The 72089-nt window shown below is 37.0% G+C and overlaps 3 protein-coding genes and 3 long non-coding RNA genes across 7 annotated transcripts in view; 3 read left to right on the top strand and 3 right to left on the bottom strand.

Moving 5' to 3' along the window:
* LOC104899316 (uncharacterized) overlaps positions 1–2316 on the bottom strand; it is a 4154-nt gene extending 1838 nt beyond the window's left edge. The window contains exons 1-2 of one of the 2 annotated variants that reach the window (XM_019250886.3): positions 1614–1755; positions 285–387 (exon numbers count right to left, since the gene is read on the bottom strand). In XM_019250886.3, the coding sequence (XP_019106431.2) occupies positions 285–356 (72 nt within the window). In that variant the 5' untranslated portion in view covers positions 357–387; positions 1614–1755. Of the gene's footprint in view, positions 1–284; positions 388–1613 lie in introns of both variants that reach the window. The other variant, XM_010686485.4, reaches the window with a different exon arrangement.
* Positions 2317–13325: 11009 nt separating this feature from the next.
* Positions 13326–14243, bottom strand: LOC125499334 (uncharacterized). Its single transcript, XR_007276132.2, has 2 exons — positions 13482–14243; positions 13326–13400 (listed from the first exon to the last, which is right to left on the bottom strand). It is a non-coding gene; the product is annotated as an uncharacterized LOC125499334 (long non-coding RNA).
* A 4724-nt stretch (positions 14244–18967) lies between these two features.
* Positions 18968–20497, top strand: LOC125491934 (uncharacterized). The gene has a single exon (XM_048634014.1). The coding sequence runs from the start codon at positions 18968–18970 to the stop codon at positions 20495–20497; it is 1530 nt and encodes a 509-aa protein (XP_048489971.1).
* A 7023-nt stretch (positions 20498–27520) lies between these two features.
* LOC104897203 (uncharacterized) lies at positions 27521–29074 on the top strand. The gene is made up of 2 exons (XR_007268344.2): positions 27521–27842; positions 28489–29074. It is a non-coding gene; the product is annotated as an uncharacterized LOC104897203 (long non-coding RNA).
* A 1977-nt stretch (positions 29075–31051) lies between these two features.
* LOC104885454 (uncharacterized) lies at positions 31052–31692 on the bottom strand. Its single transcript, XR_008970270.1, has 2 exons — positions 31648–31692; positions 31052–31287 (listed from the first exon to the last, which is right to left on the bottom strand). It is a non-coding gene; the product is annotated as an uncharacterized LOC104885454 (long non-coding RNA).
* A 24086-nt stretch (positions 31693–55778) lies between these two features.
* LOC125491933 (uncharacterized) lies at positions 55779–56135 on the top strand. Its single transcript, XM_048634013.1, has one exon. It carries the CDS (start codon positions 55779–55781, stop codon positions 56133–56135), a length of 357 nt encoding a protein of 118 aa, XP_048489970.1.
* The last annotated feature ends 15954 nt before the right edge of the window (positions 56136–72089 follow it).

Genomic DNA, 72089 nt, shown 5'->3' with positions numbered 1-72089 from the left:
AAGTGGACAAGAAAAAAACTTCATTTATACAATTCCTATAACCAAATTTTGTACTCAATTATATTTCATAATGCAACTTCGCGAAGAGACATGATCCATGATAACATGCATAGCACATGAAGCAGACAAAAGCAAAATAGTTGCCAAACATAGTACGTGCAGCTAGCAGCGAAATTTGAAAGCACTAAAAGCACCAACAAGCAAGCCCCACATATGATGATGCTCTACAGAAAATCATATGGAACTGTGCAAGGCATACCAATGCACCCATATGTGGTACCCACATGCAACAACTCTTTGAAAGAACTGCATACGCCTGAAAACTGGATCTGCATGAGCCAGCACTTAGAGAGCATTGGCAGTCTGCCCAAATTTCATGACTAGCATCTGGACTCAAAGAACTTGTCAGTACATTAAAAACAAATCCAAAGCGAGGGGGAGTTTGACCAAAAGATAAAGAACGTACACATTTCCGGAACAAGCACTGCAAAGTGACCCAACTCATAGACTAACAAATCCCAAATTTTAATCTCCAAAAGAACAGAAGTTCAGTTCTCAATCCATAAATTCGTAATTATAACTCAAAAGAACCAACAATCTCAAGCGTGTCAACAAAAAACAGATAGCAAAGATTAGTGTAAGTCTAAGAGGAATACTAAACCTAGAGTCACACAAGGCACTTGAAAATGCACGAAAATGATTATTTAACAAGATCTACATGTCCCAACCTACATAACCATACTAGGAAGGTATGGATCGGGAACCCCATTCAATATCTAGTAGTGTTTGGCTCAATTCTAGGATGCAATATCCATTCCTCATGTTTGGTTCAGTATTAGATTCGAATCAAACTTTTTGTAAAATAGATAATTTTATTTTAAAAAATATTTTACAAGGAAACTATTCTGCTATCATAATTTAAACGTAAACAACCTACATTTTCGATCCATCCCAAAAAAAAAAAAAAAAAACGAGATGAGTAGACTTCATCTCTAACAAAGTATGTAGTCATATGAATTGGAAGCCGACCATGAAAATTTTCCTGCACCAAGTCACAAACTAGAAAAGTGAAAGCAAATCAAAGTTTCACACATCCAAATTTCCACAACTTTTTAACAAATGGATCCATAAAATCAGGCATCCACAAAAAAAAATGCACCAAGCCTGATATTTTAAATGAAATGTAAAAGAAAAAACTTCAACGGAAGATGTGTCGGCTACTGCCCCTCATTTCCACTTTACCTTGTGAAATAACAAGGGTTTGATTCTTAGGTTGTATCGAGTTAGAAACTTTAGAAAATTGGGGTGAGTCAGAATGAGATTTCAAGCAATTCAGAAGGAGTTCGAAACCCCTTAAAATCAAATTCCACCATCAAAAAGTGTAATCAAACAATAAAGTGTAATCAACTCCATTCCATTCACTGCCAAATTGAGTACGCAAAACAAAGAACTAAACATCATACAAAATCACCCTTTCCAAACACCAAAACACTAAATCCCCACATAAGAAAATTACCTTGAAAAAAACCCACAGAAAAAACAGAAAGGTAACATTAAACTTCCTCAAATTATACTCAACCAACAAAAACGAGGGGAAATTAGAATCATTATACCTGACCCTTTTCGCCGACAATAAGCAAATCATCCGAATCGTCTTCGGAATCCTTAACCTCATCTTTGTGCTTATTTTGTTTATCCGGGTCACCATCCAACATCACACAATCATCATCATCACTTTCATCGTTGCTAAGCACCAAATTTCTGGGTTTTTTGGGGTTTTGAACTATAACTTCACCTACCACGACGACGTCGTCTGAATCATTACCATCATCATCAACACCAACATCTTTATTATTGATAGCACAGTCAAAAAAACCGCCATTGGAGATGGGGTCATGATCTTCAGCACCAACTTCCTCAAGAAGCTTCGTTACCCAATCGAATTTATCGGCGAGGGAAGAATTATCGAGGCCCACTTCATCGTCGGAACTTAATTCGAAAATCAGGGTTTGGTCCATTGAAATTATTGCTTAATGGAGATGGAATTTGGGAGAAAAAAATTTAGGGATTTGTTCAGATTTGAGAGGATTGAAAAACCCATGAAGTAGAAAGAAGAAAGAGGGGAGTGAGAGTGAGAATTTTGGATTTGAGTGGGAAAATAGCAAGAAAAGAGGGAAATTTGTGAAAAAAACCCTAGAAAACTGAAAGTGTAGCAAAAATTTGGACAAGAAAATTGAGGGAGGGAGAGACTAGAGAGAGACAGAGAGAGGGTGGGTGTAGACTTGAAAAAGGATTTTTTTTTAATTTTATTTTTTTATTTTATTTTTTTATTTTATTTTTTTTTAGTGTTGACTGAAAAAATTGGATCGAGTAATACTACTAAACTAGTAACTACTAATACTAACTAAAAACTAAAAAGTGACAGACAAGGGATGAACGTGAGAAGTATGTTAAGGTTGATTTTGGGCTGGATGAGAGTTTTAGATGGTGTTGGTGTTACTGGAATTCTGGGCTTTCATTTGTAATCAATATGAGTTTTGGCCCAGTCAAAGTCCAGTTGGAGGATAGATCTTTGCTAGCCAGAATAATGTAACGTCATATTAATGCTTATTTGCTACTCCATCCATTTTAGAATATTTGAACACTTTATTTTTTTCACTTTGTCCCAAATCTGTACAAATATTATAAAAGGCATTTCCATCAAATGAAAAATGTTATGTGGCATTAAGATCTTTGACACGAAATATGAGTATTCAACAACTAATTTATTACAATTTTAATGCTTAATGTTTCAAATTAAAATATAATAAAATCTTATAATTATATGTAATTATAAAAACATAGATTAACATATCGGTCTCTAACCCTTTTAACTTATTTGCCCTCGAGTCCTTGACTTGTGGGAGGAGTTGAATTGCAAAGACCTTTGCGCCACTGCCTCGCATATCACCATGTGCGACTTAGTTGAGAGCTGGAAGAAATGCGAGAAAACTAAGATTTCTCGTGGCATTTTCCTTGCTTGGTGCATCTAGGCCGAGCGTAATTTGTGGGTCTTCCAAGGGAAGAGTACGCCCAATAGCATTATGGTGCAGCGTGTCAAGCGTTTGGTTGAGGAGCAAGGAACTTACAATGCACGTATCTCCTGTTCCAAGGGCCAGCAAATTTGTCTAGTGTGAAATCTTGGCAACCGCCCCCTCTAGGTATGTTCAAATTAAATGTTGATGCTTCCCTTGTTGTCGCAGGTTGGGTTGGTTTAGGGGTTAGTTGTGTGTCGTGATGCTAATGGACGAGTATTGTTTGTTGTGTGTCATCGTGTAAAAGCTTTTTGGAGTCCTGAAGTCGCAGAGGCTAAGGCCATTCACATGGGTGTGAGGCTTGGGATATGGTTTAATATTAAGCAGGCGATTCTTGAATCGGATTGCCAAGTTGTGATCAAGCGTTTGTCTAGAAGTGCTCTCTTTCTTTCGGACCTTGATGTTATCTTGCATGATATTTTAGCTTCTAGTTCATCTTTTTCTTCTCTTGTTTTGGTCACATATTTGTCGTGATGGAAACTTTGTTGCTCATCACTTAGCAAAGCTAGTTCCCTTTTGTGTTGAACAAATTTGGGAAAACCACTCCCCTCCGGAGGTGGCGCCCTATGTACTCATGGACACTTTGTCAACAAATAATCTAGATTGCTTTTCCCCTCAAAAAAAAAAGTAATAACATTCTTTTACTCTAATTCCATTGAAATTGTTATTTTAATCCCCAACTTCTTAAAAGTTTTTTTCAAACAACTTATCATTCTATTATGTCTATTTTCCAATTGCACACTAGACAAAATATTACGAAAAATTAATAAAATCAATTATAAAATTTATTTATAATACCATATTTGATAATTAATAAAATCAGTTTTGATAATTATAAATAGTTGCCCGGATCAAAATACAAGTTAATTTAGAAAATTTGATAAGAATAGTTTTGATTGTTGGACGTCTTATTTAAATAGTCTCATCTATCAGTTACTAACAATGTACCTAAGTTTAACATGTGTTTGATATTATTAGTCCCTTGGAAGAGTTTACTTGCTACAACAGGTAAATCATGGCTACTTGCATATCTCGTGACATTTACTAACAAGGCCCCTACTACCATTTTCATCCACCCCTCCCCCACCACCACCCTCCTGAGCCAATCCTTCCTCTAACGATTTTTCATTAACACAAAAAACAATGCTTAGGAAAAAGAAATTCTTTGGTTCTCTTAAATACTTGAGGAACACCAACAGGGAACCGACACTAGTAGCAACAACATATCTCGGCAGTGACAACAATTGCTTGTTTGAGCACCGTCAACACCCTCAAAGCAGCACCACACCGAGGGAGAAACGGCGATAACACCAGAAATGGCGACACACCACTTGTTCCCAAACCAAACACTAATCACCAAGCTACGACCCTAAAATGCCCACACCCACCAACGGAAACTCATCCCTACTCCCACCTGTCCCCAGCTTCAAACACATATCCTCACCACAAATACCACCAACAAATCACGAAACCTACTGTCAAACCCATCCCTAACCCCGAAAACCACGACCATCCCCCCCGCAAACCCACTCGACGACTACTCCTCTTTATCCCTCTTCCCTCGCCACCTTAAATTCTTCATCTCCTACCAATCTCCGTAACTTTTTTTCCCCATTTCAACTCTCTTCTCAACCATCTCTAGTTTGCACTTCTAATTTGAAGAAGATGCATATTTAGCATTGTCTCTCTTCCATCTTTGTTTAGTCATGTAGTATTTTGATGATTGTAAAGAAATGATGATTACCTAACTAACATGTGTGTTTGAGATGTGCTTATTATATTAACATTGAACAAGTCATGGAAAGTTACATATATCACATCATGAGGAGTTCCTAGAAGAAATCCAATAAGTGAAGTTCTTGAGGAAGGAATCTGAATAGAGTCAAAGTTCCTAGAAGAGCTCCTAGAAGGAACACAAACAGAGCAGTTCCTGAGTATATCCTAAGAGGAGCATTGAATATGCAGTTCCTAAGTGGGACAAGTTCCTGAGTAGGAGCAGTTCGTGAGCTGGAGTAGTTCCTGAGCTGGAGCAGTTCCTATGTAGAAGCAGTTCCTGAGTGGGAGCAGTTCCTTTGTAGGAGCAGTTCCTGCGTGGAAGAGTTCCTAAGTGGGAGCAGTTCTTACGTGGAAGAGTTCCTAAGTGGTAGCAATTCCTGCGTGGAAGAGTTCCTGAATGGGAGCAGTTCCTGCGTGGAAGAATTCCTGAATGGGAGCAATTCCTGCGTGGAAGAGTTCCTGAATTGGAGCAGTTCCTAAAGTTTCAAAGTTGAAACAAGAAGTTCCCGAGCAACAGCGACTGTTCCTGAGGAACTAGCACATCGGAGTTCCAGAGGTGGAGCTATCAACATGCGGTTCTTGAGTTGGAGTAGCATGGAGCATGAAGGCAGAAAATATGAGTTTATTTTCTAGGATTCATGTAAGTATATGGAAACGTGAAAGGTATGGAACAAGGTGTCAAAAGGAACTTATGGAACTTAGAGTCAAACATATCTATGAGTCATTGAGTATATTGTATATTATTATCTTAATCTGTAGGATTTATTTAGAGTATGTTTATTAATAAATCTCTAATTATTTAATTGTTTTTAAATAATATATTAAATGTTTTAGGATAAGTTTTAGTTTTTAAATAAAAGATAAGTTTTAAATAAAATAGTTTTAAATAAAATCGGTTTTAATTTAGGATACTGATTTTATATCTTTAGTTTATTTAATCTTATCTTATTAGTTCTTGAAAAATAAAAAGTCTAGATTTATATTACGTATAATGAGTTTTGTGAGTACAGGAACTTGACGCGAGTTCCTGTACGCACAGGAACTCATGTACTTATGTCAAGTTTATGAAAAAGTTTTCAGTAAAATATTTTTGCATAAGAAAATAAATAAGAAGTGAGTTTTGGAAAAATATCTCTTGGATTATATTTTGATAAACCTTTATTGCTTTTTCTCCAAATATTTATTTTCTTTTTGTTTCCTATTTTTACTCTAACTACTTTATTATAAACGTGACATAAGTTGTGCCAATGAACTTGACTGCTTCTTCCCCAAGTTTCGATCTCCCAACTTACTGATCATGGGTTAGTAGAGATATAAGTGAAAGTAGTGCTCAAGTCTTGAGTGTACTATAAATAGAGGCTTATGTATTTATTTTAAGTTGTCTGACTAGTGTCTTTCCATAGTGTGTGACTGGTGTCTTTCCATAGTGTCAGACTTATGTCATTCCATAAGTTTGGCTTAAGGAATAGCGTTACAAAAGAATTATATTTTCTATTTCTTGTTTGAGTAAGTTCCTGTGATCGAGTTCCAAGTTCCTATGAGTGTCATGTTCCTTTACAGTTATTCAGTTTCTATATACTAGAGTTAAACCAAATTATCAATTGTCTGTATTTGAGTTTAGGGTTCAAGGGTTTGAGTGAACTCTTGTAATGGAAACTTGGTAAAGGGTTTGAGTAAATTATTGTATCAAGTTCGATAAGGAACTTGAGTAAGTTCGAGTTAGGAACTTGAGTAAGTTCGAGTTACGAACTTGAGTAAGTTCTTGTTGTTTAATTTATGCGTAGACTTGGGGTGAAGTCTATCCAGGGGTGAAAGGTTTGAATAAACCTGTTGTAAAGAGTTGTGGGAACTCTTAACGGACTTAGAGTTAAGTCTAGAGAGTCAAAGTTCTGAGTGGAACTTGTGAGAGAGTTGGAGTTCCGAGTGTAACTTGCGTATGTAATAGGTTGTAACAAAGGAGGTTCCCTATTATAGTGAAGAGTTTAAATCATGAGGAGGTCGTGGTTTTTCTTCTTGTATTGAGACAAGAAGTTTCCACGTAAAAATCTCTCTTGCACTTTGAGTTCCTTATTGTTTATGTTTTAAATTCCGCATTATTTGGGCAATAAGTTCCACACTACAATTCACCCCCCCTCTTGTAGTTCCTTCCGAGTTAACAATCTTCACCAGGAAACACCAACCACCAACCCACGAGAAACCATCGCCACCCCCTAAGAAATCAACCACCAGGCCTCAAAAATCTACCCAAACCTGAAAACACCAACTATGTTGATGCTGCTGCTATGAGGGAGTAAAATAAGAAGAATAAGAATGGAGAAAAGTGGAAGAAAGAGAGAGGGGAGTAGTGGACACCAAAAAAAGGCAATAGGAAAGAAAAAAAAGTCAAAATATAAAAGAAAATATATCATTAAGAGTCACGTGAGTTTCACATGACTCTTTTTACCTGCTACAACAGGTATTCAGGTCAAGGGGACCATTTTTGTGAAATTGATTAAAAAGTTGGGCCCAACTAAAAATAATAAAAAGTTGAGACTGATAAAAGAAGATGTCCAATAGTTGAAAATGTTAATTTTTCCAATTAATTTGAACATTTTCATTTTTTGCATGGTCCTACTATTATGATACTCCAATTAGTTTATTAGACCCCTTTGGTCCCACATTTATATATAAATATAAAACCCAAAGCAAACAAATGTCATGTGTGCCACATGTCCCCTAAACAAATGATACAAAGTAATATAGTGTTTTAAGGATCAAACACATGACCTCCCATTTGGTTCCATTATGAAAATTATTGCATTTTGCTAAATCTGTATTTTTCAAATCTTAATTACCATTGTATAAGTTGTTTGGCTTATTATCAATGACAAATTTTCTTCCCATAAAAAAAAAATACTCCGCCAACTCCTATCACGTCTAGTTTTTGATAAATTAACATTTGATAACTAAAGTACAAGTTATCACCTTAGACTATGTGTCACAATAAGTGTTCTGATTTTTATGGGACATAGAGAATATTGTTACGTAGTGCTAGACTCGTAATTAATTACTACTATCCCCAACAATAGGTTCTAGAATAAGAGACTTATGCAACAACGCCTGTACTCAAAACCCGAAACTGAGCTCCGCCTTTGAACCTGCAAAAAGGGACCCACCCTGGAGGTTTGGGTGGTATTTCTCCCTCCGAACCTTAAGTCAGGTTTCAGGAGTATGAAGGAACTTTTAGAGAGAGAGTATTTATGGCAGAATAACAGTACTATGCTCTGAAAAACGTACCTTTTCCCTGATTTCAAGGACTATTTATAGTGTCTGAAATGACTGTTGTACTTTGATGCCACCCTAATTTGGGAGCATCTGATTTGCTAAGCAATAATGCTGACATGTGGCGATTACTGATTGGAGAGTACACATCACCCTTTTACACAAAAATGCTCTTTACTTTTACTGGGCCTAAGTACAATTTGAGCCATAAGAAGAGTTTTAGCACACCTTTTCCCCAGAAAAGTGTACTTTAGTCTATACAAGTTTATGACCCATGTACTTTACCATAATAGGAAAGCGCCATTTGTAGGGCTGTGATGGGGCCACGTGTCATAGCATTATTGCTTAGCCAATCAGATGCTCCTAAATTAGGGTGCCATCAAAGTACAACAGTCATTTCAGACACTATAAATAGTCCTTGAAATCAGGGGAAAGGTACGTTTTTCAGAGCATAGTATTGTTATTCTGCCATAAATAATCTCTCTCTCTACTTTCTCTCTCTAAAAGTTCCTTCATACTTCTGATACCTGACTTAAGCTTCGGAGGGGGAAATACCACCCAAACCTCCAGGGTGGGTCCCTTTTTGCAGGTTCAAAGGCGGAGCTCAAATTTGGGTATTCAGTACAGGCGTTGTTGCACAAGTCTCTTATTCTAGAACCTACTGTTGGGGATAGTAGTAATCACTTACGAGTCTAGCACTACGTAACATTTGGCGCCGTCTGTGGGAAGACGTAACAATGACTGATTGTCACTCATCCAACGTTGCCAGTAATAGAAGCTTTGAGATACAAGTGGAAGATACGATGGGCGATGAGAGGCCACCTAGAGGAAGAGACAGGCCCTATGCTGCCGTTCGTCTCTCTGGACGGAGCAGGGACCCTGTCATCCAAGAGAATCTTGACCGTCCAGTGACAACTGTCCATCTGGAAACTGTCTTAAATGATTTCCAGGCTAGGATGACCGCTGTCATGGAAGAACAAATCAAAAACAACATGTTGTTTTTTCAGGTTAACCCAGGTGAGGACGCTGTGGTGCCGCCTAGGGGGCAGTCTTAGGAAGGTCGTCCAGGGACAAGCCGGCCTCCTCGACAGGAAATGACAAAGCAACTGTCAAAAGGAAAACAGCCGGCAGTTAGTGAACCAAGAAGAAATATGGACTGGAAGTTGGTGGTCCGTCCAGGAGATAACATTCCTCCTAGTGGTCATAAGATGGAGACGGATGCAAGGGAGTACTTGGAAGCCAAGAAGGCAGCTACTCTTCAGCGATCGGCCTCAGGGTCTACTCCCTACATGAAGGATCCCCCATTTAGGATTCCATCCAGAACTGAAGGAAGAAGTCAAAGACCTTCGATTGTTCAGCCAAGGCAAGAAAAAACAGTTTTACAACCTATGGTGTCACTACTACATTAAAAGGCAAAGGCAACGCACCAAAATCGTTGCAATAGGTATAAAAGTCGTTGCAATAGACCTACTGCAACGGTTTTGTACCGTCGCATTTGTTGGCATTGCAATAGGCCTACTACAACGACTAATAAAGCTATTGCAACGGATAAACATGTCGTTGCCTTAGATCAATTATCTTTTGCAACGGCTTTGTTAGTGGCTGGTTATGCAACATTCTTGGCTAGTGCAGTGCCTACCATTTAAGCTAGTGCAACGAATTTATGCTAGTGCAACGGATTTAAGCTAGTGCAACGGAATTTTTTTTTTCTTTTTGTGGGGATATTGCAACGATTATTACTATAACCTACTGAAAACCTACAATATTACAGGCCTGTAAATAAATTAGTAATGAAGCAACAAATGCCAAAATACTCTTGAAATGCCAAAAACAATTGTCATATCGTATTATAATTTCCAAAACTAATTAAGTTAAGAGTATACATGACAAATCCTAATTAATAAAAACGAAAATGTACTTAATCAAACCCAACTAATAAATATTTGTTTTAGTACCACAAATGCTTCTAAGTACATATAGATCACTTTCCTTCTAGACATAAAGTACTGCATCACTATAATATAGCTAGTTAAATCTGGCCAATAGTGTGTACAATGAGACGTCTACGTTTGATCTCCTCCAGTTGGTTCATTTTTCACCTAAAAATTCAAACATTGTAATAGTTAGTTTATAAACGTACACCATCAACACACAAAAAAACCTATAAAGCTATGAATCCGTAATTCTATAAGCATATCTAAGCTCTAATATATAATATCTAAATGCTACAAATGATTCTCACTATACAAGGACAAATTTCCAGCAAAGGAAGATCAGGCCAAGTGCAAGACACCTCTTGAACCATTTGGAGGAGGGGGGTATTATTAGGACTAACCAGAGTGTGGTGAAAATGACGTTTATAATATGCAAATATTGCATATATCATATTCATAAACTCATATCTCATGATGTTTCCCTCTTTGCAGCTTAATCGCTCTCACAAGGTCTTCAATCTCTTAACTTTAAGTACTTACCAGGTTTAATAAAGACTCTCCTATATCCTTCTATTCGTCAGAAAGGGGACCAAGAACAATCAACTCTCCTAAGTCAGCTATAAACATTCATAAGCTAAAATTAACAACAGATTTCTAAAGAATCAGACAAAACTATAATTTACTGTTGAACCACCACCGATCAAAGAATGATAAATGCAACAATCTCTCTATTAAATACGCAAAGACAAAACAAAGGAAAAGAAATTCCATCAACATCAGTGCTTTCAAATCTATATTCATTTCAATCAACACGTCTTCAACTCTACATGAGAAACTTTCTTTAATAATTTACTTTAGTATGCCGAAGCGACCAAGGATACCAATATGCTTACCTGCTCCGGTGGCCTGTAAAGAGCAGGAGATACAAACATTTCCCACAAGGCCACAAGTCCAGATCTGGTCAAGATATCTTTAAGAATGCCACTTATACCAAGAAACAGCAATGTCTTAGCTTCCATAGTAGACCCAAGACCCACTTGCACATGTAGCAAGAAGTTGGATGAAGCCCTATAAAAATAACCCAAATCACACTAAAACCAAGTTTAAGAATACAGCTTAAACTGTAAAAGAATCCCCGTGCTTACGATATAAGTAGACGTGCTCAAAGAGGCCTGACCCCCACCAGAATTACTGGTTGAAATAAGCGAAGCAGCCTGGATAACAAGACCATGATTGCAAAGGTCATCAAGTTTCTCAACAGATGATGCAAAGGCCTCAAAATTCGAGTAAGGCAAACAGAAGCATGCTCCAGAACCTGAAATCCCATAAAACCTAAGACATGTAAACAAAAATTCGAAAGGGGTTGATATTATCAAACGCTCAAGATGGCAGAAAATCATGTGATCTTGCAGCCTACCTTTGCATCATGGTACTGAAGTAGGTGAGGAACAGCTTCCATCACAAAATCAGCAGCATCCAAAGGAGCTTCTTGACCATATTTGCAGCAGTAGCCAAAGCTACTCACTGAAATGGGATCAGAAACACAAATTATGCACATGGTAAAGCACCGGTTTAGACGTATCTACATCACATAACATCCAAAAACATCAAATAAAGGTAGACAAGATACCCTGAACACCGGTTGAAAAAAAAATCAAGATAAGAAAGCATTGCCATTAGCGCCCCAGCTCGTATACACGCAGTCAGATGCTCTTGTGATTGCAGGGACTGTGCCATTCCAAAAATTCAAAATAATCCCATAATCACTCATTAATTCATCCAATATTGGTTCAATTTATCATATATACATCACATATAGTTATACAAGTTCATTTGCGTATCCAGTAAGGATTACTCTCATGATTCAGTAACCCAACAAGTACAAGAACAAACGAATGCAAAGAGAAAATACTAAGTGAATCCTCCGTTCGAATCGACAGCAACTCATACAACTGAGTCAAAGCTTTCAATTGCTTCCCATCCTCACCATCAGCCCTTAATCCAGAAAGAATCTTCTTAAGCCTTCCACTTTGGTAATGGTTTCATCACAATTTAACATTCTTAGTTGATATGAAAAATTAGTTTGATTAATGATCTCCATTATATACTTGTCATTTGAAGATTACTTGATAAATCCATTAACACAAAACTCTTAGAAATAGAAGCTTGAAAATTATAAGTAAGAAATACAACAAAACTAAAGGGCAGTGTTAGTAAATGACCCACAGGGATTTCTCTAATATATTTGGAGTCACATTCAGAAATTACTGGTTTCAGCTAATGTAAATATTGTAAGCTGGCCAGATTAGTCTTTTTGTTCACTACTATCTTAACCCAACATTGGGAAAAGAACCAAATTCAGATAATTTAGACAAAACAATAATTTCTAGCCAAACTTTTTATCACGTACACTAACATAGAAAATCACACACATACACCAAATTAAAGTAGTACTACTAACAAAAATATTAACCAAAACACCAAAAACTAGTTTGGAATTTATTAATATAAAGATTATATGATATAAATAGTATAATAAACTAAAAAATTAGTCAGACATATATTAAATAGGTCGATTTTGAAAACAAACAACAAAAACTGATATTACATTTTGTAGTTTGTATATTTGTTGTTGGTTTAAAGTTATAAATAAAAACAAACCTGATCTCTGTCATCAGTGTCAACATCTGTAGAGGTATCAGTATGTTGGCTAGTATCAGCCATGGCAACACCAGACTCACCCCAATACTCCAATTGCCCTCTTTTCTCCGCCACTACCTCCACCATCTCCGCCATCGATGCTGGTGTCGAACCCAAATAATTATTCTGCCAAAATTAAAAACAATTCTCAAATTCCTGCAATAAAAATGACTAAATTCGTATTGGTGAAGTTTGCTTGCTATTTCTGCAATAAAAATGACTAAATTCGTTGACGCATTTCATCAAACAGCAAGTATGCATGCTTCTGTCTAACTAATTCCCAACAAATCTTAGGCATTGTTCAAAAAAATTATATCTTTCAGAGTTAGAATGTCTCTGATTTTTTTTAAATTCTAACTACCTAACTTTATAGTTTAAGTCTTTGTTTAAAAATAAAATGAAGAACTGCAGTTGACATAATGAAAAAATAGGAGGGGAAAAGAGGATCAAGTTCAAAACTACAGTCTATGAAAAAAGAAGAAGAGAGGAAACGTATCTGTAACAATTATACAAGAAGAAGAGAAGGAAAACATACCTTATGAAGCTCGACTATGATCCGAAATTTCCCCTCTTTGTTGGGTTTTCTTGAATTTCGACTCTTTGCTGTCTTTTCTTGAATAATTTACACTCTATATTTATATCCTATTACCATGGACTAAAATGATAACTGTAATATTAGAGAATTTACAAAAATCGATTGAAGAATTTACAAAATTACCGAAATTCAAGAAAGTACCTTGATTTTGGAGCTCGACTGGGTTTCGTGACTTTTAAAGAATTTCCAGAATTCCGAAATAAAGGAACGCACCTTTGAAGTTCAACTGGTATTCGAAATTTCGACTCTTTGCTTGTTTTTCTTGAGTTTCGCCTCTGTGCTCAGGTTTTCTTGATTAATTTCGCCTACTTGTTGCGTTGAAGACCTGAATCTTGCAGATATACATGAATTCAGGAAGAAATTTGGAATAATATTGAAGCAAATCTCGTGAATTCTCCCTCTTCCTCTTAGTATATAATCACAATTAGTGAATTCAGTTCCTCCTTTCAGTTCATAGGAGAGGATTTGGAAGATTGAAATTTGTTGGCAAAATTGATAGGGTTTTTCAGTTTGTGATTTAATGTCAGTTACCTGAGTAGATGGTTTTGTTTTTTTTTTTTTGAGGGGAAGTAGATGGGTTTCTTTGTTTGAGGAAGATAAGGCTGTTTGAAATTGATGCGAATTTTCTTGTGAAAAGTAGCGTTTAAAATTTCGTCAAAAAAGTGAGGGAACTATAATAATATGTTGAGCGAATTTTTTCTGTGTGCTAACGCAACGACCTATATTACATTATTGTTATTATTTCATCAAATGCAACGACCATCATCAAGTCGTTGCAATAGATATATCTAATGCAACGGTTACTATAAAGTCGTTGCAATAGCTTAATCCATAAATCCAAATTGAAATGTGTCGTTGCAATAGATGATCCTAGTGCAACGGTATAAAAAACAACCATTGCATTAGCTTATTTTAACCATTGCCTTTGATTAAAAATGTAGTGTATAGGCGTCAAGCCTTAGCTAACACCTCCTCAAATCCAGTACTGAAAGAATATTGCCGGGAGCACATACCCACTGAGGGACATGCCGGGGCACTCAAGATTAACTGGCCGACTCCATTCTTGGCCAGAATCATGGAGTCTCCCCCATTCCCAAAGGTTAAGCTTCTGACGATAGAGCCTTTCGACAACACTACAGATCCGGATGATCATTTGTCAGCATACAAGCATCAAATGTATGTTCAGGCGGTTGATGATGCTACCTGGTGCAAGAACTTTCCAGCCACACTGAAATGGGTAGCTCAAAAGTGGTTCAATAATCTTCCCCCAAACTCGGTGAATAATTTCATTGAGCTTAGTATCTTGTTTACCAGCCACTTTGTAGCAAATCGGCAGGACTGAAAACCAGCATGCATTTGGGAAGGTCGTCCAAGGGCCTAAAGAAGCCTTGAGAAGCTATGTGAAGAGATTTAACCTAGAAGCATTGCAGATCCAGGATCTGAATGCGGGAGTGGCTTTTGGCGCCTTCATCAGGGGTCTAAGGCCAGGAAGATTTAAGTTTGAGTTGGTAAAAAAGAAGATCTCCACCCTGACCGAAGCTCTTTAGGAAGTAGAGGCATTTATCCATGCTACGGAAGTTTGTGCGGAAGCAAAGCATCCGGAGGAAAAGAAGATTGAAGAAACAATTCAGCCAAAAAAGAGCATCCCCAAGAAAGTTGAAACTTGGGCAGTGACTTCAATGACGACCTCATCTAAGAGAAGCAAAAGAGCTAAGCCCGCAGCATCGGCTGAGCCGATTGAATTCAATAAAGATAAATATTCCATTCTTATGGAAATAAAAGATCAGTTAGAGCTGAAGGCGCCGGCTGAAATGAAGACTCCCTACAGAAATAGGGACAAAAGCAAATATTGCCATTTCCATAAGGATTGTGGCCACGAAACAAACGAATGCAAGCATTTGAAAAGGGCTTTGGAAAGCTTAGCCCGCAAGGGTAAGATGAGTTCCTATATACCTCAGGCAGGTGGAAAATTCCAGAAGAGAGATGGTCGTCAAGGCCGAAGAAAGGAGGATGAAAACACGGATGAGGATGTAGTGCTAGTGATATCTGGAGGTTTCCTAGCAAGAGGTCCTACCAACCGCGGCCACAAAAATTACTTGCGGGAGCTCGGCCAGGTAATGCTTACCAATCAGACAGAGTATGATCCTTTCCCTAAAATTGTGGTCAGCGAGCTGGATCGCGGGGAAGATAAGAACTCCCCATGACGATCCGTTGGTAGTAGAGATGAAAATAGCCAAGCTCAGAGTAAGGCAAATCTTGATTGATACGGGTAGTTCGACCGATATCATCAGTGCAGATTGTCTTTCCAGATTAAAGTTTGATGAGAGCAACTTGGTCCCAGTCCACCATCCTATTATCGGTTTCGGGGGAGGAATAATCCACCCAATGGGGACTGTCACCTTACCTGTAAGGGTAGGGGACAAGGAGGCTTCCAGGACGTTCTTTGTCAAGTTCTTGATGGTACGAGATTTGACAGCTACAACGTCATTCTCGAACGACCCATCTTGAACCATATTAAAGTTGTCATTGTTACCCATTTGATGCTAATGAAGTTTGAGTGCGATGGAGGGAAAATTGGGTCCCTATATGGAGATCAGCAAGCATCAAGGGAATGCTACCTCACCACTCTAAAACCTTCATCATGAAAAAGGAGAGAAACCAGAAGCGGCCTAAGGCCATTGAGCAAGAACCGACCGAGAAACTGAAAGGCCAGATTATGAGTTAAAGAATGAAGTAGAAAGAACTCAGATGAAGGCCCCTCAAGGCAGCAAGCCGGCCATTCTATTGCCGAGCAAGAAGAGGAAATGCTTGTCCATCAAGGAAGAAAAAGCTTCGTCTGAAGAAGTGATGGCCATCATGGGTGTTGGGCTTGAACGGCCAGAGCCGGTGGAAAAGCAGGGTGAGATTTGTTTGGATGAGAAACGTTCAGAGAGGACGCTAAAAATTGGGTCAGTTCTAGGTCGTAAGACCAAAGACGAATTGATCATGTTGTTGAAGGAGTTTGAGGATGTTTTTGCATATGGCGTAGAGGAGATGCCGGGAATTGATCCCGAAGTTGTTGTTCATAAGATGAATATAGATCCAGGGCAAAAGCCGATTCGGCAGAAGAAGAGACACTTGGGTCCGGTCAGGAATCAAGCCGTCGATCAGGAAGTCCAGAAGCTGTTAAAATCGAAATTCATCCAGGAGACTTATTATTTGGATTGGATTGCCAATGTAGTCATGGTCCCCAAGCCAAACGAAACTTGGAGGATGTGTATGGATTACACCGATCTAAACAAGGCTTGTCCAAAGGACAATTTCCCTCTACCTAAAATAGATCGGCTAGTTGATTCCACGGCGGGGCATGCGCTACTTAGCTTTATGAACGCTTTTTCAAGCTTTCACCATATTCATATGTGGCCAGAGGACAAAGACAAGACCTCGTTTATCACTGAAAAAGGTCTCTATGGCTGGCTGATGATGCCTTTCGGCCTCCGAAATGTGACAGCTACCTTTCAGAGGCTTATAAACACAGTCTTCCAGCCGCAGTTGGGAAGGAATATGGAGGCTTACATTAACGACATGATCGTCAAAAGCCGCAAAGAGATGGATCACATAGAGGATCTACGAGAGACATTCTTAACTCTTAGGAAATACAAGTTAAAGCTCAACCCCACATAAGTGTGTATTTGGAGTGGTGGTCGGGAAGTTTTTAGGGTTGCTGGTCGACCAACGAGGAATTGAGGCGAATCCTGACAAGATTCAGGCGATTTAGGGCATGACTTCTCCGTCTAAGATTAAAGAAGTTCAACGTTTGACAGGGTGTCTGGCTGTCCTACGACGTTTTCTTTCTAAATCTGGAGATAAGTGTCATCATTTCTTTGTAACAATAAAAAAGAATGCGAAATTCGAATGGACGGAGGAGGCAGAGAAGGCTTTTCAGCTAGTAAAAGAGCACCTCCGGCAATTGCCATGATTAATCACACTACTAGAATCCGCTCTTTTACCAACCGTTTTCACCGACCGCCACTTATGCGGTTGTTATTAATCAAAACACCAACCGTTTTTATTTGGGACGTTATTTAGCGTCTGTTTTCTATATTCACCGACCGCTTTTATGTTGGACGCTCATTACCAACCGAAATAACGACTGTTTCTGTTAGTCGTTGGTGAATACCGACCGCTGATTAAGATTACCGACTGTTTAGCGGTCGGTAAAGTCCTACTAGCAATTTCAGATTTTTTACCTCCCACATTTTCCTTTTAACTCTACCAATAATTAAAAATAACCCTAACGTTTGCGGAGAAACCGACGCCTCCCACTCCTCTATCATCATCATCTTCATGCCTCCCACTGCCGTCGCCGGTTTCTAGTTCTCTATCATCATCATCAGGTAACTTCACCGTTGTGATTTCTCAATTTCGCGATATTCATTTGTTTTTTTTAATTTTGAATTTCAATTGTAAATCTACAGGCACTAACATCACCGTCGTCGCGCCGCACTACCTTTCACCGTCGTCGCACCGCACTACCTTTCACCGTCGTCTGTCGCTCGCTTTGTGTCACTGGCTTCTTCTCCATCATCATCATCAGGTAATTCACTGTCCTGATTTTTTAATTTCTCGAAATATACTGCTTCATGGAATAAATATTGTTGCATTGATTTAATACTACACTTTCAATTCAGGTACAATGGTTTTATAGATTGGTTTTATTATGTTTGTTCATATGCATCTTTCTTGCTAGCATTTTCAGGCTAAACTCATACATGAATTATGATAATAATTCAAACTTATTCTACAATTCAATATCATACTGCACAGTCTTTAGCTTTTCTTATATAAATGCTCTTAATATTTTCAACATGTAATTTCTTATTCTGAAAAATGCACCAATTTATTTCTTGTTACAACCAGAGTAACTGTATATAGATATAATACCAGAAGAATTATGTGTTTGTTGTGCATTTCTTGTTGGTTTATATGGATAATGTATGCTTGGAAGTTGGAAGACAATACATATCTATCCTGATAACTGTTAAATTTTTTAATCGAATGATCTCAATAGGAGACATTCAAATTCAAAAAACGTGGTATAATTAACAAGCTAAGTTGACATATGATATGATCAGTTAATTGGTCTCTCCTTTACTAGATTGCTAATTTTATTTTTCTCGACTTTAAGTACTTTTGTATAACTTTTCAACTTTCACGAGGCTTATTTGTATAATTTATGTTAACTTTTGAGTTATTTACTGTAAATTTTGTTATCTTTTGTTTAACTAATAATGGTATAGTTAATCTTTTAATTGCTTTAGACAATCTGATACATAAATTTGCGCAAACAACAATCATAGTTTTGGCTAGTTGCTGATGAGATGTTGATGTTGAACTAATATAAATAAGAAATACATGGTAATACTCAGTCGTTGTGTCACCTAAAATGGTCCATATACTAGTCTACTAGGATACATGATGTATAACTACTTGCCACTTGCTACGGAACTAACTGCTCCTGGATCCTACCCAACTTGGTGTAAGAGATAATCAAATACCACCCTTCTATTAACAATTATATACTAGCTCACCAAACGAGTACTTAAATATTAGTATTGTTTTAATTGAGATGTGTAGAATTGAGGATCATGAAACGAAGAGAGCGTAGTTGGATGTATGATAGGCGTGAGGGACGCTTTCTCAAGACTGAGTTTGTGATTGGAGTTCGAGGTTTTATTGAATTCGCACAACAAAATCATAAATTCAAAGACGCTGATAAAATAAGATGTTCATGCTTTCGGTGTAATAACAAACGATTCTTTGATGTTGACATTGTTAGAGAACATCTTTATAAAAAAGGATTTTGTCATAACTATTTTGATTGGCTATGTCACAGGGAAACTGTTGACGAAACCCCATCGGAGCCATCAAATCCTTATCGAGACATGATTGTTGATGCTCTTGGACATAATGAAGAAAATCCAAACAATGAGCAAATAAATAATGTCCAAGAAGAGCCAAATGACGAAGCTAAGAAATTTTTTGAGCTCCTTAAAGCTGCCGATAGCCCGTTGTACGCAAGGAGCAAAGTATCTGTCTTGGAGATGGCATCAAGAATAATATCTTTGATGTGTGAGTACAATTTACCACACAGATGTGTTGATGGATTTGCATCTTTATTGAATGAAGTGATTCCAAATAACAACCAAATGAGTACAACGTTCTATGATACTAAGAAAGTTCTTAAAGGCTTACAACTCCCACATGAGAAGATACATGCATGTCGTAACGGTTGTATGCTATTTTGGAAAGGCGATGCACATTTAATGAAGTGTAGTTTATTATGTGAGTGTGATCGCTACAAGAAGACTCCTAAAGGCAAGCTTATTCCAGAAAAGGTCCTAACATATTTTCCTATCAAATCCCGATTGCAAAGGCTTTATGCGACAAAGAATATTTCAGAGAAAATGACATGGCATGCCAAAAAGCCTCGGGTTCCGGGTACTATAGAACATCCTAGTGATAGTGAGGCGTGGAAGCATTTTGATACCACTTTTCCTGATTTTGCCTTTGAGACACGTAATGTTCGATTAGGTTTGTGCACTGATGGCTTTTCACCCTTTGGTAAGTTCGGAGGACAATATTTTTGTTGGCCTGTAATTCTTACTCCATATAATTTGCCTCCATCAATGTGTATGAAAAAGCCTTTCATGTTCCTCTCTCTACTAGTTCCCGGTCCTAAGAATCCAAAGGGTAATTTAGATGTCTACATGCAACCATTAATTGAAGAGCTCAAACAATTGTGGGAGATTGGTGCTATGACTTATGATATTTCACATAAACAAAACTTCATGCTTCATGCAGCACTTCTGTGGACTGTAAGTGATTTTCCTGCATATAGTATGTTGTCTGGATGGGCTACTGCTGGAAAAAAGGCTTGTCCATATTGTATGGAAGAAACTAAGGCATTTTGGCTTGATAATGGCAATAAAGTCTCATGGTTTGATTGCCACAGGAAGTTTCTTCCACATGATCACCCTTTTCGTAAAAATAAAACAGCTTTTCGCAAAAACAAAGTGGAAAATGGCATGGTTCCAGCTATGATGTCCGGAGATGATATGTGGCAATGTGTGAAAGACTTGCCTAAAGCCACTGATGGCCCTGAAGCTCTTAATTAAAATCTTAAAGAAAGCTAAAAAGGGTTGGTTTAAACAAAGTTCTTTTTGGGAACTTCCTTATTGGAAAAATTTGCTTATTCGACACAATCTGGATGTCATGCACATTGAGAAAAACTTCTTTGATCAACTTATACACACAGTGATGGATGTGAAAGGCCAAACTTCGGACAATGTTAGTGCGAGAAAAGACTTGAAGTGTCTATGTAAGCGTCGACAGTTAGAGCTCACCTACGACGAACAGGGAAACGAAATCATGCCAAAAGCCCCTTTTGCACTTGACAAGGCTTAAAGGAAGGTCTTATGTGAATGGGTTCGTGACTTAAAGTTTCCGGATGGATATGCATCTGACTTGAGTAGATGTGTTGATCTTCGAACATTTAGGCTTTTTGGAATGAAAAGCCATGATTGTCGTGTCTTTATGGAGAGGTTACTACCGGTTGCTTTAAAAGAGTTGCTACCTTCGCATGTTTGGAAAGCAATTACTGAGATCAGTCAATTCTTTCGTGACTTATGTGCATCCACTATCCAAGTCGATGATATGGATTGTTTGGATAAAAATATAGCTGAAATTTTGTGCAAACTTGAAAAGATATTTCCTCCTGCATTCTTCAACTCGATGGAGCATTTTCCGTTCATTTGGCTTATGAAGCTAAGGTTGGTGGTCCAGTGCAATATAGGTGGATGTATCCCTTTGAAAGGTAACAAAGAAATTTTTAAGTAAAAAAACGTCTTTTAAGAATGGAGTTCTAATATGACAAAGTTTTCACAATCGATATCTACATGTTGATTTATTTGGGAGGTTTCTCAATCACTTAAAGCGTAAAGTTGTACAGAAGGCACGTGTGGAGGGTTCAATTTGCAATGCATACCTATGTGAGGAAATATCATATTTTTGTTCGAATTACTTCCAACCAGAAGTTGATACTAAAACAAGAGATTTGGGTAGAAATGTCACTTCAGTCATTGAGAACCATCATGATCCAAATGTTCCTGAGATGTTTAGAGTGGATTGTGGGCGTACATCTACCAACGACCGTTTACGCTTCTTGCAAGATAAAGAGTATGATCGTGCACACCTTTATGTTCTTGCAAACAGTGGTATATTAAGCAAATATGAAAGGTAAATATGTTTTTCATGCCTAGTGATGTTTAACTAGTTAAAAACATCTCTAATCGTGCTTCGTCAATAATAATAGGATTTTCGAAAAACATATATTGGAGACACATCCACACATATCATTGGAGGAGATCTGGAGCAAATGTGAAGCTGAATATCCTAAATGGTTCAAAAACCATGTGAGTTTTTAATTAATAAAATATAAGTCTTAACTAAATGAAAGGTTTTTCTAACGCAAATTATGTAAATTTCTATAATATGAAATTAGGTACTACAGGAAGGGACTAACATCGATGTAGTTCATGCTCTTGCAATGGGCCCCGTTATACAAGTGAAGTCATGGAATCAGTTTTTCGTCAATGGATAAAATTTTCAAACACATGAGTATGGCAAACACAAATCAACTATGAACTATGGAGTGTGTGTCAAAAGTCACGAGGAAGTTAATTATTATGGCATTTTGGAGGAAGTAATTGAACTAGTTTACCATGGTCCATTGGAAGTCTACAATGTAAGTGCAAGAGACACTCAAGAGGGGGGGTGAATTGAGTGTTTGTCCGAATGTTGTAACTTTTTCGATTATAGTAAGAACAGTAAAAGAACAGTTCTCTAGCAGCGGAAATAAAAGCAATGAATAAACAACACAAGGATTTAATGAGGTTCGACTTCTAATAAGTCTACGTCCTCCACTCACTCACTCTTTTATTAATCAACTCAGAATAACAAAAGAATTACACTCAATCACTTATGCACATATGCACAAGATGATTCCCCAACCTCCACCTATGGAAGTTCGACTCAACCACCAACTATGATGGTCCAAATGAAGTTGATCCTTGATCAACTTCCCCAGCAAACTGAACTCAAAGAATGCTCAAATACAACCAGTTTTTCTCTCAAAAACAAACAGCCTTACACGCTTAGAATGAGAGTAATTTAAGATCTATGTGGTATTCAGGTTTATGCTTAGATTTGAGAGTTCAAGAGATGAAGTACTTTTGCTTGGAGTATTATGAAAATATGCGTGCAAAAGCTTAAGGTTTGTGTGCTAACAAAACTCCTTAAATAAGCCTTTTGGTAAGTAAATGTTTACATGATATTATGAGAGTATATTTTCCTTAGAAATATGGAAATTATTCCAAGGAAAATATACTCAGTATAATATCATATAACACACTTACCATAATTAAGAAATCTTGCTTACACAACAAACCATGCATCCGTGTATTTTGAAAATCAATTTTGCGCGGAAAATAAACTTTCCTAAAATACGAATGCATGAAGTAAAACCTTGAGGACTGGTTCAGATCTGTTCCCAGACTGTTTCAATCAACCAAGTTTTACTTGTGGTTGTGTATGACAAGTAACCGAGGTTCTTGTCATCCACAACTAGCTCATCTCTCTAGTTTCAAACCTTTATAGTGCATCCAAACCTTTATACCACTTACATTGCATCTAAGACTTAAAAGCTACAACTTGATCTTGGTCTTCATGCAATTCTTCAAGACTTGGCTTCACTAGCTTCGTCTTTATTCTATCCATTGAACTCGTACTTTGGCACCTACACATGTAAATAGAAACATGCATGCAATATAATAGTTCAATGTGGTTTGTCATCATTCAAAACTCAAAAATAGAACTTAACAAATTCCCCCTTTTTGATGATGACAAACCCTGAAGTTCCCCCTGCAATTAATATCATTAGTTTTGGAACTTTTTCGAACAAACTGAATTCTTAAGATAAGAACTCAAGGCACTGGTCTCGTACTGTTCCTGCAGATTAAGCATCATTTACAAGTACACCAGTTCACAACTAACTGACAGCAGTTTAAGAAAGAGTTTCTAAGTACCATTGGCAAATACTAATTAGACTCAGAGCTCTTAGACTTAAACATGCATTCGCAAGAAGAACATTAGTAGTTGTTCAGACTTATTTCTAAGTCATTAGGGTGAAAAGAAATAAAGTGTTTTGAATACACTCACTTCGAGACCACTTCTGGTCTGTCACCTTTAACAAGGCACTCAGCCTTGTTCTAGTTGCTGCAACACACACAGGTTGTAACATTTCACCTTAAGAGTATGTGAACTTCACTCCTGCTTACCCCTTTTGGCATCATCAAAATAGATCAAGGACCCAAACAAATTAACAAATAACAAAACACAACCAGTAGAAAAACTACCAATTATATGAAGTTCATGCTAAATAGGCAGCTCAAACAGCATTCTAGGGATGCTGATGCTACAGTGTTCCTGCAAAGTACCAAAAGCTACAAGTCCTAAATAAAAGTTATTACAGACCAGTAGTAGACCAAATTACAGAAGAGCAAATGTTTTTGTAATTTGGGAAGGGGGGTAACCAGATATAAAGTTCAAGAAAAGAGAGGGGTTAGCAACAAAATAGAATAAGAAGAAAAGAGAGGAAATCAATCAGCTCCAGAGTCGTTTTCAGTCCCATCATCTTCTTCCTCCTCAAGATTCTCTGAAGCATCTTCTGCATTTTCTTCCTCCTCCTCTTCTCCTTTCTCTTCCTCTCCTCTCTCTCTTCTCTTCTCTCCTCTTCTTCTTTCTCCCTCGGAAACCAGTTCATCATCATCTTCATCACCAGCAGCATTGGATGACTCTTCCTTTGCCTCAGAATCCTCTCTACCCTGAATACCAGCTTTGTCAAGGTGAACCTCAACTCTCCTGTAGGATTCCTGAAGGCAGTGCAAAGTTGAGTAACACTATTCAGCATATTCTGCATCATCTGGTTCTAGTCACTCAACTGCTTGACCAAGGCATAAGTAGCCTAAACTGATTTCGTACTGGTCCCTTCACCAACAGCAGCACCCTTTGCTTCACTTTTCATTTTTAGAACACCACCTGCATATGACATACCCTTCTGACCTATAATCTGATTCGTAAGATGAGACATGGTGCCATAGTCTCCCACCATACCAATTTTCCAATGAGTGAATACTAAGGTCAGCCATCCTCCATAGGGTAGTGCATGCTTAGCCTTCTCCACACAGCAGATCATGTGACCCAATATCATAGCAGGAGGTTGACTGGAATATGTTCCATGAGACAGTATATGAGAACACTATCCATCAACCGGACACTCATGCGGCCTTGTGCTCTGGGAAACACAATCTTTGAGGCTATTGTATGAAAGATCCTCATGATGGGCTCCCTTAAGTGGCCAATGGTGTATCCCTGCTTAGGGTCAGGTGGACCAGTGAACAACCTGGTCTGGATCTTTTCTGCTATGAGGCCTTTAACTGTGGGCCATATCTCCCTTGAGTACCCATCAAGTCCCTTGTTTGGGACTTTGAGAATGTCAGCCAAAACCTTCTCAGATAAATTAATGGGAGTGCCCTTAAAAAAGCAAAGTAGGACCCATCGTCCTTAGTATGCAGGTGTTCATAAAATTCCTCAACCAAAGGCATAAACACATCAAGTTCTTTGGCAAACACAGACCATTTCTGAAATTCTAAAGCTTCCTTAACCTCATGCAAGAATTTTTTATTAACCCAACTCTTTGCAACAGAAAAACCAACCAGAATAGACCTATCCCTCAAATCATACAAAGGCTCAGGAGTGATAGACTTACTTTTCTTGGGTTTAGAACCCTCTGCAGCAGCAATAGCAGGCAACTTCCTCTTTTTGTCGGCTGGGAACAGTTCTGGTTCTGGTTTCTGCACAATCTCCTTATCTTTGGAAGATGCAGCACCCTTCCTAGCAACCGTCTTTATCCTTGTGCCCTTGCTAGTAAGCCTTAACATCCTCCTTCTTAGGAACTTCCCCTCAACATTAGCACCTTCCTTCTTCTTTAATTTCTCCACAGGTTAGGGTGTGATTTTAGGGGTAGAGATTTTGGGCTTGGTGGTTTTATTGCTTTTTGTGGGATGGGTTTGGTAACCGTCTTCTCAACAGACTTAACCGCTTTTGATGGCGGTTTCTCTGGCAGCAACCTTCTTTGCCTTTTCAATACAACGTCCTCCTTCTCAACTTCTTCTTCCTCCATCTCCTGATTTTCCGGTTCAGACTCACCCACCGGCTCTGACTCCTTTTCAGATTCTGACTCCTCCAACTTCTCCGACTCCTCTGGCTTATACTCCTCAACCGGTTTTGGTGAGGGAGCCTTTGATTTTGGTGTGACAGGCTTTTTGGGAGTGGTGGTTTTTGTAACTTTGGGATTGGCGGTTTTGGTGATTTTGGCGGTTGATTTTGGAATAACCGCTTTTGTGGTGGTAGATTTTGTGGTGGATTTGGGTGCGCTTGTTTTTGTGGTTGCTGGCTTCTTGGAATTCCTTCGTATTGAAGGTTCTTCTTCCTCTTCTTCAACCTCTTCCTCCACCATCGGATCCTCCACTAGTTCAGCCACTTCCTTTGCTTTCTTAGTTGCAATTTCGGGAGATTCTTCAACCTCCTTCTCGACCAACCTAGTACTTCTTCTTTTTGACATGATGAGACTGAATTCCCTCTGTTTTTGAGCACTTGAGAACAGAAAAGAAATCTTTAATAATTTGTGTTTCAAGAATTCGTGAAAAAGAAGAAGTGAAAAAGTTAGGGATGAACGAGAATATAAACAGAGAAGAAAAAAAAATATCAGGAAAGTATGTGATCAAAGAGAATAAGAAGGAAATAAGGAAAGTATGATCACATGCAAGAATATATATAAGATGGCAAGTAATGATTAACCTCGCAAACTGCAGTTGCCTTAATTACAACCGTCACTTCATTTAATTTCTAATTTGAAATTTGAAAATATTCAGAAAATAACCGCCTCAAGAGTCTGGTTCCCAAGTGGTCTGCAACTGGTCTGTGCCAACTTACTTTTATTAAGACTTATGCTTAAGTACTCAAGTACTAAGATGATCAGTTCAGCATCGCATAAGAACTTAGTAAGCCCTAAAAAGCAAAAGGAGAAAAAAATGTACAAAAGAAAAAAAATATATACACAAATTGACATCATTTGACTAGCCAAAAGGACAAATCAAGACCTAAGAGCTCATTGTCTAATTTTAATCATACCCAACAAGGTACGAAGCTTGATGAACACTTCTCTGCTCAAAGGTTTTGTAAATATGTCAGCTAGTTGATCTTCTGACCTGCAAAACTCCAACTCAACATTACCTTTTTCAACATTGTCCCTTAGAAAATGATGCCTAATCTCAATATGCTTGGTTTTAGAATGCTGGACAGGATTTTTCAAACTATTGATTGCACTTGTGTTATCACATAAAATAGGAACACTTCCGAAACAGACCTCAAGATCCTTTAGCTGTGACTTTATCCACAAGAGTTGAGCACAGCACAAAGCAGCAGCAATGTACTCAGATTCAGCTGTGGATAGAGTTGCAGAATTATGTTTCTTAGATCCCCATGAAATGAGACAAGAACCTAAGAAGTGGGCCGTTCCAGAAGTACTCTTCATGTCCACAATAAAACCAGCAAAGTCAGCATCTGCGTATCCAATGAGGCTCATGCTGCTGCCCTTTGGATACCACAAACACAAATCATCAGTATCATTGAGATATCTAAGAATCCTTTTAACAGCCTTTAGGTGAGATTCTTTAGGGTTGCCTTTGAAATCTCGCACACAACCCTACTGAAAACACTATATCTGGCCTACTGGCTGTTAAGTAAAGCAGTGAGCCAATCATACCTCTGTATAGCGTGCCCTCAACATCCTTTCCCTTCTCATCAAGGCTCAATTTTGTAGAAGTTGGAATAGGTGTTTCATACACTAGTGGAAAAAACTGCTTTTGCTACTTATCAAATGCTCCGCTTGACTAATCAACCCGAGCATTTGTGAAAATTTTAATAAATAAATTCACAAATGCTTGGGTTGATTAGTCAAACGGAGCATTTGGTGTCAAATGCTTCGGTTGACTAGTCAACCCAAGCATTTAAACCCTCTCTCAATTCATGAAACCCCTCGCACTGTACGTACTAAAATGATTTTCGTCTGATCTCCTCATCAGTCATTCTCGTTCCCTCTCTTTAGTATGTTCTCTCCCTCCCAACTCCCTCGATCCCTCAAATGAAAACTCCGCCATCCCTCCCTCCCTCCTTATCAAGTATCTCTCGCCGCAGTTCAATTGGTTGCATCACAAAGCATTAGCCATTCGACCAATTTCTAATTGATGTTTCTTCAATCAACCTGTCAAACTTCAATCACCACCAATCGAGGAAGACGAACAGAGATTCCTCCGCAAGTTATCGCGCCGTCGTCTGCTAAGGGTATTATCTCGCCCTTTTCATTTTTTTCTTATTTGTCGACTTTTAGGGGTTTTTTGTTTCTCTTTTGCTTATTTTTCTGGATTCGGAAGTATCTGAATTTAGTTGTGTTGATGTAAAATCTGCTTCATTAAAGCATTCAAGTTCAATACTTGTGAAGTTTCCTTTAATTTGATTTTGAATTGGTTGAATTGGTTGATGTCCTCCCTCCGTCCCTTGCTCAATCCCATCGCCTAACTGAAATCCCAACACGTCTTCGCTCCCTCCGTCCCTTGCTCAATCCCGCCATTAACGGCACCGTCGAATCACAAGGCTTCGACCTCGCTCAATCCGTACCTGAATCTTCAACCTCCAAACGCATTCTGGTTTTATTTTCTCCTAATTTCTAGGTTTTTCTGAATTACTCGAGATAATACTAGGGTTTAATCTGATTAGATTGTTCGATCATATTTCTCTTAGTCGTCTTCTCCATTTCTAGGTTTCCTTGTCCTCCTCCATCATGTTTTAGATAGTTTTTAATGCCCTAGAAGCTTCGCCAGCGTTCAACACCCGACTCAGAAATCCCTAATTTCAATTTTAGTTTTTCTTCTTCTTTAGAAGCTACAGTTAATTTCTGATTTCTGATGGATAATGATCAAATTTTATGCAGGTCGAAAATGTCAAGGCTTTGCTTGAAGTGGAGGTTAAGAATCTCCAATCTTATTTTTATTTTCATTAACGCAATAAAGTAGCTATCTTATTTTTATTTTCATTAACACAATAGCAATAACAACAGCTAATTCTGTAATATGGCCTGGGTCCGTATGAGTATAATTAGTAACAGTGAGTTTGGATTTGTGGAGGCAGAGTGGGGTGTCGCTGCAGCAACAATAGTTGTTGTACAACCTGGGGGGTTGATCACAATGTGCAGTCTTTTCTGGAACCTAGAATTCCAGATTTTCTTGCTTTTCTCTTCAACTTTAGGTTCCCAGTCATACTATTGCAAAATGTTTTGGATCATTACATATGTTGTTTTAGATCTTCTACTCTATATCATTTTCTGACCAGAATTATGGAATGTATGGTGATGTGACAGACCGAAAGTGTAATATTTTTTTCGAGTCTTTTTCACTAATGCAAGTCTAAGGTGAACTGTTATGGTTGGTTCAAGACTTCGCTGCTGTAGTTTGTATTTGGTACTTCCTAATTGGTTGATAGAATGATAGTATATACCACTAGACGGATTGGATCTTTTACTAATTTTCCGGCATTTTGGATCTGTCATAGTCAGTTAGAATGTGATTGTGCTCCCTAGCAACATATGGCGAATGGTGTTCCGTTATGCCAGAGAGTAACATATTGCCTCAGTAACAGGGTAGATTACGAAATCCTTCTTCATGACTCTTAAGATTATAGGTGGAGAAGTGTTTGTAGAGAATTTACGTAATCACATGGATATTTTCCCTATTATTCTTAAGAAACCATGAGATGTAACTTCCTTATAGAACAGTTTAACTGTTGCACTTTTTCATTTTTTAGTTGTTTTCCAAATATATATGCAGTACCTTGTCAAAAGTCATGCCTAGGAGTTTCTTATTTCTTTGAAGTACTGGATAATGCATTGTACATAAACCATACATATCTTCAGTGCTCTATATATCTTCACTTTACCTATGTATCATGGTCACAAATTACAATAGCATATCAACCATGCTTTTGGATGACATGTCTGGTATAGGGACTATTGACAACCTAATTTTATTAGATTATGCACATTTCTCTTTGTTTGTGTGGAGGCTTGCTGATTGTCGAGGTCACAATGAGGGATTCTTAATGTCTTCTCCTTTTTCTTAAGTATGAGATTGCATCTTGGACACTTCAGGAAGGCTTATCTTTACATAGATATGAGATTGCGTCGGCTTTTCTTCCTTTGCCTGCAATATGTAGTATGCACGGCGTGAGAATCCGCCTCATGATTTGAAAGTGTAGTCTTCAATCTTCATGCTGATTTCTTGTTGGAACAACTTTACATAGCTTATAGTGTTTGCATAAGAACCTCCCCTCTTTAGATGGGAGTACCATTGAGAAGATGACCATGCTAGAGGTGTCAAAAAGTGGGCCGACCCACGGGTGAACCCGCATGCGACCCAGACCCAACCTGTTCCGAGCCGAGAGTGGTCGGTTGGAAAGCCGACCCCTTCCGACCCAGCATTCACTCATGCCCAGTTTAACCCGTGGAATTGGTAACCTAACCTGAATTGGGCCGACCCAGTTTGACCCGTGCCCAGTTGCACCCGGGAACAACGACCCAGACCCAACCTATTTCCGACCCGAAATAACCCGCACCCAACTTCACCCGCCAATGACCCAGTTAAACCCACCCAGTTATCACCCAACCCAGTTACCACCCAACCCAGTTGTGACCCAACCCAGCTATTACCGACCCAGTTGTGACCCAACCCACTTGTGACTCAACCCAGCTATTACCGACCCAGTTGTGACCCAACCCAGTTACGACCCAACCCAGTTACCACCCGACCCAAGTAAACCCGACCCAACACCATTCCGATCCAATACAACCCAACAATGAGTAAATGAGTACTTTTTTTGGTCAATGTATATATAATTTTTGAACAGAAAATATTCGTCACTTTTTTTGATCAAAGTAATTGACAAATATTATTTATCAAGACATAAATACATAATTAAGATGTCTATCATTTGTAACCACCGCATTTAAATTTGAAAACCCCAATATTCAACCCCCAAATTACTTCGTTATACATAATTGTAGTTTACAAAACTGATACATTGGGGTCATATTAATAGTTCAAAACTAATACATTGGAGTCATATTAATAGTTGTTCAAATATTAAGATTTAGGTTGAATTAGCGTGTTGTAAGATTTCAAGATAGTTGTATTAGCACAAAAGTTTCCAGAAACCAAGTACAACAAACTTGTGCCTAGGGGTGCTAATCGAGCGAGTCGATCGCGAGCAGGGCCTTGCTCGACTAGACTCAAAAACTCGCAAACCCTGCTCAGCTCGACTCGAAAACTCGTTAAGCTCATGCTCGACTCGTGCTCGTTAATTTTTTTTCCAACTCGACTCGAGCTCGATAAGCTCGATAAACTCGAATCATTATCTCGCTAAGAATGAAGTATGTAAATTAGTTTTACCTTGTTTTGTTTTCAAATCATTAGAATTACTATAATTACCAAAACATATTAAAATTATTCAAGTTCTTCCATGCATCCTTGCCTCCATATGATTATTTTAAACAAAGGATAAAAATTATCTCTAAAACAACAATATGATCATAAGATACAATTACACAACTCTTAGCCTCTTACATAACAAACATCCTATTAAAAAACAAATTTAAAACATTCAAAATCCCAAATATTTCTTCATAAAATACTCCAATACAAGTTTGATGCTTCAATCTTCTCCAAAAGTCCAAAAACACCTACAAACATTCATGTACAAAAAAATTAGTAAGGATCGCCATTGTTTTGAAAAAACACAATGATATAAGTATTCAGATAAGGTCTAATAAGGACTAATAAGTTAAGATAATTTGAAAAGAACACCCTCTTACTGGCAAACCACACAATAAATAAGAACACCTTGATTCGGAATATCGAACCGCCTAACCAGCCAAAATCACCAATTGTATAAGTACTACATTATCCAATCTCGCTTAACAATTGCTAATTTACCATTACACATTTCATCAAACATAATACATTAATCAACATCATTACACCAGCACACAAAAAATTAAACAAAAGATCTTAAAAATCAAAAAAAGAACAAGTTAAATTACCTTAACAAAGCTCGTCGAGCAATAATTTCAGCATGAGAATCATTACAACATACCATATAAACTCCGATTTAATCTAGGTAAACATTTAGTACCCGTTCCCAAAGAAACCACCTCTAAATCTGCAACCATAATACTAAACTATTTATCAAAATTGCGAATTGCAGAAAACATCAAAGTGTTTCATGAAATTGAAGCAGAAGATACCTTGAGAAGGAAATGATAGAAGAAAAGCAGCTAAAACGGAAACTTCGCGGCCTTGAGGTTTGCCCTTTTTAGGAAGAGAATTGAAGAGAGAGAAAACCTTCTTTGAAATTGTGTCACCCCATGTCTTTCCTTCTTCGTCTAACATCAAATTTTCCCCCATTGCCAACTACAATTCTAAGCTTCTGCAACTGTTTGTCTTAACGGCTTTCCATTTTGTGTTATTTATGGGTTTTTTTTAAAAAAAAATTGATTTAATCAGTTAAAATATGGTGACTCACATAAACAGTCTCAATTATGGTTAGATCTTACAATTATGGTCTGGCTAGATTCGGAAACCCCCTCCTCCATAAGCTTTGCATTCAACACTTCTGCTTCCTCTCTTACATCATTTCTTGTTAGTTGCAACCACTTAGTTCAATAAATTTCTCATCTTTGCCACTTCATAGCTCCTGCAAATCAATGGGCATTGACACAATTTAGTAGAAGAAATGAAGGGTTTGCCCTTATTACCGAAGAGGGAGACAAGCTTTGAACAAAATGGGAGTTGAAGGGTATCTGCGAGGGCTTTGAGGAGTGAGATTGGAATGCATTATGGGGACTCAGATCTGAATGAGAGGAGAGAAATATCAGAAAGAGGCGAAAAATGAGGGGGAGTTTTAAAAAGGGTTTATATAGTAGGGAATTTTAGGGTTAGTTTTTAGGTATAATTTGAACCGTTAGATTTTGAGAGTGAATGGCTGAGATTTTAGAGAGTTGATTTTAGATTTCTGATTTTAGAGATTAAAGAAATGAAGGGTTCAGATTTAGTATTGACTAATCAATGGTCTCAAACCATGATCCTTGATTTGTTTTTTTGACCAATGAACATCAAGAGTGACCAAGCACATGGATTTCAAAATATCAATGGTTGGATTTACTCTTTCTCAAATCAAATGGCTAAGGTTGTGACAAGTTTAAGTATTCTTTTTTCTAATTTTTAACTTTATAATTCTTCATTTTCTAATACCAATTTGTAATTCTAGTATTGATTTGTGAATTTGTTTAATAATTAGTAATATTATAAATTAATAAAAATTATAAACTTTGGAAGTTTAATTACTATTTTTAATTTTAAACAAGATGATTCATGTAAAAATTATTATGAATGATGTGAAAGTATAAACTGTTAAGTATGATTATTTAAGTAATGAATAGACAGATTCTTATATGACTTTTGATTAAGATCTACAACGATTCATATGATTAAGTTGCTATACGACGATATGTATAGCAACTTAGTATCTTACTATCTTTTAAGATCCAAAACTGAAACATCAACGATGAAAGTCGATCAATCTATTCTAAATTTCTATCTTACTATCTTTTAAGATCCAAAACTGAAACATCAACGATGAAAGTCGAACAATCTATTCTAAATTTCTAAATATGCTTCGATTATTGTTAAAACCGTGTAATAACATCGATGATCAATCATATGATCATTTGATGGTTTTGACTTTTGATTAATGTCGAAGACAATCAATTTTATGATCATTTGATTTATGTCAACCTTAACTTAACGAAATTTAATCAATGTTTCATCCTCTACTGATACAATGACATGATTATTTCATATTGAGTATGATCTACTTTCATAGCTTCAATGTCTCATGTTCATCCTCTAGTGATATAGTGTATGATTATGTATCATCTTCATATGACATATTCGATTAAGTGATTAACATTGATCATTGTTACTTGTTGAGTTGTTTCATGAACGATGAAAGTCGAACAATTTTATAATTACGAATTACGATGCTTTCATTAATGATTTAATGTCAACCTAATTCTTTAATTCTAACTCTTTTTGTTGCTATATAGTGACTGATTCATACTTGAGAGTGAGTAAGTCACTAACTAACAAAATGTTTAAGTTTGACAGTCTATTAACTCTAACACTATAAGTCTATAATCAATAATCCTTATGGTTGTTAGTTGCTATTTGTTAGATGTTAGTTGTTACTTGTTACTTGAATACGTATGCAATCATGAATAAGAATAACTAAATAAGTGAATAACTAATAGGCGATACTTAGGCAATAGGCCGATTACCAATAGCCAATAATGGTGAATGACCCAATAATATAAGTATAACTTATAAGTCTTACTTTAGTAACATTTCAGATTAATAATATAAGTATCAAACTATTAATGATTCAATGTATTATTGAAAAAATCATAATGACTCAATCACAATTCACAATATCAGTATAATTACTATAATATACCACTATAAAGTATAATCTATACCACAATATGACAATATCACATGTTATAAGTTTATAACAATCTTGACCCAAATCAATACGCTGCGGCGCCGCCGGTTTAATATTTAGTCGTTCCAAGAACCAAGTCCTACCGAGATCCGATTTATGCCGACCCAAGTCAAAATCCGATTTATTCTGACCCAAATCATTCCGATAATCGATTTCTTGAATACTCAATTAATTCTGAAGGTCGATTTATCCTGACCCAATTCATTCCGATATCGATTCCTTCGGACCCAAGTAATTCCGAAAGCCGAATTATTTCCGATATCGATTTCTTCCGACCCAAGTAATTCCGAAAGCCGAATTATTTCGACCCAAGTGATTCCGATATCGATTCTTCCGACCCAAGTAACCCGAAAGCCGATTTCTTCCGACCCAAGTAATTCCAAAAGCCGAATTATTCCGACCCAAGTCATTTCGTAGCCGATTTATTCCGATCCAAGTTATTCCGACATCGATTTATTCCGACCCAAGTAACCCGAAAGCCGATTTCTTCCGATCCAAGTCATTCCGAAATCCGATTTCTTCCGACCCAAGTCATTCCGAAAGCCGATTTCTTCCGACCCAAGTAATTCCGAAAGTCGATTTCTTCCGACCCAAGTTATTCCGAAAGCCGATTTGGACCGATTTCACCTTATTCCATTCCGACCCAAATTCACCCAACCCAGATACCGGCCGACCCAGTTTCACCCGACCCAATTCCGAGACCCCCTCACCCAGTTTCATCCGACCCAAGTCCACCCGAACCACCCAGTTCCGACCCATGACACACTGTCACCCAGATTATTCCGACCCAAATCATTCCGACCCAGCTTGGGTCAACCCAAACCCAGCCAGTGACCCAGATTGACACCTCTAGACCATGCCATATATTTTGATATTTTACTACTTGGAAGTGCATCTAGAAGTTAACTCACAAATCATTTTTTTTTCGGACTTAATTTTTTAGATATCAGGTGGTTGGAGACATACCATGGCAGTGACGTCTGATGGAAAGCTTTATGGTTGGGGATGGAATAAGGTTTGCATTCCCTTATTGCATTAGTTTCTATTTTCTATAGAGTTTGATTTATGTGTTTCTCTGAATTCAGGGGCCTCATTTAATGCAGTAGAATCTCATCTTGTTCTGTCTAGGACTCTAAGCTTATGAGTGCAATAATGTCTTTGTTTTTGTTTGGACTTGAGTGATGTGTGAATTTAAAGTTTAAATCTTAGGTTGTATTCTCCTCATCTTATTTTCCCTTATCTCGAGAAAAATAAGGTGAACTAGTTTATATTTAGCGCTAATAAGTTCTGATAAGGTAAGTCCGAAGACAATATGAGCTGCCGAAATTCAGTTATCTACTAAAATGAGATCTAATGACTAATAAGTTGAGAGAAGTTAAGGCTAGAGCCAGAGTTCAGATAAAGTTAAGAGGACTCGTATTCAAGAGAACGCACCCTCCATATGTTATGAATTAACATAGCTGGGACACCATTAATAGTAGAAAATAGCGAAGAAGATGAGTATTTGATTGATAAACTGAAATTACAGAAAAAGTAAATGATATTCAAGCTTTCAAGAGGCTTGATTCTCTCCCAAATAAATTCTTAAAGCTCACCAATATTCTCAATAATTTTCAACATAGTAATCCCTTTCTCATATTCTCTTATTTATAGTGTTACTCCTATAACTAACTCACTTATCTTCCTCCTCAAAATACTAATAATTGCACTACCTAATATGCCCCTCCTGATATTCATTCATAGTAGCGTATTGAGAATAAGATTAAAAATGTTGTTGCTTCTGTTCTAAAAAGATCAGCTCATCTGCTGTTTATCTTATTCACGAAGCATATTTTCACGAATATCCAAAATTGATGATAAATCACCCCAAACCCCAGTGGCAAATCTAGGCGTAATAATTGGCCCGTCTGCAGTTAACTTAGTAAACCCTCAACTCTATTAGAATTTCTTGCTTGGTTACTCGGTATTTCTTGCTTAGAATCTCAGTATTAACATGGTTATAGAATCTCAGAATAATAACATTTGGTTATAAATATTTTCGACTCATTTCTTGCAGCTTTCTTTCTCCATTTGAGTTGACACTCTATTACATAACACTTGGGCTATCAGATAAGCCAGAGACATCTCTTCTTTCCCCCACTCAACCACGCTTCTGCTTCATTCTTATTCTTTTTCTTAGCTTTGTTCGCCTCCTATTCATGGTTATTGTTCTTCATATTTCCCTTTCGTAATTTCCTGATGTGCATTTTAGTAATACTGGGCTGATTAATCATAGTGTACAAATTTCAAAAACTGATTGAGCAACTAGCATTCCTTTTAAGTAAAATTAGGATGTCCTTTAAGAGAGCATAGGTTGTGATTATTGCCAGTCACTATTTCATAAGACAGATGCCTTGTTTAGTCATCATCATTATGTCTAAACATTAACATTATGCACAGCTCACATATATTATCCACATCAGAATATTAAATTGCAGGAAGAGAATAACGAGGAGGATTACAATTATGCAACTGAATTTGTTATAGGACAGTTTTAAAAAAAAACATGTTCAGCATAAAACTGAGCAATTTTTGAGGGGTAATTGACAGCTAGTTCACCCAAGTTCTCTGTACACATCTGCAGACTACGAGTCAAACATGCTAGTGCATTTCACTAAATGCTAATTATCAACTGCTAGTTACTACTTTATTTCTACTTACATATTCTTTGCTCCTGTTTTTCTCTTAACAAATTATTTGTCACTTACAGTATTGGTAAAGGACACCCGGCGGTGGATAAGGGTAGGAAGAAAGGCAGAAATATGAAGACATCTATAGACAATCCACACTCCAAAAAATTTTAGTATTTGTGTTTCTTTGTACCCATAATTGTGTTTCTTATAATTTGCAATTGTTATTTATTTGTAGTATTTCTTGTGTTCAAGAACAAAAATATTAGAATTATAACTTTTTACCTATATATAATTGATTATGTATTAATTTAGCGTAAAAAAAAGCAATTTTTTTTTTGTTTTTTTGGTTCCTCAAATGCTCCGGTTGTCCTTAAAAACCGGAGCATATGGTAGCACAAATGCTCCGATTTTTAAGGAAAACCGGAGCATTTGGTTGCACAAATGCTCCAGTTTTTACGGAAAACCGGAGCATTTGTGTTACCAAATGCTTCGGTTGCAACCGGAGCATTTGTAAAAGTCTCAAATGCTCGTATGGCGTCTGCTACGCGCAATACGGAGCATTTGCGGCCTAAAAAACCGGAGCAATTGAGGTTTTTTCTTAGTGTAGGATTGATCCTGCAACATACTTCAACAGTCTTGAGTATTTCTGTTGATGGATCATGATTCCATCTTTGGTTTGCTTGATTTGAAGACCAAGGAAGAATCCAAGTTCTCCCATCAACTCATCTCAAATTCGCTCTTCATCAAATCTGCAAATCATTAACAAATCAGGATTAGTAGCTCCAAACAAAATATCATCAACTATATTTGGACCACTACAGATCAGTTCCCTTTCTTTCAAGAATAGTGTCTTGTCAACTGATCCTCTCTTATAGCCATTTTCTAAAAGAAAACTGGAAAGTCTCTCATACCAAGCTCTAGGAGCTTGTTTGAGACCATAAAGAGCTTTGGAGTTTAAAAACATGATTTGGCAAGTCACTATCCTAAAACCAGGGGTTGCTTTACATAAACATCTTCTTTCAAATAACCATTAAGAAAGGTGTCTTAACGTCCATTTGAAAGAGTTTAAAGTTCATTTGAGCAGCAAATGCAATTAATATCCTGATAGCTTCAAGCCTGGCTACTGGAGCAAAGGTTTCATCATAATCAATTCCTTCTTTTGATTAAACCCTTGAACCACTAGCCTAGCTTTGTTTCTGACTATAATTCCTGAATCGTCCAATTTGTTCCTGAACACCCATTTAGTTCCAATAACAGACATGTTCTCCGTCCTGGGTTCAAGATGCCATACTTGATTTCTCTCAAACTGATTGAGTTCATCTTGCATGGCTAGAACCCAATCTGGATCCTTAAAGCAACCTTATAGTCAGTAGGTTCAACATTTGATAAGAAGGAATAGAATGCACAAAAGTTTTGCAAAGTAGAGTTCCTTGTCTGCACCCCTTGTTATATACTAAAGATTAGATCGGTGGGGTGAGAGGACTTGTACTTAAAAGATTTGTTTATATCAAAGTTTTCATTTGTGCCTTCTAATGTTGAACCTGTTCCTGTACTGGTTCCCCTGTCTCATTGTTGTTTTGAGCAGGTGAACCAGTTTCCATAGTGGTCTCATCTGCATCATCTTCATGTGGATGATGTCTGAGTCTCCTTCCCTTACCTCTTGAGCTACCTGATTCTGTGCTGGACCGACTCTTCCTCTCTATGAGAGTTGTGTGGTGAGCCTGGTTCAGCACCTTCTTCTCAGCTCCTGTAAAGTTCAGCATACCAATTTCGAACTCATCAGCATCTTCAACCTGCACATGCTTGCTGAACATGTTAGTCTCATCAAACAAGACATGGATACTTTCTTCAACACACAAGGTTCTTTTATTAAAAACTTTGTATGCCTTCCTGTGTGAAGAGTATCCTACGAAAACAGCCTCATGGATAAACTTGTCCAAACTTGATTTACCATTGTTGTGTACAAAACATTTGCACCCAAAATACGTAAATGTTAATGTTTGGTTTTTTCTCCTAAGGAGCTCATAAGGTGTTTTCTTCAGTAAAGGTCTCAACATTACCCTATTCAAAATATAACACGCAGTACTCACAGCCTCAGCCCAGAAGTTTCGAGGAAGACCACTCTCTAGAAGCATTGTTCTTGCCATTTCTTCTAGAGTGCGATTTTTCCTTTCAACCACTCCATTTTGTTGTGGAGTTCTAGGAGCTGAAAAATTGTGAGATACACCATGATCATTACAGTAGGTTACGAAGCTGACATTGTCAAATTCAGAACCATGATCAGACCGGATAGAGACCAGTTGATGACTAATCTTGTTTTGGACTTTTTTTTACCAGAATCTTCAAAAGTTTCATTTGTCTTAAAGTGAAAACGAGAATAATCATCAACTAACACAAACACATAACTATGACCATTTCGACTTTGCACACGCATGGGCCACACAAGTCCATGTGTACAAGTTCGAAAGGTCTAGTTGTGCTTACAAACTTCTTTGGCTGAAAAGAGGACTTGACATGTTTACATTTAGCACATTCATGACAAATATGATCTAGCAAACTTGATGTTAGGTAAACCTGTCACCAAGTCTTGAGATCTCAGTTTATTAGCAAAGAAAAACTTACATGTCCAAGTCTCTTATGCCACAGCCAATGATCATCCTTTATAACACTAAGACAAGTGGCACTGGTCTTTGGAATCTGACTTAAAAATGTTATGTAAACATTGTTATGTCGAAATCCCTTGCAGACCAGTTCCCTTGTTTCAGTGTTGACTATATGACAAAGATTGGTTTCAAATTCAACATGGTTTCCTTTGTCACATAGTTGAGAAATGCTCAAGAGGTTATGTTTCAAACCTTCTACAAAGTAAACATCATTAATAGCTTGAGAAAGTGTCTTACCAACTTTACCTATACCTTTAATCAAACCTTTGCTATTGTCTCCAAAGGTGACACTTCCTCCTTCATAGGCTACGAGTGAGAGAAATTGACTTTTATCTCCTGACATGTGTCTTGAGCAACCACTGTCCAAATACCAGTATGGTTTTGCTCTCACTCTAACCTGCACAAACAAATCAAGGTTTAGTTTTAGGAACCCAGATTTTCTTGGGTTCCTTGTCCTTGGAAACTGGTTTGACTCTGTCCTTTCTAACCCAATTTGTTTTACATTGGTCTTCTTTGTTTTATCATGTTTTCCATTGTTAGACCAATTGTGTGTGTGACCCTTCTGATAAAGGGCATTGTGAACATGAGACTGATTTCTTTTATCATGTTTTTGCTTAGTCCAACAAGTATTAATAACATGACCATTCTTACCACAGTAGGTACATACGTGCATGTCCTTTGCAAACACGTACTTACCTCTCTTGAATTCAGAAATCCAAGTCTCATCTCTTCCCAACTTTGGTGGTTGTTGGGAACTGGTTCCAGAATACCCTAATCCAAACCTCTGAGGATTACCAGGTTGTGAGGTCAGAATGTTTAAAGTACTCTGAGCATCGAGCAACCTGTTCATCTGTCTCAAGCAGTCACTCAAATCCTGTTCCTTGGTTTCAAGTTTCTTAAGTTGAGCTTCATTAAATTCTGCAGCAATGGCAAGATCCAACTTTGCCTTATGAAGCTCATCCTTAAGTTTTAAACCATTTCTGGATCTGGTTCAGAAGTGGTCGTAATGTTCTTGCCTTTTCTTAGTTCGTATAATTCGGATTGAAGATCACAGATCTTACCCTCATATTCCAAACATAAGTCTTCAACATTAACACTAGGACCACTTGTGCTAGCAAAAGAAGCTTTCAAATCCACATACTCATTGAACAATTCTTCCACAATCATCAATAATTATGAGCCAAAATTAAATCAGAATGTTCTAAAGTAAAGCTTTTCTGTTTGAGTAACTCGAAATTTATACCTTCAACTTCAGCCTCCTTGAGTTTACTAAATCCTCTATCATTATTTTGATAAAAATCAGTTTTTGAAAAATCTGATTGAGGTCTTAGCATCTCAAGCTCAATGTTCTTCTGATCCAAACTTATTTCAAGCTCTGAAATTTTTTCTTTCAGTTCTGTACAAATAAGTTCAAGTTCAGCAGAACGGCTTTCACTTAGGTCTAAGTTTCGAGTTACCTCTCTCAACTTCTTTTTGTTAGCTTTATAAGCAGCATTACCTTTAACATTTTGTTCAATAGCAGAATCAATAAAATCTAGTAACTCATCTCTATCACAATATCTCATTTGTTCTTGCATATTAGAATAGTTACCTGTTCTTCATCGGAAGAGCTGCTTCCTGCCATGAGACACATGTGTTCTTTCTTTCCTAAACTGGTCTGCTTCTGGTCTATGTCTCCAATCAGTGCAGTCACACACATTAGGGCTTCATCTTCCTCGCTTTCACCACCTGAATCAGAATCACCCCAGGCGGCTAGCATAGCCCTCTTATCATTCTTCCATGCTGGACAATCCTTGATCATGTGTCCAGTTTCTCCACATTTGAAGCAACCAGTGCTAGAATGGTCTTCTTCAAGTTGCCCTTGTTCTTCCAAGACTTCCCCTTGAACTGCGTTCTGAGACTCCTCTCAAACCTCTTAGCCATGAGTCCAATCTCATCGAGATCTTCATCATTTTCCTCACCCTTCAAAGCTAACCCACGACTTTTGGTTGTGCTTTCCTCCTTTGAATCCACCAACATCTCATGAGTCATTAATGACCCAATAAGTTGTTCTATGGACAAGGACGTTAGGTCCTTAGCCTCCTGAATAGCAGTCACCTTGGGGAGCCATTTACCTGTCAAACTTCTCAAGATCTTTCTCACCAAATCTTCATTAGTAAAGCTTTTCCAAGATATTTAAGTTCATTGATAATTGCATGAAACGAGTAAACATATCTCTTATATTTTCATCTCGGTTCATATCAAAAGTTTCATATTTAGACATAGCATATCAACTTTAGATCTCCTGACTTCACTAGTGCCTTCATAGGCTAATTCTAGGGTTTCCCATATTTCCTTAGCAGTAGAGCATGCTAAGATACGGCTTACCTCATTATCAGCAATACCTTGTTGAAGTAGAGACATGGCCTTTGCATTCTTCTCGAGTCTTCAGATCTGTAGTAGTGTACTCACTCTCTTCTTCTCTGTTCCATCGAATTGTTAGCCACCTTCTTGGCCCATTCTTGATGATCATCCAGCACTCATAGTCTGTGCCAATGATCAGATTTCTCACGCAATTTTTCCACCAAGGATAGTTAGTTCCATTGAACTTTGGCAGCCTGGGTCCACTGGTCATTTCTTGAGTAGTCATTATGTCCTCCTTCTCTAGGTGTTACCCTTTCAAGAAGTTAGGCTCTGATACCAATTGTAAGTGCAAGAGACACTCAAGAGGGGGGTGAATTGAGTGTTTGTCCGAATGTTGTAACTTTTTCGATTATAGTAAGAACAGTTCTCTAGCAGCGGAAATAAAAGCAATGAATAAACAACACAAGGATTTAACGAGGTTCGACTTCTAATAAGTCTACGTCCTCCACTCACTCACTCTTTTATTAATCAACTCAGAATAACAAAAGAATTACACTCAATCACTTATGCACCTATGCACAAGATGATTCCCCAACTTCCACCTATGGAAGTTCGATCAACCACCAACTATGATGGTTCAAATGAAGTTGATCCCTGATCAACTTCCCCAGCAAACTGAACTCAAAGATGCTCAAATACAACAATTTTTCTCTCAAAACAAACAGCCTTACACGCTTAGAATGAGAGTAATTTAAGATCTATGTGTTATTCAGGTTTATGCTTAGATTTGAGAGTTCAAGAGATGAAGTACTTTTGCTTGGAGTATTCTGAAAATATGCGTGCAAAAGCTTAAGGTTTGGTGCTAGCAAAACTCCTTAAATAAGCCTTTGGTAAGTAAATGTTTACATGATATTATGAGAGTATATTTTCCTGGAAATATGGAAATTATTCCAAGGAAAATTACTCAGTATAATATCATATAACACACTTACCATAATTAAGAAATCTTGCTTACACAACAAACCATGCATCCGTGTATTTTGAAAATCAATTTTGCGCGGAAAGAAACTTTCCTAAAATACGAATGCATGAAGTAAAACCTTGAGGACTGGTTCAGATCCTGTTCCCAGACTGTTTCAATCAACCAATTTTACTTGTAGTTGTGTATGACAAGTAACCGAGGTTTCTTGTCATCCACAACTAGCTCATCTCTCTAGTTTCAAACCTTTATAGTGCATCCAAACCTTTTTACCACTTACATTGCATCTAAGACTTAAAAGCTACAACTTGATCTTGGTCTTCATGCAATTCTTCAAGACTTGGCTTCACTAGCTTCGTCTTTCTATCCATTGAACTCGTACTTTGGCACCTACACATGTAAACAGAAACATGCATGCAATATAATAGTTCAATGTGGTTTGTCATCATTCAAAACTCAAAACAGGGAACTTAACATACAAGACGATATTGTTTAAGTGCAATTGGATGGATTCTTTGAGTGGTTTAAATGTACATGAACAATACAAACTCATTGAAATAAATCATAGTAAGAAGTACCCAAAATGTGATCCCTTTGTATTATCATACCAAGTTAGCCAAGGCTATTATGCCCCTTATCCTAGTTTAAGTAGGGGTAGAGTGCAATGGTGGGCAGTGTTTCAGACTAAGGCAAGGTCTTCAATTGAAACTCCAATGGACTCATTATTCTTTCAAGAGGAGATAAGTGATGTTCCTTCAACTCTTTGTGCTCCAAATGAGATTCCAGACTATGATTTTGACGGGGAAGAAGAACAAAACGAGGATGTAATGCTTAACGATAGTAGTGATTCTGATGATGGCGACGAGGATGATAGTGAAGATGATCTACAAGTTTATGAGAATCTCGAAGATTTTGATGATGATGATGATGATGATGATGATGATGATGATGATGACGCGGAAGAAGATTTAGACCCATTTACTTTTGTGTAGTTATAACACCGTGAATCATACATTAGATTTTATAGTGTCTTATGAACTTCTAAATTTCGATACATTGTATTATGTTTGGTGGATTTAGTAATGATTGATTTTAAAATTCTTATTGTTTACACTTTATATTATATGATATGTTAAGAAGTTTAAGTTGATTCCTATTTTATCCTTAAATTTGATATAAAAAAACTTTGAAGTTTATACTACATTATTCGTTTTACTAATCTTTGTTATTTTAGATTTCTTCTTCTAGCGGGCAAGGTAGAGCTTCAGGAAGCCAGTCTACTCCACATCTGGCAAATGATACTGAGGGCGAGAATCCTCCACCGAATGCTGATATTGTCACCACAGAGGAGCAGGGTGAAGGCGCGTGTTCTGCAAGCAATCAGCTGGACCCTACTACGCTATGGTAAAAAATGATTTTGATCCATTATGTTTCATATTATAATTTCTATTATTCATCTTAGTGCATGATAATTCTTTCTTAGTGTTTATTAATATTCATCTTAGTGTTTATATTATCCATCTTAGTATATGCTAATTCTTTCTTAGTGGATGAAAGGTTTTTATTGTAATTATGTTACAAATTTTGTGTTGTATTATAATTGTTTTTTTCTTTCTAAGGTTTGACAATAACAAAGTCACTCGATCTATTACGGAATGTTTCAAAGAGCACTACGTTGAGCCATGTAGAAATTGGACTGAAACAAGTCAATCAACAAAAGATCATTGGTTTAATCTTTTCAAGGTTAACACTTTAACTTAATTATAGTCTATCGCATATAAGACTATAAATATTTAGTCAGTTCTAATCTTTGCATGATACAGCGTAAATACTCTTGGCGCTCGGAGTTGGATTCGCAAGTAAGAGAAGGTTTTCAACGCAAAGCAGCTAAAAGACCTAAAGACTTGCATCATTGGGTGACATCGAAGAAAAAAGGTGTAAGACCAATATGGATGCCGGAGGAAGTACACCAACAACTTATGCAAAAAACAAAAGATGATGAGTTTAAGAAAAAATCTGAACAAGCGAAAAAGAACAAGAGAGGAGGATCGCTGGAAGGTGTTGTGGAACCTGGACATTGTCAAGGTTCAATTTCTACAGCCGAGTATGCAAGAAGGATGGTGAGTATATTGCTTTTAGTAACCATTTATAAGTTCGATATTTTATATAGTATAAAATAATAATAAAGTTGATTATTTTTTTTACTAGGCTGCAAAAAATGGAGGAGTATTGCCAAAAGCTGCTGATATTTACTTGGAGATGGATTCAAAGGAACGACAACCAGGCCAAGGCAAGCAACTCATTGGCTCAAAACAATTCATGGTTAGTGTACTTCATTTGCTCCAATAACAAATTATACATATATATATATATATATATATATATATATATATATATATATATATATATATATATATATATATATATATATATATATAATATATATTATATTATATTATATATCGTTGGTTGGATGACATATAATATTTTGATGGTTTGGATTGTTCTTTGGATGATTGGTTGGATGAACGATTGGATGAATGGTTGGTTGAATTATTGGAAAGATTGTTACATGAAATATAATATATTTTTTTTACTTTACATGTTTGTAGGCATGACATTTGTTTTTGTTCCAAAATACAATAAAAAATTTGCCTATTTTTTTTTCTAGAAATGCAAGTATTTTAAGCATTAAAGCTTCATTATTTTTGATATTGTTCGGTGTTTAAATTAGTTATAATTTACTTGTTTCATTATATAAAAAATATGAACATTTTGTTTTTTCAGTTTTGAGTTATAATGTTGTTGAAGTTATATATATTCATTTTTTTTAGTATAAATTTAAACAAAATTTTGTCTATTTTTTCCTGAAAATATTATGTATGCATATTAAATTGTCTATTTGATGTAGGATGATTATAATAAGAAATTGGATGATTATAGAGAGAAGGGAGTCAACAAAGATCCCAATGAAGTATACTTTGAGACAGTGGGTGGGAGGAAAAAAAGGATTGATTCCTGGCTTAGGTACAAGCGGTGATCTTCTTTACAAAAAATCATCAACCCGCACTAGTAGCTCTTCTAGTGTCTATACACCTTCTATGCTTTCTCAGCTTTCAACTACCGTGGAGCAATATCAGCAACAATTAGCAGATCATATAGCTAAATTTCAGAGGCAAAAAAATGAGTGGGAGACATATCGTCTCCAAACGGAAAAGGAAAGGGAAAAGGCAAAAAAATACGTGGAGGAGATGAAGACTACAATGGAAGAGTATTCTCAAATGATGACTCAGTGTGGAGGTACTTTCCCTTTCACCCAACCACGTGACCCACGTGATCCTTCTGGTGGTGGATCGGAATTTCCTTGTAGTACTTAGACTTATAGTCTTTTATTAGTATTTATATTTTGAGAAAAATGATGTTTAATTTCGGTTGTTGGAATTACTATTAGATCTATATTTTGGAGAATATGATGTTTAATATATGTTGTAACAAACCTATTATTTTGATATAAAATGGAGGTTTAGTTTATATTGTGGTAAAAATAATGTTTTTTTAAGAAAATAATAGCAAATTACCGACCGAATAACGGTAGGCTTACCCATCTAAAAACGTTGTCTAACCTAACAAAAATAGTAGGTAAAATGTATAAAACGGTTGGTAATTACCTACCGTTGTTTTCAGATTACCGACCGCCACATATCCGGTTGGTAAACACCAACACATTGCTTGTAGGTGATTACCTACCGCATTTACCAACCAGAAATCAGTAGGTAATTACCTATTGCATAGGAACGGTCGGTAATCACCCAAAAGCGGTAAGTAAATTTTATCGTCCGTCTTTCAGTCGGTGATCTGAAATTACCAACCATCCTTTTACCAACCGATTATCAGCGACCGTTCAGCGGTCGATAAAAGTATTACCTACCATTTTTCGTGTTTTACCGACTGATTCAGGCGGTCGATTAAAACACGGATTCTTGTAGTGTCAGCCCGGTCGAAGGAGAAAAACTATTTGTGTACCTGGCCGTATCACCGCATGCGGTTAGCGCTGTTCTCCTAGCTGAAAGGGACTCAGTGCAAATTTCGGTCTACTTTGTTAGCCATGTGCTAAAAGATATTGAGTGCAGGTATTCAATGGTTGAGAAATTCGGCCTGGCACTCCTTATGGCCAGCCAAAAGCTAAGACCATATTTTCTAGCCCATAGTATCCTTGTCTATATTGCCAGCCTCTGAGGCCAGTCCTGCTTAAGATGGATGCCTCTGGACGAATGCTAAAGTGGGCTGTAGAGCTCAACGTGTTTGACTTGGCGTTTGAGCCTAGAAAGGCGATCAAGGGGAAAGCCCTAGCTGATTTCATTGTGATATTTCACCTTTATATATAGTTTTTATATGCATTTTCATTGCATTTAGAACTCCTTTTAGATCATTTAGGTGCATAATGGAATGAATTACGTAAGTTGTGCTCTACTACTCCCCGTTTGCGTGTTTTGATCATTTCCTGGTTACTTTGATGCAAATTAATTATGATTATCTAAGATCGAGCCTACTAATCATTGAAGATGAAGATAGCTTGCACAAGGATCACAATGCATCCGTTCGGGACAATTTCGAGTTAGAATGAAGCGAAGAGTTAGTGAAAGAAGTGCCAAAACTGACACCTGTTCACTATTTTGATCATAACTTTTGATATGAAATTGATAATCAAGAAATTACAGTTGGGTTGGAAACTAGACTTCAAGAGCTATCCAATGATAGGTCACACGCTCCAATCCGACATCTGTTTTGAGAGATACAGCCTTCACAAGTTGACGCAAAATCACTGTTTCCCCGCCCGGTCGACCGGGCAAAATTGATTTTTCACCAAAATGCAAGGCATGTTAGCTCGGTCAATCCGGCGACCAAATGGGAAAATTCGCTTACGCGCCCGACCGGGCGGGCTCGCCCGATTGATCGGGCGGATTTGCTTTTTTGTCGTAAGATGTGAATCACCATCGCCCGACCGGGCGGATTTTGCCCGGTCGACCGGGCGGTTTCTCAGGACGGGTTTTTTCGCGTTTTTTTAGCCGGTTTTGTAAAAAGTATGAATAGGTTTTTAGTATTTTCGATTAGACTATCTTATTTTCTATTTTTGGGCAAACACTTAGTTTTCTCTCTCTAGTTTTCTATGAACTTTTGATTTGAAGATTATAAAGATCATTGATTTCTTTTCGTTGTTCTTCAATATTCGGTATTCTTCTTTACTTAGTTTAATTTAATAAATTCTTTTACTTTGATTATGTTTATTGAATTTATTACTATCATGAGTGAGTAGTCTATTTCTAGGGCTTAGAGAGGGAAGCCATGTTTATACCTTTTTTATTGTGGTTTGATGTTCTTATATTGGATTGAATTAGAATAATTCCTGTTGATTTGTTATCTTGTTTAATTCATGTAATTGGCAATATCATGAGTTATGTTTAGCTAATAAGAATTAGAATCGAAAGATCTATTCATTAGAGGCTTGTTACAATAGGTAGATTTGATTATGTTGAGCGACCGTACTGGCATATGTTAATCTAAGAGTTGTTAATGCCTGACCAAGGATTAACGAAATACTTATTTATTGAACCTCAATCCAAGTTTGTTGAACTATATTATATGATTAAACTGGTATAAGCATGGTGGACCGATCGATTGCCCTAGGTTTTTAATTATTTGATAAATTCCATTTTTCTGCGTTCTAGTTTATTCTAGTTTAGTTATTAATTCTCAATCATTTTCTCTCTTGAAGTAGTTAGATAATTGACATAAATCTGTAGAACTCCTCTCCCTGTGGATCGACCCGTATTTGCCAGTTTCTGCTAAACAGACACCGTGCACTTGCGGTATATTTTAAACACATCAAGTTTTTGGCGCCGTTGCCGGGAGACGGCTAGTTTCTATAGTTTTCTGATTAATTATTTGACTATTTCTGCTGTCTCATTGGAACTTCAAGTTCCAATTGAGGCCATCTCACTGCACATTTTTCTTTGTTTCTTTTATGCCCAGGTCTAAAAGAACAGGTCTCCAGTTCCAACTGATCCTGATCTTGAGAAAACCATCCGGCAGCTCAAGAAGACACAAAAGAAGAAAAGGCAGTCTGCTAATCAGGAAAAACCACGGAAGAACCAACGAACCAATTATGCCTCCTAAGTCATGAAGTCTTATGGGGTACCTTCTCTGGCAATGTTCCCACAGGCCCTACTATGCCTGATATACAAGCAGTCAACTTCAAATCAATTAATATGATCCAACAAGAATCAGTTTGTGGGGCATCCATCTGAAGACCCTGCAAATCATTTACAAGGTTTCAACAACTCTGTCGTACCGTTAAGCACCAAGGGGTCACTCCTGATCAGTTGAAGGTCATGGTCTTTGAATTTTCATTAAAGGACAAGGCACAGAAGGGCTGAAGATGTTAATGAAACTGAGTGGAGATTATATCTGAAGCATTCCTGAAAGAGTACTACCCTCCACCAAGACTGCAGAAATAAGACATAAGCTTGCCACTTCCAACAAGAACCCGATGAAACACTGAAGGAAGCATGGAATAGTTCAAGGATCTGCAGAGAGAATGCCCACACCACAATCTGGAAGTGGTTCATCACCCAAGCATTCTAAATGGTCTACAACCCCATATCAAGAGTAATTGATTCATCTAGGGGAGTCTTCTTAGATAAGGAGGTGGATGAAGGGTATAATTTTCTGGCCAACTTAGCAGCAATGATCATAGTTTTCCAGGACTATTACAAAGAAAAAGTTGGATGTTGATGCATATGCCTTGTTGTCTTCACAAGTAGCCCAGTTGAGCATGAAGATGGACTCACTGAAATCTTTGCAGTCTAGTATTCCTCCTATGAGTATTAATGCGATGTCTTCCATGGCTCCTATTACTTCTTCCTTTTGTGAAGTGTGTGGTGTTCAAGGCCACTTTGGTCATGATTGTTGCTACAATCAACCTGATCCGAATCAAATGGCGCATGCAAATGTTTTTCAGCAAGACCTACACAACCCATACTCTAACACATACAACCCATGTTGGAAAGATCATCCTAATTTTTCCTACAAGAACAACAATGTTCAAAATCCTCAACCCCCACCACAATCTTCCTACCACACACATGCTGCTAGACAAATATTATCAAGGGGCTCCTCAGAAACCCCTCTCTGGTTTCAATAGGCCTTCACACAAGGCTATCAGCAGCAAGACTTCTCAGAATGCCAACTCTCAAGACCTACTATGTCTGATCTAATGAAAATGATGGTTTCTATGCAGAAAAATCATGAGGAGAGCATCAAGGAGTTGAAGAAATACCAAACACTTGGAACTCAACTTGCTCAGGTGGCGAAAATAATGCACAGAGGCAACCAGGTCATCTGCCGGGCAAACCCATCTCCAAGGAGACTGTCAATGCCGTTACACTTCGTAGCGGCACTGTTTATGATGCTCCTCCCATGCCCATTGATGATGATGCTTCTAGCAAGGAGAAAGAGGTGGTAGAGGAAGAAGCGGAGAAGAGTTCGATGTCTGAGGTCGAACTAGCTAAGGAAGATCAGACAGGAAAGCGAAGGAAAAGGTTTCTAAACGCCTATATTCACCAAGGCTACCTTTTCCCCATAGGATGCAGAAGTCGAAGGTCGATCAACAACTTGGTAAGTTCTTGACTATGGTCAAGAACCTTGAGGTAACAATTCCTTTTACTGAACTTATTTCTCAAGTGCCTGTTTATGCTAAGTTTTTGAAAGACATGATTACTAAAAAGAAAGACTTTGGTGGGGTAGATCGAGTCGCTCTAACTGAAGATGTAGTGCTGTTTTACAAAAATAGAACCCCACCTAAGTTGAAGGATCCTGGTAGTTTTCCATCCCTTGCCATGTAGGTGCATTATTTATAGATAAGGCATTGTGTGATTTAGGTGCATCTGTGTCTGTCATGCCTTTGTCTGTTTGTAAGAAACTGAATATGGGAGCACTTAAGTGCACTCAAATTACTTTGCAAATGGCCGATCGTTCTATAAAATACCCTCTAGGTGTTTTAGAAGACGTCCCTGTTAGGGTGGGAAAGTTTTATATTCCTGTTGATTTTGTTGTGCTTGATATGGAGGAGGATGCCCAAATTCCTATTATTCTTGGTAGGCCGTTTTTGTGTACGCTGGTGCTGTTATAGATGTCAAGTCTGGGTCTTTAACTTTGAGTGTTGGTGATGATAATGTCACTTTTAAACTAACCAATGTTGTTAAGTCTCCTATGCTTGAGCAAACTTGCTGCAGGATGGATATTCTTGAGGAGATTGTTCTATCTGCAAAACCCCAAATGCTTTCTGCTGACCCTCTAGAGGTTGCCTTACTATGGATGTTTTCCCAGGCATCGGTGCTGAAGTCGATGCATGCATTATCGATTTGGAGGTACCTCAGGTTGAAAAGGGAAAAAGATCGGTGGTTATGGAAAATGTGCATTCTACCTATGCACCTGAGGTAACATGCCTGACTGCAAGCCAGAGTTGCAGTCTTATAAGGAGAAAAATGTTTGATGAGGGGGGCACTCATTGCCAAGCCCCTCCGATTTGAGATTGAGGAGGTAATATGGTCGTGCGGGACCTTTATAAACCATTGCTAAGCGGGAGGCAACCCGTAGTTTTTTTTTTCTCTCTTTAATTTTATTTTTTTCCATTTTAGAGAGTGAGAGAACGGAAGAGTGCTAACGTTAATTTTTCCTCTGAGCATCGTCCAATAGTTCATCTTGCGGCACTAAGGACATTGCCACGTTCAGCTTGGGGAGGATTTTTGTATGTATTTTCTCTCTCTTTTACTACCTTTTAGTGTAGATTTTTTGCTTTTTTAGGCCTAGATTTATTTGCTTTACAAAAAAAAAAACAAATATTGCTGAAAAAATACCAAAAATACGATTTGACTGGATCGATGTGATTGCTTCCCTATGCCCCATGATGTTCTTTGAAAGTATATTTAGGCTCTTTATCTGTATAATTGGGCACTTGAGATTGTGATGCTGGAATATGAACTCTAAATGCATTGACCTTAAGTGAGTTTTGATGATAACGCGCTTATCTTGACTGCATACTTGAATTGGTTAGACTGTGAGGATTCATTCTTGCCAATGGATTTATTTTTATGCCATTCTATTTCTTGTGTGTTAGTTCCTCATTAGCTGACTGATCTTGACTTTGACAACGTACTTATTGATATCTGATGACTTGTGATAATTGCTGTGATAGAGGCATCCTTTTGTCTGATTCTTGAGCCTCAAAGTGATTTTTGTTATATATTATTATCCTCCTTAGCCCCATTGAGCCTAATGACTATTTCATGTTACTAAACCTCATTACATGCCCATGGCCCTTATTTTGATATTAATCCCAAGCCTAGCTTGGGGGAGCATCTGTATGAGTTAGTATCCGAGATGGTTTTTATGAGTTACTTTGGATGGAGATGATTGTATTAAGGTTCAAAGTTTGAGAAAAATAAAAGAATAAGCAAAGTGAAATATTTGTGATTGTTGAATCCAAAGATGCAAAGAAAAATAAAAGAAAGATTGAAAAAACAAACAAAAAGTTAAAAATTATTTCCTTCACAATTGCTTGCAAAGAAAAAAATTCATCACACTACTTCAAGGATGGGTTTATGGAAAATTTTGTTGATTCATAGGATTGGGACATTGTTATTGGCTATGTTTTGGTTGATACTTCTAGTGATTTATGCTCCCCCATTCTTGGTTTTTCCACCACATTTCCCATACATATTCCCTACCCTTACCTAAGCCCCATTACAACCCTGAAAAAGTCCTCTTGAGCTTGTGCCTACAATGTTTATTGGATTGATGTGGAGTCAGTTTGTCAAGGTTAAAGAGTACGTTCGTTACTTGAGTCGACATGATTAGGTTGAGTGGCATTGTCACCTTTCTAAACACATGAGAGTGTGAGTGGGAAGGGCTATTATGGTTGGAATGGGGAGTGACCGGGCACATCTTTTGCCTGCCACAAAATGTTGAGAGGAGTGACACCCTAGTGAGTGCCTTTTCGAGATTTGCATGCCATATAAGGCAGCCGCATTTGATTGCTTATTTAGGCGATTGGTGGATAGAGTAATCTGAACAGCTGAACTTGAATTTTTCCTGCTTGAACGGTTCTTAGTCATGAAAATATTTTGAACTGTGATTTTCTTATCTGAGGGGCGAGGCAATTATTTCCATGTTCATGTCTTGTTTGCTTGAGGACAAGCAAAGGTTTAACTTGTGGGAGTTTGATATGTCACCTTTATATATAGTTTTTAGATGCATTTTCATTGCATTTAGAACTCCTTTTAGATCATTTAGGTGCATAATGGAATGAATTACGTAAGTTGTGCTCTACTACTCCCCGTTTGCGTGTTTTGATCATTTTCAGGTTACTTTGATGCAAATTGATTATGATTATCTAAGATCGAGCCTATTAATCATTGAAGATGAATATAGCTTGCAAAAGGATCACAATGCATCCGTTCGGGACAATTTCGAGTTAGAATGAAGCGAAGAGTTAGTGAAAGAAGTGCCAAAACTGACACCTGTTCACTATTTTGATCATAACTTTTGATATGAAATTTATAATGAAGCAATTTCAGTTGGGTTGAAAACTAGACTTCAAGAGCTTTCCAATGATAGGTCACACGTCCCAATCCGACATCTGGTTTGAGAGATACAGCCTTCACAAGTTGACGCAAAATCACTATTTTCCCGCCCGGTCGCCCGGGCGGTTTTGCCCAACCGGGCGAAATTAATTTTTCACCAAAATGCAAGGCATGTTAGCCCGGTCAACCGGGCGACCAAATGGGAAAATTCGCTTATGCGCGCGACCGGGCGGGCTCGCCTGATTGACCGGGCGGATTTGCTTTTTTGTCGTAAGTTGTGAATCACCGTCGCCCGACCGGGTGGATTTTGCCCGGTCAACCGGGTGGATTTCGCCCGGTCAACCGGGCGGTTTCTCGAGACAGGTTTTTTTGCCTTTTTTTTAGCCGGTTTTATAAAAAGTATAAATAGGTTTTTAGTATTTTCAATTATACTATCTTATTTTCTACATTTTTAGGGCCAAACACTTAGTTTTTCTCTCTCTAGTTTTCTATGAACTTTTGATTTTGAAGATTATAAAGATCATTGATTTCGTTTTTGTTGTTCTTCAATTATTCGGTATTCTTCTCTACTTAGTTTAATTTAATGAATTCTTTTATTTTGATTATGTTTATTGAATTTATTACTATCATGAGTGAGTAGTCTATTTCTAGGGCTTAGAGAGGGAAGCCATGTTCATACCTTTTTTATTGTGGTTTGATGTTCTTTGATATTTGGATTGAATTAGAATAATTCATGTTGATTTGTTATGCTTGTTTAATTCATTTAATTGCACAATATCATGAGTTATGTTTAGCTAATAAGAATTAGAATCAAAAGATCGTTATTAGAGGCTTGTTACAATAGGTAGATTTGATTATGTTAAGCGACCATACTGGCATATGTTAATCTAAGAGTTGTTAATGCCTGACCAAGGATTAACGAAATACTTTATTTATTTGAACCTCAATCCAAGTATTGTTGAACTATATTATATTGATTAAATTGGTATAAGCATGGTGGACCGATCGATTGCCCTAGGTTTTTAATTATTTGATAAATTTCCATTTTTCTGCATTCTAGTTTATTCTAGTTTAGTTATTAATTCCTCAATCATTTTCCTCTCTTGAAGTAGTTAGATAATTGAGCATAAATCAGTAGAACTCCTCTCCTTGTGGATCGACCCGTATTTGCCAGTTTCTGCTAAACAGACACCGTGCACTTGCGATATATTTTAAAACTCATCATGGAGCTTACTCGGCCTACAATAGAATTCGTCCAAGATCCAGCAGAGGGAAAACAACATTGGACCCTTATGGTGGATGGTTCGTCCACTGCCAATGGTTGTGGAGCTGGGATCATCTTTCAATCACCAGCGGGGGACAAATTTGAATATGCAATCAGATTTCAGTTCCAGGCTTCAAACAATGAAGCAGAATGTGAGGCCCTTCTAGCCGGCATCAAAATGTGCAAAGCGGCCAGAGCCCTGGAAATTGAAGCAAAGACGGATTCTTTGTTGGTGGTTAGTCAAGTCAATGGGGACTTTAAATGCAAGGAGGCGTCTATGAGTAAATATATGAAGCTGATACATGAAGAAATAAAAACATTAAAGCGATTTGTACTGGACCAAGTTCCAAGGTCGGAGAATCATCAAGCCGATGCTCTCTCAAAATTAGCAAGTTCGGCCAAAGGAGATGTGTCGAGAACTGTGTTTTGGGAGGTAAAGCCAGCAAAGAGTATTGATCAAAAGGAAGTTCTATTTCTCAGCCGGGGAAGAGTTTGGATGAACCCCATCATTGAATACAAGAAAACAGGACGCCTGCCCACTGACCCCTTTGAAGCAAAGTATGTAAAGGCAAGGGACAAATGGTTTGAGCTCTAGGATGAGACTCAGTACAAAAAGGCGTTTAACCGGCCACTCCTCAAATGCATTTCTAGAGAAGATGGGTTGGATGTCTTGAAAGAGCTGCATGAAGGGGCTTGTGCTTCCCACATTGGGGGAAGAGCATTAGGAGAAAAGGCTTTAAGGACAGGGTATTACTGGCTTACCTTAAAGGAGGACTCTCTGCTTTATGTAAAAAAATGTGATAGTTGTCAAAAGCATGGCAACATATATCAAAAGTCGTCCAACTATTTGACTCCAGATCTTTTCCCCCTTCCCTTCGCCAAATAGGGAATGGATATCCTTGGGCCATTTCCTGTAGCGGCCGGCCAGAAAAAATTTGTGATAGTAGCAGTAGACTATTTCACAAAATGGGTGGAAGCTGAAGCAATGAGAGGAATCACCACGAATGATGTAAAGGGGTTCGTCTAGAAGAACCTCATTACAAGGTTTGGGATGCCTCAGTCTATTGTCTTTGACAATGGACCACAGTTTGAAACGCCCAAGCTCCGAGAATGGCTGGCCGATCAAGGCATTAAAGCTCACTTTGCTGCTGTTGCTCATCCCCAGGCGAATGGGCAGGTTGAAGCCTTCAACAAAATTTTATCAAGTGGCATAAAAAAGAAGCTAGACAATGCTAAAGGGTTGTGGGTAGAAGAGTTACAGTTGGTTCTTTGGTCAATCAAAACAACAACCAAGAACTCAACTAGAGAAACTCCATTTATGCTCGTCTATGGCTTAAAAGCCGTCCTCCCCATTGAAATTGAAGAATCAACTCTGCGAGTCAGGCTTTATTCAAAAGATGCCAACTAGGCTGCTCTTCGGACAGCCTTGGATCAAGTTCCTGAAGTAAGGGGCAATGCTCTGCTAAGAATGCAATTATATAAATTGAGAATGGCTCGAGAGTTCAACAAGCGGGTGGCTAGGCGGCCACTAAAGAAGGGAGACCTCGTCCTGAGAAAAATGAAATCAGTCGGCTGGGCCAAAGAAATGGGTAAGCTCACATTAAACTGGGAAGGGCCTTATAAGATAGTCCAAGAGGTTCAGGGTGGCACCTTTCGTCTGGAAGACATGGACGGCCGCTCTATCCCCCGGACGTGGAACTCAGACACTTTGAAAAGATATTACATTTAATGTAGCTGAAGAAGTGTAATCTCTTGCTAACTAAGTGCCATAAGCACATTAATGAAAAAGTATAAATGTATACATGTATCTTGGCTCCAAGCCAAGCAAAATTCATATAATACAAATCTACTTTCCTTCCATGACTGTCTCTTTGTTTGTTATGTATGTCTTATTATTTGTTCAAAGGTACATACCATCGGCCAAGCCGGCATTCAAAACAGAACAGCAAAAAAAACACCTTATATTAGGAGATCGGGCATCATGTCAAAATCCTAGAAAGGGTAGCACATGACAAAGGCTTAAAATTGGTTAGCTTAAAGAGTTAACATCTCCTAAACGAAGGCGGCTGGAATTAGGACGCTTTAGTAAAAGGGTCTTACTTTCCGTCCAAAGGCCATTCACTAAGATAGCAACCTTAGTAAAGGAATAAGTTATTTCAAACTTTAACAAGGATGGACGGATTGCGACAATCTTATTTATATCTTGCTTAAGTATCATGGTCACTCTCCTACTTAGATCCAAGAAAATTTATTGAAACTTCTTCGTCTAAGAAGGGGGGAATACAGGCTAAACATACTAATGCAAATAACAAAACGTTCTTGTACGGAGAAATATTGGTATAGATTTGGAAGTAAAGTTCTGATGAACAGCTTCTGAGTTTCGGGCCGAACAATTTTTTAACTTAGAATTGGATTAAGTCAAGAATAATGGTATCTTCGACCAGAACAAGTTGATTATAAAGGTCGAACAGTTTGTTTGCTTAGCATCATTATTCTTATAATTGGAGTAAGTTAAGGATGATAGCATCTTCGGCCGAAACAAGTTGGTTATAAACGTCACATGTATAGAATTCTGAGGCAATAAGTGAAAAAAGATGTTCTTTTATAAAGATCAAAAGAAGAAGTACAATCTATTCTGAAAAAAAAATGCAACACCGAATACAAAAGGCCTGCGGCCAAGACTAAGGAAAGGAAAAACTAAGCCTCTGGAGGATCGTTGTTATCGTCGGCCTGGGCTTCAGGGTCAGCATCTTCCTCTTCTTCCTCATCGTCCGAAGACTCTTGAAAGATCGGAAGTTCCTTCCAAGCTAAGCTGGCTTTGTGAAGACTTTCTTGAAAGTCTAGCCGACGAACGTATCTTGGGATATCGTCCTCCTCGGCCAACATTTCAAAGGCCTTCACAGCCCAGGACCTTGAAGTGTCGATCACCTCATTAAGGGCTTCCTTGGCCGATTCAAAAGCTGACTTAGCCTCCTCTGACAGCGCGTGGTTTTTTCCCGAAGATATTGGTTCTCTCTTCGAAGCTCCGCGGCCGCCAGCAGGGCAGAGTTCCTTCGTCTTTCCGGGTCAGTTCCAAGGCAGTCCTCTCATCCAGAAGCTTCATCAGCCAGACCAGGTATCTTTTGTTATCGGCCTCCATCTCGACCGAGCGCTTTTCCCAAGATTCTCTGGACTGGCGGTGCAGCACTTCCTGCTCGGCCATCGAGAGCTGAGCCTGGTCCGCCGCTTTGGTAGCATCACGGACAATTTGCTTGTTTTTCTTTCTGAGCAGTCTTACCCAGTCCTTAGTAATTATGCTGCGAGCAAAGAGCTGAAAAAAGAAGGATAAAGATATGTTAGGACGGCCGCAAAAATAAGCATTATATACAAGTATAGAAATAAGACGGCAAAAGAATAAGAGTGTACCTCAGCAGCCAGTTGGGACATGTAGCCTACATGCCAAGAAGAAGCTCCTCTCAAGCCTTTGATGTAGGCCTCTGGGAAACATTTGAAGAGCTCCCGCTTGACCTTCTCACGCTCGACCGAAGTCATCCTCGTGAAGGCCGTTGAGGACTCGTCGTCAGAAAGGGTGGGAGCTGCTTCAGCCGCCCCTTTGCCCTTATCTGAAAAGATGAGACTCGTCAGTATTCCTCACGGGTATAACCACAGCCAGCTTGTTGGACGGATTCATCGGACGCCCACAAACGCGTAAAATTCTAACTATGTTAGAGTAATAAGACTCACAAGAAGATCGGGAAGCCGACCTATAAGCTTCCGACATTTGAGATACCAGCTTGGCTACTGGCCCAGAGAAAGCCGACCCGTCCAAAGCCGCGTCCGGCTGGGTAGATGGTTTCTCTGTCTCATCAGTCCCGTCCAAAAGAACAACCGCGTCCAGTTGCTCGGAAGTAAGAGGGAGAGTTCAGTCAACTAGGCCGGCATAAGTAACCAAGGCCCTCTCCTCGGTAGTAGGAGGGACTTCCTCGGCCGGCCAAGGAATCTCGACCTTTGGCAAAGAAGGCAGAGAGGGTTTTTTCTTCTTGGCTGTAAAGCCTTTGGATTTTTTGGAGGGAGGGGCATTCCCGGTCGCGGTCGGCTTCTTCTTTGAAGCCGCTTTCTCAGCCAACGCCTTGGACGTCGGGGCATTTTTCTGAAAAAGAAATCAAGTAAAAGACATCAGCGGCAGAAAGAGAAAAAAGTGATAAACTGTCCAAGAACGGTACAACTTTAGTATGGACGAAGCTCTGTCAAAAAGGGTGCCCGTCCATCAAAGGCTAAAAAGAAAGGAAGAGATATCCTCTACAGAAGGAAGCCGGCCATTCTCTTCTGGACGACTTCCCTTCTAGAAAATGCAGAATCTTGGTCGAGTTCCCCTTATGGGCAAGATCCGTCTGGACAATAGCACTCGTCCAAGAGTTCAACATGTTCATTTCTGAACGAATCCTGTGGGTTAAAGGAAGTCGGCCAAGTGACCCCTGGATGATTTCCTTCTCATAGAAAGGGTTCGTCCAAGGAAAAAAAAAAAAGAGGAGAGAAAATATATATTGCTAAGTATTTACCAAAGTATTGGTCCTCTTTTCAGAGCCGGATTTGCTGTACTCTTTTCAGAGAGAGTTTGTGAACTTGGACATGCTGATGATTCCCGTCCAAGACTTCTTAAGTGCAGCTTTGGCCGAATCTATATGAGAAGAAAAAGCATGATTAGATTGATGTAGTCATTGGACGAAAGCATTTACTTGGAAAAAATAACAAGTTATACCTCTATCCTCGGCCCGCCGCAAGCCGGTAGCGACCAAGAAGTTATCATTGTAAAACATCTCCTTGAAGGGGATCCAGTTGGACGAACCCTTAAAGAAGGAGTTATTGATGGAATACTCCGATACTCTAAAGTATTCCATCATTTCTTCGGCCGAAGTACTCTCCAGCTCCAAGTAGGACGTTGTTCATCCAGTGTTGGTGGTGGCCCAGCTAAAGTACCGGTACCGTCTTGCCACAACTTCATTAGGCGCCTGAACGAACAGAAATTCTGCCTTCCAGGCATGCATCTTGGACGTTTTGTCCAAAGACGTCAGGTAGCCCTGACGATTACATACGCTGAACCAGGCTCCGTCCACCGTCCTTAGGAGAAGGCGGCCAAGGAAGGATCAACGCCTTTTAGCTCGCAGACAGCTAACAAGGTTAGGATGTTTTGCCAAGAATTTGGGGGCAAGTTGGTTATGGCCGATGCTGTAGTAATAAAGAAGGTGGCTAATGAAGGGATTCAAGGGAAATCGCAACCCGGCATCCAAAGCCAGACGATAAACAGTAAAATGGCCGGAAGGAGCACTAAGTATAGTGTCTTCTCGACCAGGAAGAACAAATTAAAATGGTACCCCGGCATAGGCATAGCTGAGGAAAAGTGATTAAGGTCGGGACCTACTCGTCCTAGCCAACTGTTGCCGGCCAAAATGAATCTAGGGTCAGATAAGGGGCCTAGACGGCGTCTTATCTCGAAAGAAGTAGTGGACAGCTCCTCTGAGTCGCTAGACGGACTATAGGAGACCTCCACCTCGTTGGCCTCGTCCGTTGCCATATCTTGTCCGGACGGGCTGGGTTCTGAAGACTCTTTGAAACACTCTCCTCCTGGACGCTTCTAGGAGAAGTATCTTGGCTTGCTGGCCGGACGCTTTAAACTTCGTGCTCCCCGTCAGCAGGAATTCGTCCGGTTGATACCTCCATTTCTGAGCTGGAGGCCGGAAGGTTCACCCCTTGTCTTAATGCGAGCTGTTTGCTTGACGCGCGCCAGATTACCATGCACAAGTAAAGACTGGATCGTCTGACTCTGTCGTCCATGTCCAAAATGATAAAATGCATGGCCGGCTGAGATAGGCCCAACTCTAGAATGTGCCGAAGAAGAAAGGCTCTCTGTTCTAGGGTCAAGACCAACCCTTGAGTGGCCGGGAATATTCAATGAAGAAGACGAATTCATTTTTCTTAAAAAATGTGTGAAAATACAAGATAAGTAAACAGAGGAAAATGATACTTGTTGAAAGTGCTCTGGACGACCGGTAAGGACGAGCTGGACGAAACCTTGGACGAATTGAAAGCACTTAGCAAGATTCTGGACGAAGACTTTTTCTCTCTCTAAATTCAGTAAAAATGGGGCAGAGTCTCTGTCTCTAGAAAATCTCTCGAAGATGTAAAAGTGATTCAGAAACGACAAAGGGACATATTTATAGAGGGGTGAAAGTGACCTCCTCTTCCGGTAAAAGTAATTGTTGCATGCCAATGCAAACACCCTTGAGGGTTGACCTGATGAGACCGGCTAAATGGCACCCTTTTCATCTTGAAAAAAGAAGGGCAGTTCTCGTCAGTTAAAAGAGGATATCAACCGTCTTGGCGCCTCAATGGTAAATTCCTCTTTTAAGGGGGCAAATGTTGTAGCCTAAAAATCAATGGCTATAAATGTGACACGTGGCCCCATCACAGCCCTACAAATGGCGCTTTCCTATTATGGTAAAGTACATGGGTCATATGCTTGTATGGACTAAAGTACATTTTTCTGGGGAAAAGGTGTGCTAAAACCCTTCTTATGGCCCAAATTGTACTTAGGCCCAGTAAAAGTAAAGAGCATTTTTGTGCAAAAGGGTGATGTGTACTCTCCAATCAGTAATCGCCACGTGTCACAACATTATTGCTTAGCCAATCAGATGCTCCCAAATTAGGGTGACATCAAAGTACATCAGTCATTTCAGACACTATAAATAGTTCTTGAAATCAGGGGAAAGATACGTTTTTCAGAGCATAGTACTGCATGTTATTCTGCCATAAATACTCTCTCTCTCTACTTTCTCTCTCTAAAAGTTCTTTCATACTCCTGATACCTGACTTAAGTTTCGGAGGGGGAAATACCACTCAAACCTCCAGGGTGGGTCCCTTTTTGCAGGTTCAAAGGCGGAGCTCAGATTCGGCTTTTGAGTACAGGCGTTGTTGCACAAGTCTTTTATTCTAGAACCTACTGTTGGGGATAGTAGTAATTACTTACGAGTCTAGCACTACGTAACAAATACGACGTACGTAAGTTTGTTATGTCAACAAATTTCATTTTTCTGATATCTAGTGGTTGTTTGATTGTCGCTTACATTTTTTATTTTACGAAGTGGTGAATTATTAATTAAGTTTTTTAATTGTTAAAAGTGTAGGAGTTATAAAATTTTATAAACTTCTATTTCCTATAATATGAGATCGAGATGATTTTACTATCTTAATTTGGACATATACCAGATATTAGTATAACATAGAGAATGGTGTTAGGGCCTGTTCTCCCCAACTTATGTTCAGTTCAGTTCAGTTCAGCTCCAATAAGTTCAGTTCAGTTCAGTTCAGCTCCAATAAGTTCAGTTCAGTTCAGTTCAGCTCCATTCTTTTATAATCATTTTGTTAAATATTATTATTATGTTGGTATAATTCATTTTACTAATTATTATTATTATTATTATTATTATCATTATTATTATTATTATTATTATTATTATTATTATTATTATTATTATTATTATTATTATTATCATTGTTATTATTATTATTATTTAAATATATATCATTACTATTAAGTATTATTATTATTGTTGTTTCTATATATTATTTTGTTTATTATACCTTTACTCATTATTATTACTATTATTATTAGGAGGAACATGGTTTAGGTCAAAGCACAAATAAACCCACTTTTTTTAGCCCATAAACCAATCAAATCGCGTCAAGACGTTTTATGATGTAATTTTCGCGGTCCAACCCAATCATTATTTTTATTACTAAATATTTTTATATTATTAAATCTAATTATTAAAATAGTAATATTAATTTACTTCTTAGATATTATTGTTATTATATATCATCATCAAGTATTAATATATTAATACAAATAATATAAAATAATTATTATTAATTATCCTTATTATCATTAATTATTATTATTATTAATTTCTGATTATTAATATTATTTATTTATAACTATCATTTAAAAATATCCAAAATACTATTATTATTATTCATTATTATTACTTATCATTATAATTATTATTTAATATTCATATTATTATTGTTTAAAATATTATTTATATATTTATTACATTCAATTTAATTCAATTTAATTCAATTCAATTCAATTCAATTCAGTTCAGTTCAGTTCAGTTCAGTTCAGTTCAGTTCAGCTATTTTATGCCGAAGAGAACAGGCCCTTAGTTAGTTAACATAATTTTTGGGAAAGCTTTAATTACAATAATTATTTGGTAAAGTAACGTTCGGTAGCTGAGGTCTGGGGTCTGAGAGAAGCTATTAGGGGGGCTATCTTCGGGTCTATTAATGCTCTTATTAATGATGCAGGGGAGGATTTTCTTAAGATATTTGCTAATTATAAAATTGAGCACGTTTTTAGAGAAGCTAATTATGCTACAGATTAGATGGCGAATCGCGGTCACTCCACTCCTAATATTTGTTATTGGTTTAAATCTCCTGATATTTTAGGGTGGCATATTAATTGGGTCCCTTCCAAGTTTTTTTCTTTCTTGCTAAAAAATTTGGTAAAGTAGCGATTAGCTCAACAATCAACTTGATTGATAGAATGGCACTCATAAAAAGTAGTGTATTGTTAAAAGCCAAAAAAAAGGAAAAATATAAAGTCTCGTGACATTTTAACGTATGTGTCAATGCTAACCATTAGCTGAATGCGTTGTCATGTCAAGTCTTTTGACCCATTTAATTAAATGAGCTAGACTATTGAATACTAGAATTTTTTGCACGCGATACGTGCTTGAATTTTTTTCGAACAGAAACTCAATTTTCTTCGACATAAGAATCAAAATTTGAACATTATACATACGAATTATAATTGTTTTTAATTGCAAAATTTGATTGGTTTAGTTCTGTCACTTAAGTCTCTCACCATTCTTTTTGTTTTTTTTTTTACTTTTCAAAGTTAAATTCTATGAATAAAATAGATTTTTTTTTTAATATATTTATGATTTCTAATATTATAATATTTTAGTTGATTTTTGAATTGAGTACAGTACTTCATAAATTGTAAATAAAGTAGACACTTTGATTTCAAGTCAATTTTTTCATAGGTTGTAGTTTGTAAGTGAATTTTTAAGTTTTTGTAAAGTTCCTCATTTTAGTGATTTGCATAACGTAAATTATGCAATTTTATGATTTTATTAGTTGACTTGTGAGTGATTATTATAATTATATTTTTGATATTTTTGTTTGAAGTCCTCTTTGATTTGTAAGTGAATTTGTAATTTAGAATGGGAAGGGGGTAAGATAGTCTCTTCATTCGGGGACACCATAACTCCCCCCTTCCCTTATATAATAGAGATATGTTGTACTTTAATTCTTGAATGATATTTTATATAAACCTTTTTACCTTGATAATTATCGCTATTATATAATAGAAAAAAATACGTCCAAATATATGTAAAAGTTTCATTATATAAAGGAAACACTATAAAAAAATAATAATTTTTTTCCTTGTCTAATTTCTAAATTATGATTTCAGTACAAATACACCTCTATTTTTTTTATCACCCACCACTGATTGTGAATGGTTCTTGAGAATAGTGATTTGTAAGTAAATTTTTGTAAATATTTTTGTATGTATTGACGTTCTAGGTTATTAGTTTTAGTTTGTATATTAATTTTAAGTTTTAATAAAGTTTCCTGATTATTTGAGTGATTTGCGTGATTTTTATAACGTGATTTTTTCAATTGTATGGGTGATTTGTAAAGTTTCTTCTTTTAAGTGATTTATGAGTGAGTGTTGTAAATTTATTTTCGATATTTTGATTTTAACACTCCTTTTGTAATTTAGAAAGAGAAGGGGGCAAAATAGGCGTTTCAAAAGAGGACACCATTGCTCCCTCCTTCCCTTATATAATAGAGATTTGGTACGATCACGAATTTGATATAATTCGACCTAGTTGACGTCTCTACCTATCAAATACCAATACATAATGTCGGGGAAAATTGACCCAGTTTACTGAACTGGAATAAGCGGATTTCTGTTGAGATTATCGACTAATTTAAGTAAATGAGTAGACACAACTTGGCCATTAAATAAATATGATAGCTTAAGGTTGATATTTTCAACCTGAAATTAAGTTGTCTTTGACCTGTTGAACACATTTACATATATAGTTCTTAAAAAGTTGTATTGAGATTCCTGAAAATTTAAGACACGTAGAATTCCTAAAACTTGTATTGATATAGTGAAAATTTTAAAAATACTACTCGTAGAGTGCATATGATGAAAAGAAACCCTAGCCATACATACTTTTAGGTAAATATATTGGTTAAAAATAATTATCTTTAATTAAAAGTTAATTATAGCAAATATATAAATGATTTAAAGGGGTTAAATGAGTATCCTATTTAATATATAGGACGCATTAAGGTTAAGGTTTCAATCCAGACAATAAATAAATTAAGATTAGACAAAGCTAGACACATCCAACCCGTTTAGTATTATTCTGAACCCGCATACAACCCGACCTAATCAGTTAAGTGAGTTAACCCACCTTACGGCCCCTACCATGTACGTGATGCACCAATAACCTTGATATTATGTTAAAATTTGTTTTCGCTAAAAAAAAAAAGATACCGGCAACGTAAGGTAGCAAATGAATTCCCAGTGAATCTCCCCAAGAACAAGAAGGTCGGTAACCGATATGGCAGTGAATTCCCAAAAACAGCCACTCGCTAGAAAGCGCGTGAACAGAGACTACTTTGTTGTCCGATATCCATTGGCTCTGTCTTCTTTATCGGTTGATCCACATTCCAACCATTGGGTAAACTATTTAATGTGGGTCCTACATTTATAGACAGTTGTCAGTTACTGTTAGAACTTACGGTACGACCTTACTGGTGCGCATGTTTTCAGGACCTTCTATCACGTGCTCGGCCGATTTTTATTTTTTTTATTACGGTTGTGTTTGGTCAAAGCATTTGGAACCACTTTTCTCAATATGGGAATGAGATGTGTATTATTGTAATTTGATCTCGTCAAAGATAAACTATTTTATAATTTGATGTAGTATACGTGATCATACAGTTATTAGTCACCATATTCTTAGACCTTGCATCACATAAAAATAAATTAATTGTTTGTCCATTCTAATAGTAGCATACTTCATATACTAACTGGCTTCTTCAAGAGACAGTTGGGCTAATCCAATGCAAATCTATGTTTTTCAATAATATAATTTGTTGTTGTCCTTTGAATTTTAAAAAAAAATATGTTGTAACTTATATATATATATACTAGACACCAATTGATAGCGATTGTGGATGAATTTCGTCAAGTTTCACAAGGAAAAAATTATTCATGGTCAATTTATGGTAATTATTATAAGATTTTTTTGCCGGGATATACCAGGGTAATAGAACATTTTGTGGGGATATACCTCACTATTTTTTTTTTTTGGATATACCAACCTAAATTTAAGTTTTGTTAAAAGCTACCAAAAATACTATTTTCGTTGAAAAATTCAAATTTTCGGCCTTTGACTTGGTAGGAACTCGTGAGTGAGCCACAAAGTGACAATGAGGAAGTTGGAGGAAAATGAATTTAATAGAAGCAATTGAATATCACGCACTATACAAAGAGTAATTAAGCAAGTCAAAGACTGCAGATTTGACTTTCTCGCTGAAAATAGTGTTTTTGATACCTTTTAACAAAACTTAAATTTAGGTTAGTATTTCCCCACAAAAAAAATTTAGTGAGATATATCCCCACAAAATGTCAAATTATCCTGATATATCCCCACAAAAAACTCTAATTATAATTAACCCCAAACATGTTCTTTATTCATATATTTGCATTATTAACCTTCATTACCAATTTAACTGAACCTGCAATAATGAGTGGGCATGAAAATTTGTGAACAAAGAAAATCACATGTTTGGGAGATGAGAATCAATCAACTTGATAATAAGTTGAGTATTTTTCTTGCAAATTACATAATAATTCATTTCAACTATCACTGTTTAGTATCATTTACTAACGAGTCGTTAGAGTTTAGAACAAAAGTTTCTCTTTAAAAAGTAAAAAATGAATATAAACAAAATTACCTTCCTTTTATTTAACACTAGCCTTTTTTGCACGCGATGCGTACATGAATTATTTTATTGATTATTATTAAATTTCATCTAAATGTAATTTTGAAGGCTGTAATTTACATTCATTAGTAGTTCTAATTAAATATCATGTGGCGTAAATACAGAATATAAAAATTACTTGATGAAAAAGTTGTTTTCTTGGTATTTTTATTACTTGTTAATGGATGTTGGTATATTGTTATTGCATTTTAAAGTTTAGGTAAAATTAAAATTTTATGTCTTTGATTTTGTAATTGATTTGAAAACTGCTTTAGTTATGTTAATTTGTTACTCAATCATAAACTTTTTTCTTTTAATGAACATATTTTTTAATGAAGTTTATTTTAGCTACTTTGAACTTCCTTTGATACACATATTTTAAATTAGGAAGGGCTATGATTGAGGAAAATCTTAATAGGTAATCTTTTTTACTGAATGAAGGGTTAAAAAGTCCTTTCAAAGGGGACACCATAGCTCCCCTTGGCTAATATAGTTATACAAATGGACATGTTTTTTTTTATTTAAAATTATTTTGATAGTGATGTAAATTATTGAGGTTCTTTTGTAGATATTATTATCTTTTTAAATTAAAGGTGAATGATTTTTAAGTATTCAATACCGTCATTGTAAAATTATGTCGATCATTTAATAATTTTCTTTTCAGAGACTTTAGTATAGTTCTTTAACAATTATAAATGTTAATAAACCATATTGTTTGAACTTTGTAAATATGAAATATTATGTTATCACGATATATTGCTAACTTTTTTTGGTTGAAGATTCTAATTGATTTCGTGAATTAATTGTGTTAATCTAGTTTTTCAAGTTATTAATGGTATTGCATATTCCACTTTTGACCTACTCATATGGCAAGTTTCATTGATTCTCATTTTTCAATTTTTTATAAAAAGAAAAATATTATTTTAAATTATTAGAGGGCATTTTAATCACTTCAAAAGAGGACACCACACCTCCTCCCTTGGCTTATATAATAGAAATTAAGGTTGGTTATAATGTGAAGTCAATGTAGGACCAACTAAGATTGTTTTTATAATGTAAAATCGGTTTATTGGCTTGGAAAAATAGGTAGATCCTGGGACATGCCTCTATGGTAAATTTGCGATAGACCGAGAGGAGCTTGTCTTGGCAACCAACCGTTTGAGTCTCTTAGGGGACTCAAACGGGGGTAATTTGGTCATTTTAAGCATTGGAAATTTCACGCGCGTGTTGTTTGGTACCAATGCTAGGTTAGATTGGTACCATTGTCCGAAAATTTTGATACCAAAGTAAGGTTGCTTGGTACCAATCCTGATAACAATGTGATACCAATACCAGGTTATAATGGTACCATTGTGTAACTTTTTGAGTGTTTGAGTCTTTTTTGGACTCAAACAGTTGGTTACCAAGCCTTTCTCAGACCGAGAGATGTGGAGTACGGCGTGGAATCAGGGTGGTCCCCAAAATTCAGCTACCTTGTTTGGCAAGCATGCAAGGGGAATATGGTTGCTATAGAAGTGTTATTCGAATAACACATTGCTAGTGTTGAGGTGTGTGGAGTCTGCAACACTGATATTGAGTCAATAATTCATGTTTTATAAAATATATTGCTACTTGCTTAGAGCATGTCCAATGGGTGGGTGGGTTTTTGTTAGTCTTTATATTTTTTCCATTCTCTCTCCTTCCCCCCTTCTTACACATCACATCCCACTAACTTCCCACTAACTTATCTTTTTTTCTCACAATGACAATGGGTAGACTAGTCTTACTTGACTTTTCTAATTCTTTCTCTTACTTTTGGTATACTCCAACATATACTATTTTTCCTATCCAAAATGCTCTTAATCTTATATAGAATAGATAATTTTTATTCATGTTTTAATTAGTGATATATTAATTACTTTATATACATTTTGAATAATTTTAGGTAGGAGAAAGTTATTAGAAACAGAAGTAGCTAGGTTGTGAAAAATTATGGTAAAATATATCAAATTTAGGCTCAATTTATAGATAATTTTTTTTTATAGTTGTAATGTAATTTTTTAAAAAAAATTATAAGCTGATTTTATTTACTTTAAAACAAAAAAAACAATCTTGTAAAAAAAGAACAACAATAAAGCAATATTGATACATATGGCAACACGTCATTCGTTGCTATGCACACCATCCAAGGCATGGTTAGTCTAGCATTTCAGACCAACCAACTCCAAGGGCCAATTGCTCCAATAGTAAAACTAGCTTTACTTTTTACTAGACCAACCAAAACCAACCTGATTGCTCATGCTCTTAGTATAGAATGTGGTAGCTTTGTTAATCTTGTATTGACATCCCTGGGGGCTTTTTCTTCAATATTGTCATGAAGGCATAAGCTGGACAAAGGAAAATTAAGAAAATTATTGCCAATTGCTTGGTCCACTTGGAATTCCGCTGGAATAAGATGGTTCATGAGAGTATGTACAATGGGGCTCTCCAACTAGTTCTCCAATTAGCTCTTCAAGGAGGGAGAAAATGGAGATCCACCCCTTATCCAAAAATGGGGCTCTTGGTAGTGTCTTGAGTGTCTTTCCATGGAGACACTTTGCAAAGTGGCTCTTGGGGAGCAATAAGTAGATGGTGGACAGAGGTTTAGGATGAGCATCCTACACCTTGTCCAAAACTACGTCGTTTTGATGGTTTTAGGGGAGCCAAAATTTGGCAGGCTTTTGGCAGTATTTATGACAGTGGGCCAGCTCTTTCTCTCTCATCACTCACTCATTCCCTCCTTTTCTCTCATTTAATTTTCAAGAACCATTTTGATTCTCTCTCTCATTTATTTTGTTCTTCATTTATTTCTCCCTTATTTTTATTCATTTCTATTATAAATGTCCAAATGTTGATATTTGATTTTATTTTCGGTTTTGCATTTTAAAAACTTTTTTTAATGTACAAATGCATATGGTTTGATGTACAATAATATACGAGTGTACATTTGGGTATTTTCAGTGATCAAAGTAATGACCATCAGTGTACATTGTGATTTATCCTTATTTATGTTGGTTGCGGTACCTTTTTTATTATTATTAGCTCCACCTACAGTTGCATGTACATGCACATACCTAGCATATACACTTTGTTGACATTCATGTACATTAACTGGGTTAACGTTACAATCATATTGTTATGTGTTGACCTTTTGTTTTAATACTCGTATTGAGTTTTTTTTGTTTTGTTTGTGTCTATATCACAAGGATTGTACTTTGGATGTCTATTATTGTTCATTGTGTGTTATTGACGATTTTATGGGGGGATGTCATTGTACATTTTGATTTTGTTAATGAACAACCACGAAGCCAAGAATGTACAAAGAAACATAATAGAATAAAAGTAACCCAATTCCTAAAGCTGATGTCAAGTGAGTAATTTGCAATCTTTGTACACTGGTGTGTTGATGTTTGTTCGCTAATGAAATTCAATATGTACAATTACAGTCCTATACCTCATAGTGCTCCAGGTGCCACAAAAAAAACTCAATATGGATATTAAAACAAAAGGTCAATACATAACAACATGATTGTAACCCAGTTAATGTACATGAATGTCAACAAAGTGTACATGCAAGGTACGTGCATGTACATGCAACTGTATGTGGAGCTAATAATAAAAAAAGGTACCGCAACCAACGTAAATAAGGATAAATCACAATGTACACTGATGGTCATTACTTTGATCACTGAAAATAAGGATACATTATTGTTTGATTGAATGTTCACTGGATATGACTCAATGTACAATATTCTAGCAAGATTGTTCAATTATTAAGCCTGAATGTACAATGTTGTTATGACTGAATGTTCAAGTTATTTTATAGAGCTGACTTTGTTCTGTGTACATTAAAGTTGCGTTAATGATCATTGTGTATGACTAAATATACATTAGCTTCACTAACATGCATGCATAACATATTCTATAGACACAAACAAAAAAAAAACTCAATATGGGTATTAAAACAAAAGGTCAATACATAACAACATGATTGTAACCCAGTTAATGTACATGAATGTCAACAAAGTATACATGCAAGGTACGTGCATGTACATGCAACTGTAGGTGGAGCTAATAATAAAAAAAGGTTCCACAACCAACGTAAATAAGGATAAATCACAATGTACACTGATGGTCAATACTTTGATCACTGAAAATCCCCAAATGTACACTCGTATATTATTGTACATCAAACCATATGCATTTGTACATTAAAAAAAGTTTTAAAAATGAAAACAGAATATAAAATCAAATATCAACATTTGGAAATTTAAAATGAAATGAATGAAAATAAGGGAGAAATAAATGAAGAACAAAATAAATGAGAGAGATAATTGAAATGGTTCTTGAAAAATAAATGAGAGAGAAAAAGAGGGAATGAGTGAGTGATGAGAGAGAAAGAGCTGGCCACTTTCAAAAATTCTGCCAAAAGCCTGCCAAATTTTGGCCCTCCTAAAAGCATCCAAACTATGTAGTTTTGGCCTCATCCTACACCTCGGTGCAGGATCTAAATTGCGCTTGGGGAGATACCTTTGGGGTTGAAGGAGAGATAACTTTTCAATATTTGGGACCCACATGCTATTGCACTTACTTAAGTTTTTTTTTCTTCTTATAACCATTTAATGATCTTTTTCATAAAAAAAAAAAACATGGTAATAATTATTATCCCAACAACTATAATTTTTCTTTATTTATAAAACGAGCCTAATATTGGATATATTACATACTCAAAATCTACTATCTTTATTTAATTTATAAAATTAAATATTAGCATTCAAAATTAATATTTTTTTTAAAAAAATTCCACATTAAAAAAATTTTGAAAAATATAATTTTTTTTTGTAATTATATTTAATTTACATGAATAAATTTATCTATATAACTTTAATCATAGTATAAAATGAGGTTCATTTATTGATGTGGGAACCACAAAATAATGAAAAGTTGAATGGAGAGCTCTTCAAAGAGTTTTATTGTTGTTGGGTGATTTTAGACATAGTTCTTGAGAGTAGCTTGAAGAGAGAGAATAGATGAGAGAGAGTGGAGAGCTAGTTGGAGAGCCATGTACCATTATACATGCTATGAGCAGGTGCTGCTCAATGGTGCCATAACCACAACGAGTTTCAAAAGGTTGGTCAAAATTATTAAAATGAAATAAGATTCAAGGACAGCTCTTCTATTTAAGGGTAGGAGATAATGTCCGGTAAATTTAAATACTTCTTTCAAATCAAAT

The sequence above is a fragment of the Beta vulgaris genome, chromosome 7, assembly GCF_026745355.1.
Source record: "Beta vulgaris subsp. vulgaris cultivar EL10 chromosome 7, EL10.2, whole genome shotgun sequence".
NCBI classification, from domain to species: Eukaryota; Viridiplantae; Streptophyta; class Magnoliopsida; order Caryophyllales; family Amaranthaceae; genus Beta; species Beta vulgaris.
This window is presented reverse-complemented; position numbering and strand designations above follow the sequence as displayed.

Bases quoted from the DNA above. Each gene is read 5' to 3' on its own strand.
- LOC125491934 (XM_048634014.1), top strand. From the start codon at position 18,968: ATGAAACGAAGAGAGCGTAGTTGGATGTATGATAGGCGTGAGGGACGC.
- LOC125491933 (XM_048634013.1), top strand. From the start codon at position 55,779: ATGCCTCAGTCTATTGTCTTTGACAATGGACCACAGTTTGAAACGCCC.